The 72,089-nt window shown below is 42.8% G+C and overlaps 3 protein-coding genes and 1 pseudogene across 3 annotated transcripts; 2 read left to right on the plus strand and 2 right to left on the minus strand.

Annotated features, from left to right (window-relative positions):
• The first annotated feature begins 5,626 nt into the window (after positions 1-5,626).
• On the plus strand, positions 5,627-6,555 carry LOC115458192 (annotated as a pseudogene).
• An 8,981-nt stretch (positions 6,556-15,536) lies between these two features.
• LOC115458193 (olfactory receptor 1019-like) lies at positions 15,537-16,190 on the minus strand. Its single transcript, XM_030188053.1, has one exon. The coding sequence runs from the start codon at positions 16,188-16,190 to the stop codon at positions 15,537-15,539; it is 654 nt and encodes a 217-aa protein (XP_030043913.1).
• Positions 16,191-34,527: 18,337 nt separating this feature from the next.
• LOC115458195 (olfactory receptor 1440-like) lies at positions 34,528-35,358 on the minus strand. Its single transcript, XM_030188054.1, has one exon. It carries the CDS (start codon positions 35,356-35,358, stop codon positions 34,528-34,530), a length of 831 nt encoding a protein of 276 aa, XP_030043914.1.
• Positions 35,359-49,165: 13,807 nt separating this feature from the next.
• LOC115458196 (olfactory receptor 1F1-like) lies at positions 49,166-49,777 on the plus strand. The gene has a single exon (XM_030188055.1). The coding sequence runs from the start codon at positions 49,166-49,168 to the stop codon at positions 49,775-49,777; it is 612 nt and encodes a 203-aa protein (XP_030043915.1).
• The last annotated feature ends 22,312 nt before the right edge of the window (positions 49,778-72,089 follow it).

The following is a 72,089-nucleotide window of genomic DNA, read 5'->3' on the forward strand; positions in this document are numbered from 1 at the left end:
GTTCAAAACAAACGCCCACACTATCGCATGTCACTTTTGGTGCACCTTTGTAAAAGGGCCCTTCAGTCCTAGATGTCATGTTTATATGCTGCTAGCCATGCAAATATTTAACAAATAGTAATTCACAAGTGGACCAAGCTATATTCAAAGATTGAACTCATTATGTGAGAGATGATCTTCTTACAAGATCTGGACTGATGGTTGAAGTAACTATCAGAAAATGCCTGAATGAAATTATTGACATTAGAAACCCAAGTCTTTTGGCACAACATCCTGAACACTGAAACTGTGCAATTTTATTTTGCAGACTCCATCGTTTCAGGCCATGTTGTCAATTCCTTGTGGTGCTCCTGGATTTTTCGAGCTTTGGTTTTTGTCTTCATCTTTGGATCAATTCATCTGGTCATCTGCATTGTTCTTTGCTGCACTCCTAAACATTAGAAGACAAAATAATGGTAAGGAAGTAACTGCAAGATGAGGTTACACCCTCATATGGGAGTTACTTGAACAAGTTCCTGGAGGAAAAGTCATATTCAAGAAAGACATGATGAAAGCCACTACTTATCCCTGCTACTCTTTGGGATTCCAGAATCTTGCTGCTCTTTGGCATTCTGGAATCTTGCTGGTCTTGAGAATTTGTCAGGTGCTTGTGACCTGGATTGACCACTGTGTGAAGTAGAATACTGGGTTAAATCCGTCGATCTGACCCAGTATGATCTTACGTTCTCATATCCAGTCTTAGAAGAAAAACCATTGAAAACATATAGATGTTGGTGACAATGGGGCAATTCTATAAGTTGATGCCTCCATTTATGCACCCCCAATGCTACATGGTGACAGCCTATTCTATATTGGTGTCTAACCACCCAGAAAATAATGGCAAAGACCATATGGCCTATCCAATCTGCCCAACGATATCAAGCACTATCTCTTCCTCCCTCCTTAAAGATCCCTCATGTCTGTCCCATGCTTTCTTGAATTCTGATATAGTTTTTGTCTCCCCCTCCTCTACTGGGACATCATTCCATACAATCACCACCCTTTCCATAAAGAAGTACTTCCTTAGATTACTTGGGTCTATCTCCTTCAACTTTATTTTATGTCCTCTTGTTCCAGTGGCATAACCAGGTATCAGTGAATTTTATATTTATACATCTATAGTTACGCCAGCCATAGACCTGGCATATTTGCGGTCATGTAAATGCAGCAAGGGCGCATGTAAGTGGGAGCCCCACACATTGCCTACTCATGCTCCTGCCAAGTTCTGCTGTGCAGCAACTATCAACAGTGAACACAAATTTGCTGACAGCCATCAAATTCTTTTAATCTGTATCATACAAATAATGGGGTTGATATTTAATAGCTTTTATCCAAGCAGGAGTGGCCTGTACCTGGATAAGTGCCAGCCTCTCACTTTCAGTGATATTATCCAAATACAGTTGAGTCTCTGACATTCTGGATTATCCAACATATCTTGGTGATGTCACAACATTGCCATTTAGATGTGCACCATTTTCTCTCCTTCTGTCCTGGCATTGCACTGAGTTAAAAGGCAGCAGTGCTAAGTGAAATTTTGGGGCTACTGCTTCCTCTTTTGATACACACATTCAGTATCCAACTTCTCAATTAACTGTCCATCTGCCAGTCCCATTTATGTTGGATAATTGAGACTCTACTGTAATGCCACTGCAAATCTTTACTATCCAGATAACTCTCTGGTACAGGTCAGGATAGATATGTACCACCAATAGTTGACAACCAGTACATGGATAACTTCCATCAGGAGCCTTATAACTGAATATTCAGTGCTGGTATCTGGCTACAGCTGACACTGAATATCCAGTTATAAATTTAAATGTTGGAGTCAGCATTTGAAGTCAGCTCTGACCATGGTGTTTAAATATTGGTGGAAGTGGCAAAGCTATATTTGTTAGGCTTGTGGCGACTTGGCACACCCGGAGACATAGGAAGGTTGTATTGGCCTGTTTACGTGCAGCCCATAAGAAGATCGATTTTTGGGGGGAGGAGGAAGGGGGACAGTTGGTGTGTATGTGTGTGTATAGGGGGTGTTACATGTATGATTTGTTGATTATGATTTTGTTCTTAAAATGTTTTCATTAAAAAAGAAACTAGGAAATAGGTGGGAAAATGTGGGATACAAATGCAATAAGCAAACAAATAAATAAAAATGAAATGGAATGCATCTCTCTCTCTATCTATCTTTCTATCTATCTATATATTTCTATATCTATCTGTCAAGTGACGGCAGATAAAGACCTGTACGGTCCATCCAGTGTGCCCAACAAGATAAACTCATTTTACTTGATATGTGATACTTTATATATATATACCCGAGTTTGATTTGTCCTTGCCGTTCTGAGGACACAGACCGTATAATTTGCTCAGCGCTCTTCTTGTACTAAAAGTTCTGAAGCTAACGTCAAATCCCCTTAAAATTTACACTCAAGCCCATTTATCGATTCAGTCATGATCAGGGCACAAACCGTAGAAGTCTTCCCTGCACCGGTTTTGCTTCCCAATTACCAGCGCCGCCACCCAATCTCCGCTAAGATTCCGTGGATCCATTCCTTCTAAACAGGATTCCTTTGTGTTTATCCCAAACATGTTTGAAATCCATTACCATTTTCATCTCCACCACCTCTGCCCCCCAAATTCTATATATGCATCTTAGAGGGAACATTGTTGGAAATGTTTCTTTGACTTGTATTTGTATTTATCAAGTCAACTTGAGGTCAGGCTGGGTTGATCAACATGAAACAATAGTAGGGTTTTGATACATTTTCAGATATACTCAGAGGCTGGTAGTGAGTTCATTAACATAGTTCTCAGGCTAAATTGACTGTGTTTCCCAGCTAAGGACATAAAGGAGAATGGGATGATCTCCTGTATGTGCTCTAGGATAAACAATTGGTCAATACTTTCTGCCAAAGAGTGTTGGCAGCCAGACAGACTGAGTGGACCAAGCATTACTGCTATCTATCTACTCTGTTATTTACACTCAAATAAATGCAGATTGTTTCCCCCAGGAAGAAAGAACTACAAGATGGTATGTGCATGCTATTGTTTAGTCTCAAGGAGCTGAACCCCTAGGAGATTTGTGTCATAATTATATAAACCTGCTGTATTTTGCATCTCCTGACAGTCAAGACGGGTTCCAAATGCAGAACTCATTGTAAGTGAACTTATTTTTGTCTGGAAATAATTCTTACCAAAACACCTCTATAATGCTTTATTAACTAGGCACAATGCAGGACACTTTGTTTTACATGCATAGCAGTGAAAATCAGTATTTAGGATGCCTTTGGAAGAAAGTAAGTCACAAAACTTTAGAAATGATTAGCTGGTAGGACTCCATCTTTGCACTCTAGCTATCTACTTTGGATAAAACTCAGTTGAAGTTTAAAATAAAAACTGTTATTAGTTGTCATAGTTTTGCCCACTTTTCTCAGTAAATATACACCAGGATGTAAAATGCTGCCTCACCCAGCCTTGGGCTATGATAGTCTAGGTATGTAAGTGTTGAAAGAGAATTGCCACCTCCCTAGGCTGGGATCAGTATGTGGTGCATAAAGAAGTCTGCTCTTTCCCTCAGACTGGGTCAATGTATAATAAGTTATATATTTGTACTTAAGTCACACCTTTTCCAGTAGTAGATTAGAGTGAGTTCTATCTCCTTTCTTTTGAGGGACTTATACTCTAAGGGAGTTCGTATTCAAAGCAACTGACCAGAAACGTTTCCTGTACAATTAAGTCAATTGTTCAGGGCTATCCGCTGATATTTAGCGTCACGTAGCTCAGACTTTATTTTCTACCTCTTGTGCTGGTGTCATCTGGGCCTGGCTCACCTAGAAACTGTCTAAGGAACAAAAACGGATTATAACCACTAAAAGAGATGGAGTTAGGTTGGCAATTGGGCTTCAGAAGACCAAGGCTCGTTTTAATCCTACATGATTACCGACCCAGAGTTGGACTTCTACCACAACGTGGTAGCAGAACCTAAAAACCATGGGGTCAGATATGCAAAATGATTTGATTGGCCAGGAAAGGTTTCTGACCATTTAAATCACTTGTCCAGGCTAACCGCTAATTTTCAGTGGCATGTAACTGGATAGTGCTGCTGAGAATGCCCAGTTAGTGCCCTAATCAAAACCAGCTACTTTGGGTGTGTTCCAGGGCAGAATCTGTACTTAACCAGTTAAATATGATATTTGGCACTTAACCGGTTAGAGTTAACTGCATAAAAAGCAGTCCTATCTTGATGTGATCCTTTATGCCAGTTAAGTACTGAATATTTAACCGGCTACAATTTGGCCAGCTCCATATACCTGGAAATTCAATGCTTGAGGCCGGACATGGCCCAGCATTGCATTTCTGGGTATAATGCCGGCAGCAGTCACCAAAGCACTGATCGCCGCAGGCTGAATTTCAGCCCCTTATTAATAGTAAGATATTTCAATTTTGTTTACAGTGTCATCTTAACCATTAGACAAATTAGGTTGTTGCCTAGGAGGTGGGGAAGAAGCTTCTATGGGGTGGCAATGAAAAACTGTAGTCAAAGCATAAGAATAGATCCTGACAGACAGCAAAAAGAACCATCAGAACATACCATTACACATAAGGAGGGAGGAGTGGCCTAGTGGTTAGGGTGGTGGACTCTGGTCCTGAGGAACTGAGGTCGATTCCCACTTCAGGCACAGGCAGCAACTTGTGACTCTGGGCAAGTCACTTAACCCTCCATTGCCCCAGGTACAAATAAGTACCTGTATATGTAAGCCACATTGAGCCTGCCATGAGTGGGAAAGCACAGGGTACAAATGTAACTAAAATAAATAACCCATCTGGAGAAACAGCTATTTACCTTGGGAGAAGGGTTTGGAAATGGCTGTCATTTTGCATGTACATACAAAACAAACTTTAATATTTCAAAGTGTGATATCCATCCATGCATTTGACATATTTTTTCTGGGATGAGTGATGCTGGTATGATTGTTGAGTTCAATTAGAAAATCTTGGGTAAGGAGCTGGAGGAAAAAAAAATAATTGAGGGGATGCAGACCAGATAAATTTTCATAGTCAGAATTCTCCTAAAACCCCAGCAGTGATTAGTTAAATTTTGTATGGACAAGTTTTAACATGCACAAAATTTGGCTAGATAAAAAGAGGTGGTACTGAAGGTTCTCCCTGGTCATGTTTTCACTTGTCTGCTCAGCACTGATATTCACAGTTAGCTGGGTAACTTTGTGTGGATAAATCTTTTTTTCTGAAGTTACCTGGGTAGTTTTACATGGCTAACGTTATCTGGATAGCTTCAGACAGAATGAATATGGGCTGAGGATCCAGAAAAACTCAATTGCACAATGTATATTTACTTATGTACTTGTTTATTAGGATGTATGTTCTGCCTTTTTGAAGAAATTCACGCAAGGTGGCATACAAGATCAATCTAGACATAAGCAATAGACAATATTAACAGAAAAATATTGCCTAGTTCACTTGTTTTGAATATTGTCCTCTGTGTATTTCATTACATGTGCAGCTTGCTTTTTCCATGTCTTTGTAGCCTCTTAACAAAGAGAAAGAAAGAAAGAAAGAGATACTTGTGGACATGGAAAAGGAAAACCAGACTACAGTGAAAGAATTCATTCTTCTAGGCTTCTATGAGCTCCAAGAGCTCCAGGTGCCTATCTTTCTGCTCTTTCTACTCATCTATATGATATCCTTGCTAGGAAACCTTGCTATTATCACAGTGACCTGTGCTGACATCTCCCTGCATACTCCTATGTACTGTTTTCTATGTGACTTGTCCTTCCTGGATATCTGTTACTCCTCAGTCACTGTTCCCAAAATGCTCACCAGCATGTTGACAGGAAGTAGATATGTTTCACCCAAATGTACTTCTTCATGTTTCTTGCTTCTGTGGAGCTCCTGCTTCTATCCTTTATGGCGTATGATCGTTATGCAGCAATCTGCCACCCCTTGCGCTACACGCTGATTATGAACAAGAAAGTGTGTGTCCTGATGGCTGGTGCCCCATGGGTTTGGGGGCTCCTGGAACCTGTGGGTCATGTCACCATGTTGTCCCAGTTTTCCTTCTGCAGATCTCATGAAATCAATCATTTTTTCTGTGACCCCACAGCATTGCTCAACCTTGCCTGTGCTGACACCCAGAATTTTGAAATTTTGACTTTCATAATAGGGGTACTGGTATCTCTCAGCCCTTTTGTGCTCACTCTGGCATCCTACGTCTGCATTATTGCTGCAATCCTCAAGATCCGTTCAGCTGAAGGAAGAAAGAAAGCCTTCTCAACCTGCTCCTCCCATCTCACAGTTGTCATTCTCCTGTATGGGACTATTAGTTGCATATATATGAGACCAAATTCCACACATTCATCTGTTCTGGATAAATTTTTCTCCTTACTGTACACTGTTGTGATCCCCATGCTAAACCCCGTCATTTACAGTCTCAGGAACCAGGATGTTAAAGGAGCCTTGAGAAAAATGTTTACAAGAAAAACATGCTTCCCTAGAGTGTAACAACATTTATTGATACCATTTATTGATATATAGCTTTATTAGGAATGTCACAGATGTTTGACTAATTGAATTTGGATTACACAACAGCTATCTTGATCTTTCATTATTATCTTCTTTCCCTCTCTATATATCATGGTATTCAAGGGCAAAGCCAAGCGAAGAAAGTACAATGGTCCTCCAAGAGTGGGTTAGCATTATAATTTTAATGGGGGCCTCATTAAAGTTTAGATGCCAACCCACTCTTGGATGTCAATTGTGGTTTATTCACTTAGCTTGATTCTCTATGCTTTCTATTCCCTCTTCTCTGTTGCAGTGGTATTCAAGGGCATCATTTTATTTTATTTCAATGTTTTCCTTTCAAAGTATAGGTGGGTCAAGAGTGGGGACAAGGATAAGAGAAGTGCTTTGAATTTTTGTTGTTGGTGGTGTTTTTTTGTGTATTTTTGTTGCGAGCAAGAGAGTTGTTCTTCATACTATGGTCATGTTCAAAATACGTTGGAGCAATTCTCTAAAATAGGCAGTAACATCTATGTACCCCCTATGCATGCAAATATTTCAAATAATGACATTTATGTGCACAAAATTCCATCTAAGCATTATTCTGCAAATATCCACTTAATTTACGTAGAGGGGCATAGTCGAACGGGGTGCCCAAGTTTTTCTGGGGCCGTCCTCACAGGTCAGCTCTGTGAAGGGGTGGGGAAACCTGTATTATTGAAACAAAATGGGTGTCCATCTTTCGTTTCGATAATACAGTTGGGGGTGCCAAAATCTCAACATTTAGGTCGATCTTAGAGATGGTCATCCTTAGGTTGTCCTTAGAGATGGTTGTCCCCAGTTTTCAGCGATAATGGAAACCGAGGATGCCCATCTCAGAAACCCGACCAAATCCAAACCCTTTGGTCATGGGAGGAGCCAGCATTCGTAATGCACTGGTCCCCCTGACATGCCAGGACACCAACCGGGCACCCAAGGGGGCACTGCAGTGGGCTTCATAAATTGCTCCCAGGTGCATAGCTCCCTTATCTTGTGTGCTGAGCCCCCCAACACCCCCCAAAAAAAAACCACTCCCCACAACTGTACACCACTACCATAGCCCTAAGGGGTGAAGGGGGCACCTACATGTGGGTACAGTGGGTTTCTGGTGGGGTTTGAATGGCTCACATTTACCACCACAAGTGTAACAGGTAGGGGGGGATGGGCCTGGGTCTGCCTGCCTGAAGTGCACTGCACCCATTAAAATTGCTCCAGGGACCTGCATACTGCTGTCATGGAGCTGGGTATGACATTTGAGGATGGCAAAAAATTTTTTAGTTTTTTTAGGGTGTTCTGGGGTTGGTGACCACTGGGGAAGTAAGGGGAGGTGATCCCCGATTCCTTCTGGTGGTCATCTGGTCAGTTCGGGCACCTTTTTGAGGCTTGGTTGCAAGAAAAAAATGGACCAAGTAAAGTCGGCCAAGTGCTCATCAGGGACGCCCTTCTTTTTTCCATTATCGGCCGAGGACGCCCATCTCTTAAGCACACCCCAGTCCCACCTTTGCTACGCTGCCGACACGCCCCTGTGAACCTTGGTCATCCCCGCGACGGAAAGCAGTTGAGGGTGCCCAAAATCGGCTTTCGATTATATCAATTTGGGCGACCCTAAGAGAAGGACTCCCATCTCCCGATTTGTGTTGGAAGATGGGTGCCCTTCTCTTTCAAAAATAAGCCTGCTAGTCTGCATTTTCAAGGGGGTATACTCATAGACAAAGCATGTAAGAAGTATGGGCGGACACAGACTTATGCATGTAATTTATAGAATTCTATACTTTACACATGTAATTCTGGCACCGGCCCTATGGCTGGCTTAAGTGCTCACACCTAAGAAATTATAATCTCTTCAAAATACAGTTTAGACTTCTCTGTCATACCTGATGATATGATCATGTTTCTCCTTTATTCCAAAGCCATCATTAGCTCTCTGTTGAGCAACGGATAATTTTCAAAATTCTTATGCTCACTTTTAAGGCAATTAGGACTAGCCTGTCCCTTTATGTGTCATTTCTCATGATCCTTTAATTCCTGGTCCATTCATCCATTCTATTAATGATAACAGCTTGGTATTGCCTGGTCCAAAGCAGGCTTGTTGGAAACCACCAGACATTCTGCCTTCGTTTTTGCTGCTCCTTTTCTATGGACTTTTTTGCCCTTGTCCATTTGAGCTGAACCATCTCTGTTAAATTTAAATCTGCTTTAAAAACTTGGCTTTTCCATCAGGCATTTGACGCTGTCTAGGTTGACAGCAATTTCTTAGCACTGGGTTTGTATTCTCCTCTTTTATTTCCTCGCCTCTCTCTTACCCACTTCCTCTCAGTGCTTTACCTCTTATCTTTTGTATCTTTGGTTTACCACTCTGTGAGGTCTAAATGGTCTTGTGCGTGTGATTATTCTGTCCTGTCCAGTTTTTGTCGCTCCTTTTCTGGTAAATTTCTTTTATACATTTTGAATTGTAAACCCTTTTGATCTGCTAGTTTGCAAAGACGGTATAGCAAATGTAAATAAATGTTAAGCACTTATATACCAGTTAAGCTAGTATTCTATAGGCACTTCCTTTCTTCTACCAGGCAGTCTCCAGATGCCTATTTAAAGGCACCGTGCTGTAGAATTGCCCTCATTTTTTCTCTCCAGTGAGGTAGTGTGGTTGAGCATTGACTTGATCCTTCCAGCATTTTATACATGTGCTTGGATAATATGGTGTGATAGCCATGTTAGTTCACTTTTGAAGGTAATAGAGATAAAACAGAACAACAACACCAACAAAATAAGGTGATACCTCAGCTGGCCTTGCTGAGTTTAAAGGGGGTCTGGACAGATTCCTGAAGGAAACGTCCATTGATCATTATTAAATTTTGGGTTTTTGCCAGGTTCTTGGGGCCTGGATTGGCCGCTGTCGGAGACAGAGTGCTGGGCTTGATGGACCTTTGGTCTTTTCCCAGTGTGGCAATGCTTATGTGCTTATATAGAACTAACAGTGCATCAGCAAAATGATCATGAAAGGACTCTCCTCAGCTCAGATCTCTAACTTTATACTTGATCTTGGTCAAACAGCTAAAATACCCACCTAAAAAACCTGGATTTAAGGATTCCTGTTCCTGCATCTGCCAGTCATTCAGTGTGACCTTGAGAAAGTCACCCTTTCTCTCTCTAACCGGAATGCAGTAGTAAAAGCTTGAAGGATGTAATATAAAGTCTATAGACTTCACTGGCCCCAAGCAAATACAACAGGTCACAAGAAGCACCACACATCAATATTTAGTTCTATTTTATATGAAGCACACAAGTAACTTGAACAGAAGTATTTTTTTCTTTACACCTTGTATTTGTTGTTGATAATTTTCTATGTGTTAATACCCTTACCCAATAACTTTGTGTGTTCCTAGATGCACAACAGACCTGGCAGGACCTCCCTCTTGAGTTGACTCTGTACATCTTTGGATACATTTTATATTTATTGCATGTCTGAATATATACAAGAAAAATATACAGAATAGCATTGAAAACAACACCCCAAATGAAGTCTAAAGCTAACAATGAATGGCAGAAAAATCTCCACATTAAATATGCTTCCAGGCCATACATTTAGGAAGCTGGATAGACAGAGCTGCAAAAATATTTTCAATTAAAAGAAACTGCTTCTTTATATGGTGAGAATAAAAGGGAGATATCACAAAACTCACAGCTGACACAAAGGCAGTTGCTTCCTTTGAAAGTTTATGCGTCAATATCAGTCTGTTCACACTTTCCAAAAATACTAGGACTAGGGGGCATGCGATGAAGCTACAATGTAGTAAATTTAAAACGAATTGGAGAAAACTTGTCTTCATTCAACATGTAAATAAACTCTGGAATTCGTTGCCAGAGAATGTGCTAAAGGCGGTTAGCTTAGCGGAGTTTTAAAAAGGTTTGGACGGCTTCCTAAAGGAAAAGTCCATAGACCGTTATTAAATGGACTTGGGGAAAATCCACTATTTCTGGGATAAGCAGTATAAAATGTTTTGTACTTTTTTGGGATCTTGCCAGGTATTTGTGATCTGGATTGGCCACTGTTGGAAACAGGATGCTGGGCTTGATGGACCTTTGGTCTTTCCCAGTATGGCAATACTTATGTACTTATGTATCACAGTCAGGGATTTTCAAAATGCTGGTTGCAGCAGTCAAAAATTATTAATTTAGTTGGGTCCTTTTTTATCATGCCGTAGTAGTGGCTTCCAGTGCGGTAATACCGACAAAGCCCATAGCTCCGTTGGTGTTGCTGCATGGGAACTGCTAGCGTGGCTTGATAAAAGAGGCTTTTAGATAGTTAGGACCCTGTTTATAAAGGTGTACTAGTGTTTTTAGTGCACACTAACAATGATCTAGAGATAGGAGTAACTAGTGAAGTAAATAAGTTTGCTGACAACACCAAGTTATTCAAAGTTATTAAATCACAAGAGAATTGTTAGAAATTACAAGAGGACCTTATGAGACTAGGGGAATGGGCATCCAAATGGCAGATGATATTTAATGTGAGCAAGTGCAAAGTGATGCATGTGGGAAAGAGGAACCCAAACGAAAGCTACGTGATGCAAGGTTCCACATTAGGAGTCATCGACCAGGGCACAAAAGGTGAAGGGGGAATTCAAGATGGCTGCCGCACCGGACGATTGTTGAAGCGCTCTGGATGTTATGAGCTGAAAACACTCTTTTTTCCTTGGTAAAATGCCTCATACTAAACGTAAGGGAGTGTTGAGATTAGTGCCTCCACCTACCTCAACCCCCTCCACGGCTCAAACATCGCTGGACCGTTTCCTCTCCGGTGCCTCCAGAACTATACGGGGAGAGGATCCCATTGCGGGAAGGACTGGAGAAGCAGCCCCCCTGCCGGGAGAGGAAGTCTCCCTGTCTCCACCATCTCTTTCACAGATCCCTCTCAGCCCGGCGTCGAGAGCAGCCCTGGAGGGAAACCCCATCGACTCTGACGATGTGTCGATAGAGGCTTCCAGTGAGGACCCAGGTATGCAGGCTACGACTCGGGGAGCTGGAGGAAGCATTGCTTCTGTAACACAGACCTCAGAGGTGACTCTACAAACACTAAAGGTGATGTTAGACCGGAATGTTGCAGAAGACTTCAGGTGATGTGCTTAATCTTAATACTAAGTTTGAAGACTTGAAAAACACCGTAGACTCTGTTAAAAATGATTTAACAACAAAAGTGCAATCTTTACAACAAGAGGTAGATACTTTAAATGCCTTTAAAAATGTTTCCACTAAGGACTCTATAGACCTTAGACGTAAGATTGAACAGATTGAGAACTTTAACAGACGCCTAAATCTCCGTCTCTTAAATTTTCCTATAATTGCGGGGGTAACTTTGATAGATACCTTTAAGAAATACCTGATAGAAATTTTGAATTTCTCTGCTGAGACAATACCCCCATTAAATAAAATATATTATATTCCTAAAACAAGAGAAGGAGGGCAAGGCTCTGAGAAAAGTATTCCTGACTTACAAAATATTTCTGATATTCTGGAACAATCCTCGGACATTATAATGAACAGAGCTACATTGGTTGTTTCTATGGTTTTTGAGCAGGACTACAATGCTATTCTAAGACTCTATTTTAGAAATTTGAAAGCTCAATTCTATGGCTCAAAAGTGTGGATATACCCAGACGTCACCAAGTCCACTCAACAAAAAAGGAAATTATTTCTTGCTTTAAAACAAAAGACAATAGATATTGGCGCTTCCTTTTTTCTTGCTTACCCGTGTAAATGTGTAGTTAAATTGGGTCAAACTAAATATATTTTCTTTTCACCGGAACAACTTAAATCATTTGTAGAATTGAAACAAGTGAAATGAAATTGTTTTTTTTTCTGGAGAAAAAGCAGCTTTTTCCTTAATTTGAATATAAGTTTATAAAAACTTCTTACTCTTTTCCCCCCTCATTTAAATTGGGGTCTAAGAAAGGTTTATTTGTTATATAATTCCTAAAGATAATTAACCAGTCTAAGTACATAAGTATGTATATATATGTATATGTATACGTGTATGTGCAAATGTGTATATAAGTTATTATAATGCTTGAGAAATATGAATGACTGGATATTATTTTATTTCTTCCTGTATTTCTGCACAAGGTTATCCTTGAATAATGTAATTTAAAACTATAAATAAAGAAATAAAAAAAAAATAAAAAAAAATAAAAAAAAGGAGTCATCGACCAGGAAAGGGATCTAAGCGTCATCATTGATGATATGTTGTAATCCTCTTCTCAGTTTGCGGTGCCAGCTAAGAAAGCAAACAATGTTAGGTATTATTAGGAAAGGAATGGAACACAAAAATGAGGATGTTATAATGCCTTTGTATCACTTCATGGTGCAACCACCTCAAATATTGTGTTCAATTTTGGTCACCACATCTCAAAAAAAGATAAAGTGAAATTAGAAAAGTCACAGAGAAGGGCAACAAAAATGATAAAGGGGATGGAACGACTTCCCTATGAGGAAAAGCTAAAGCAGCTAGGGCTCTTCAGCTTGAAGAAAAGATGGCTGAGGGGTGATATGATAGAGGTCTATAAAATAATGAGTGAAGTGGAATGGGTAGATGTGAATCGCTTGCTTACTCTTTCCAAAAATACTAGAACTAGCGGGCACGCAATGAAGCTACAAAGTAGTACATTTAAAATTAATCAGAGAAAATATTTCTTTACTCAATGTATAATTATACTCTGGAATTCGTTGCCAGAGAATGCAATAAAGAAGTTAGCTTAGCAGGGTATAAAAAAGGTTTGGATAGTTTCCTAAAAGAAAAGTCCATAAGTCATTATTAAAATGGACTTGGGGAAAATCCTCTGCTTATTTCTACGATAAGCAACATAAAATGTATTGTACTTTTTTGGGATCTTGCCAGGTACTTGTTACCTGGATTGGCCACTGTTGGAAACAGGACGCTGGGCTTCATTGACCTTCAGTCTGCCCCATTATGGCAATACTTATGTACTAATTAGCAAGCAGTAACTGTGTAGGCGCCCATAGGAATATTATGGGCATCTACATAGTGTGCCCTAATATTTAACATGAGCTAAAAACGCTAGCACTCCTTTGCAAATAGGGCCTTGGTAAAATCTAACAACATTCATGAACAGATTCATCCAACGTGGTCTACAACAGCTATATCTTAACATAAAAGGTACAATTTTGTTAACATCATACCAATAGTAAAATGACCAAATATAAATTTAAATACAATGAATGAGGTAAACATGGAGATAAGAACAGGACAAGTATGATGCAGTATCAGAAATATAACATTTTAACAGCACTGCAGAACAATCATAACAGAAATATGATAAAGGTCAACAGAATACAAATGATATTATAATAGGCAGCATGAAAGAATATTCATATATCACAGATATGAAATTCACATTGTCAACATAAATGAAACACCTTAATAGACACACAAAGGGGTGAATTCTATATATTACGCTACTACAGCACCAATTTTCAGTCTATAAAATCATTCTAACAGATGCAGGGCAACAAAATTGGGCAAAAATAACAGATCTGCGTGAAAATATTCTATAAACAGTTGTGTAAGTGTAACACCTATGTATTTCTGTGCAGATCTGCACATTTAGAGGGGGAGGGGGAAGTTATCAGCATTGGCTGATGTTAAGCTATGTTATTTTACTGTTAGCCCCAGGTATTAGAAATTAGTATAGTCATCAATATGGGCTACCATTAAAATGTGTTATTTTACCGCTACCTTGTGCTATTTTAGCACAGGTCCCATTTTATACAATGAGACCAAGTTACTAATAACTGGGTTTAACAGTAAATTAACCTAGCTGATATTCAGCCTGTGACGGTCAGAGTTTCTATTTTCATCACAGGCTATATTCCAGGATATTCATGCCAGGCCATGTCCAAGCAATGCATTGAATATCCGGTTTTAGGTTATCCACTAAAGCTTATGCGGTTAAGTGCAATAGTCAGCCCTTGACCACATAAGCTGAACTGTTTAAAGATAGGACTGCTATATATGTGGCCTAACTTATGTGGTTATCTTATGCAGTAAGGGATGAATATCGTCACTTAGCCACATAAGTGCTAACTCTGCCCCTGAAATGGGCTTCCTCTCATTTGCTGCACCGGAAATTGGTAGTGCGGCTTTCTAAGAGAGGCCCATAATTATCTTTTTATTCTGGGATATATATTAAAACCCTGAGCATATAAGCCTATGCAGATGTTGCTAAACTCTTTCTGTATGACCTCTAGAACATTGTTTAAATGGTACCATAACAACATAATAACTGGATAGTCAGTATTCAAAATATTGCCTGGGACAAATATATGCAGTAAAAATTTCAAGGGGCCTGTTTACTATATAGCATTAATGAGCATTGATTGTCATGTTCAGCATTAAACCAATTTAGAAATGTATTAGCATGTGTTATAAATTACCAGTATCACTAGAAAAGCTGGCCTAATGAGTGAGAAAAAAAATGATCTGAGTTGCATGCAAATACATGTAAAGCAGCTATTATTAAAGAAGCTTAACATAGATCATGATAGACCTGTATTTTCATCGTAAGCTCTGTAAGATAAGTAGACCTCAAGAAATGTAGGTAAATTTCCTCTCCTACTGCCACTTCAAGATCCTTCAAAAGGATCTCCACACCTGAAATAGATTCCCTTTTCTACTTCCCTGCTCATCATTATCCCTCAAGTAGCCCCACTCCCAGTTCCAAACACAACCTCCTAAAAGATATTTTAAAAATACACCCCTCCATTCTTGGCCTCATTTTTACAGTCTCTTTCTCCTACATTCTCATCATCTCATGAGCAGACTCCTATGCTTAGAGGAGTTTCCACAAGATATATAATTGTGTATATAAGACTCGGTGGCTCAGTACAAGTAGTTATTGCTAGTCATCTGCCCAGTGGATTTTGCTTCACTACTACTTATAAACAGCTACTGACATCCCTGACATATCACATTCTACCACTACTGTGCGGAATGCGTTTGCTGTCCCAGGCTTTATCTTAATGATACATTTCCTCAAAGCTCTTTTCAGTTCTTTATTCTTCAAGCTATACACGATGGGGTTTACCAAGGGAATCAGTACCACATACAACAAGGAGATGAATTTATCATAGTCCCGGGAAGATGCTGCTGTTGGGCGCATGTTAACAAACATGATAGTCACATAGAAGAGAATGATGAGTGTCAGATGAGAGGAACAAGTGGAGAAGGCTTTGTGTCTTCCCTCTGCAGACTGAATTTTCAAGATGGCTGCTACAATGAAAACATAGGATGTTAGGGTAAGCAGAAAAGCACCGAGTCCAACCAAAACTCCATAAATATATAGCAAATACTGAATGAGGTGAATATCACTGCATGAGAGTTTCAGAATGCTTTGCAATTCACAAAAAAAATGGTTGATTTCCACTGAGCCACAGAATGAGAGCTGGGCTATCATAACAGTGAATGCCAATGGATCCAGGAAACCAACAAGCCAGGCAGCAGTGGCCAGCAGACTGCAAACTTTTTTATTCATGATAAGTACATATTGCAAGGGGTTGCACACTGCTACATAGCGATCATAGGCCATGACAGTAAGAAGGAGAAACTCTATACAAGCGAGGGAGCTGAAAAAGTACAACTGAGTTAGGCATTTGCTGAGGGACAGGTATTGCTGCTTGGTGCACAGCTGTACCATTGCCTCTGGGAGTGTGACAGATGTGTAGCAGATGTCCAAGAAGGCCAAGTTACTGATGAAGAAGTACATAGGGGTATGTAGGCAGGGGTCCAAGTGAACTAATTCTAGGATGAGGAGGTTCCCTATACAGATAAGAAGGTAGAGAATAAAAAATAACAGAAAAATGAAAGGTCTGAGCTCTTGAAGGTTGGAAAAACCCAGAATAAGAAATTCTATCCCAGTTGTTTGATTTATTCTTTCCATGATTTGGAAAATGTTCCTGTTGAGGGAGAAAAGGTAAATCATAATCAGAACACAATAAGCAGCAAGCAAGGAATTATACTTTGCAAAATACCTTTTGCTCAAAAGAAGAAAATTAAGGTTTCTAGCATTTTAAGCAGACAATTCAAATATTTCCTGAGATAAATTCTCCCTTCCAAATTTCAAAGGAAATTAAATCCTTGTCTCTAGAGCTATCTTTGATATCTGAGTTGCGTTAAAACAATGAGTCCTTCAACGGGTATGCCTACTCACTGAAAAAAGGTGCTATCCCTAGTAGATATCATACAAGCATGAGATGAATCAGGAAGAGCCAAAAAAGAACTAGCTAACCTTAATGCTCTTATTGGAACATAGGGACAAAGCATAGCCCTCAAATAAGAAGGCTATATAGTGCCCTATGCACTAACATAAGAATCTTGTAAACCAGCAACCAGTGGAAATGAACATACAGAGGGGTCACATGATCCCTCCATCTCAATCCCACCAGGTCAAATTGAATTAGATCCATTATTTTGATAAAGTCTACCCATGGAGGTAGACCTAAATACTTTAGTCAGTGTAGTGTCAATCTGAGGACATAATTGACAACTTGTTTGTTTTGGTGAAGTCATTCCATATCATATAATAGTTTTATATCATTTTTATATTTATTTTCATAGTGGCAAGCTACCTTTCATTCCAATATCTCAATGGATACCGATCATCACATTTTTATCAAACATAAATAGATTTAGCAATGCAAAAAGAGCAAAACTGAACATTCAAGGTAAGGGGTGAACATGTCAGAAAAATATCTTTATCTATTTTAAATCAAACCATTTTACATGTTCACAAGACAGGGCATGTCAATAGCCTATCATCATATTTAAAAGGGCCTTGTTTTTAGTCAATGGTGCTAAAATGGTTTCTCTTTCTGCATAGACAGTTTATTACACCCTACCTCGTGCATCTTATTTCATTGTTAATCTCTACTCTATTATGCCCACCCCATTTAAGGTATGTTTGCTTCCTTCTGCCTATTCTGTTATCACATTTGAATAATTCAGGGTGATCAAGTGATTCTGTGCCCTGCTGTATGCAGGAAACCTAAATGAAAGTTTCTTACGCATGGCTTCCCACATTTGTCCTGGGGAACCCAGACCTAGGTCAGGTTTTCAGGATATTCATATTGAATATTCACATTTTTCTCTGTATTGCAAATGTTTTTCATGTATATTTAGTGTAGATGCCCTGACAGTCTCACAGTATATGCGTGGGCCCTACAGGCTTAGGTAACTCTATTCTTCAAATTAAATGAGACCTCTGTGATACCTCAAGAGTTCATTAATAGCAGCACCGTCGGGTTGATTCAATAAAAGATAGTGAAATCCTATAATTATTTTAAGGATTTTGTATAGTTTAAAGATATACATTCAGATTCTAAATGCTAGCTTTCGAGGAACTGTTTGAATTTGAAAATAATTTACCTGTATTGACGGCTTGCTGAGCAAGTCTCTCAACACTTCATGCCAGCATTTGAACGCTAGTAATCAAGAGTAAAGAGTGTGAAATCAGAGAAATGCCAAACGAGACACTTGCTATATCTTGGAGAAAAGAAGTCTGCTGGAGAGACACTGGCAATAGCCTGAGCACAAGGGATATTTAAACCATATGAAATGTGGGTTCCTCAAAGGTAATGTCTGCTGGAATCAGGAGACTGATGTAGTGCATAACTTTCAGCAAATACCGGATTGGCAAGTCTAAAGGGAAATAGTGGAGAGGAAAAAAGCAGTATGAGGAGAGAGACAACAAAAGAAAAAGAAAAACTGCAATAAAGAGACAGAGGGGTCCTTTTACTAAGCTGTGGTAAAAAATGACCTTAGTACGTCTTTATGTGGGTCCGCACACTAAAGCCATTTTTATCGCAGCTGGAAAATGGACAATTTTCCTAATTAAAAAAAAAATAATAATAATGGCCATGCACTGATTTAAAATTTAAGAAAAAGAAAAGAAGCAATCCCACAAGAATCAGTAAGAGCAAATCAAGGGGTGGGAATGACCAAGACGATGAGACAAGAAGAGTTGTTAAGTCTCTATTATGCACAATCAAAGCATGTGATAGGCAATCACTGGAGAGTGGACTCTACACAGTCAATGTTTTACCAATGCCTTCATTAGTTTTCCTCGATGGAGACCTGGAAATTAAAGTAAAGCAGACACATGGATGAAACAGAAGCAGATGGTCCAGCTTTGGCTTTATGACATGCTGAACAGTAGCATTGTTAATAAGTGCAGAGCACATGAAGTCCAGAACCATTAGCATGCATCCATTAAAATTTAGCATGTGAGCACTTAACACCTATTTTGTAGGTGGTAAAGGCTCAAGCACTAATCTTGCACTAAGAGGGATCTCCACACCCAGCCATACCCCCTCTCAGAAAAAATATTTTTAGCACGTTTGTACACACAGATTTGAAACTTATCGCTGGATGCCTGAGCATATCCCACAGTAAGCTTTTTTAACCTGCATTCAGCAAGCATTAGCACTTACTGCAGCCTTGTAAAAAAAAAAAACCCAGAGACAGTAAATTGACAGAGTCTATTACCTCAATATCCAGAGCTATTTAACCGGCCAGGAACGGCTCCTGGCCGGTTAAGTAGCGCTTAAATGGCTATCCGCAAATATTCAGGGGGAGATAGTAGGTTCTCGCACTGAATATTCCTTGTCAGTGCTTAAGGCTAGATTCTATATATTGCTCCTAAAAAATTGGTGCCCCCCCCCCCCCCCCCCCCCAGGCATATTCTATAAACCTTTCCTAAATTGGCTCACTAACCAATTGAGTTGTGTGTGCAAATCAGAATACACCCAGGATTTGCGCATACAACTCAAGTCACCCTATATAGAATTTGGGGGTTAGTGGCTTTCTGGGTATATTGCACAATATAACCAGCTATCTGATATATTCAGCACATCACCAGCTAATTAAAGCTCCACACTGTTCCAAACAGTGCTCTAAAAATAGCGCTCGAACAGCGTGGGGCTTTACCACTCCTATGAACAGATATAATAGCACACATAAATGTGCTCAGGCACAATCCTCCCGCACTTGTTTGACAAACAGCATGGCCCTGGTGGCCTACTACCCCCACTTCGAGACAGCGACACAGGGGCTGGAGGTCCAGTGGACCTCCAATCCCCCTGACCCCCCCCCCCCCCACATAAGTTCAGGGGGGCTGGAGATCCAGTGAGGTTACAGCCCCCTAACCCCCCCATCATCCCCTCAAGTAGAGCCCTGGTGTCCCAGTGGGCCGTGAATTAACCCACCCACCTCTTCCCTGCCCTCTACCTTTGTCAGAGGAGGGAGGTGGACTCCCTCCTCTTCCATCAGTGCCGCCTCGAAAATGGCGGCGCACAGCCCCGCCGGTGCATCCTGGGATGCGGTGGGTGGGGCTTCATATGGCTGCAGTAAAAATGGCTTTAGTGCGCAGAAAAGACCCATGTAAGGGCCTGCTAAGGCCACTCTTTGCTGCAGCTTAGTGAAAGGATGCCTAAGATAAGGAAATATCATTATCACAGTAAATGATGGGGCTAGGCAGTGAAAATTCAATCACATGCATGTTTTCTCTCCCAATGCAAAAATGTCCCTAGGAGCACTAACTTCAAAAGCAAGGATGTGCATTTATTAGCGTGTATGCAGCTTGATAAGGTACCGTAAAAGAATTGCACTTAGGCTTCCTAAATTGGTCCAGGGGACCTCATAGCTGGTAGGTTTTCAAGATATTAACAGTGTGACATCCCCACCTCCTCTTGTGCAAGGAGACTCCAACCTCTAGATCCCAGGTCCCTCTTTCACTCAGGGTGAGCTGGATTTTAGTATGCAGATTATATGCAAATTAGTCTCATACCCCTTTCGACTCAGGGTGACCTGCTTCTCAAAAGGCAAACACAGTCAGGTCTCACCAACAGAATATTACTCATGCAAACTTTATTTCAGCCCCTAGGGCACACTTCCTTTAGCTCCACAATACTTTGGGGACTTCTAGCCCCAGGCTTTGCAGCCTGCTTCTCTCAGTACAGCAATACTTTGGGGACTTCCAAACCCAGGCTTTGCAGCCTGCCTCTCTCTGTACTTGGACACACAGTTCTTATACTTAAAGCTCAAGGGCCTTCTTACCTCAGCCAGTTCCTTTCTTTATACACACAGTTCACCACCAGTCCATAGGGCTCCACCAGTACTTTCCATGGGGATCTTTCTGCATCAGCTCCCAGCTCTCTGCTTCCGCTGCTAGCTCTCCTCTCTCCCTCCCACGAAGGTGGGGTATTAAGTGGTTAACGGCTAAACAGGACCCAGCCCATAACCTGCTGCACCTGTTTCCTCCTCCAGGACTCTCCTCGGTCCTAGCGACCTCCTGCTATACATCCCCTTACTGGCTCCCTTTAGTGACTCACCCAGCCCTTCTCCCTGGACATTTTAGGGGAACAGCGCCCTCTAGGGCCTAACCAGGGTAGGACAGCCTCATACTTATCACATACCCCCACCCTTAAATAATTGCTGCTCTAACTCAGCAATCCTCTAAGCCTTCTCCACTGAGGAGCAGCAATTCTTCAAAGGAGGGCATACACTTTTCCAGGCTCATCCCCGCTCTATCCATGGGCCTCAGCACCCCATCTAGGCTCCTTATCCCCCTCTTAGCACATCACATGGCCCGGGCCCTTCCCATTCACTAGGCCTTGAGGGGTTCTCACTGCAGCAGGCCTTACCTGACCTCTTCTCCTGCAGCCCCCTCCTACCCCTGGGCGCCCGACGATACCATGATCCCTCCGAGGGAGGGGTCCCCTAGCTCGCCTAGGTCCCTTATCTTCCTCTTAGCACCTCACATGGCCCGGGCCCTTCCCTTTCACTGGGCGCCTGACGATACCATGATCCCTCCGAGAAAGAGGAAACCTGACTACTCCTCTCTTAGCACTTCACATGGCCCGGGCCCTTCCCTCTCACTAGGGCGCCCGACGATACCATGCTCCCACTAAGAAAGGCGCTTTGGGAGCAGGTCACTTCTGACCCTCATTCCCTGCAAGTCCCAACACCTGGTTCTTAATGTCCATATTTGTAGATCTTCTCCATCGGCCATCGACCCAGGCAAGTGCTCTGGCCTTCTCCTCTCCTCCGGCTTCTCAGGCCTCCAGCCTTCCTGGCCGTCCGATGGGGTACAGCCTGCAATCACAAAAAAAACCATCCAAGTGTGGCCTGTTTACTCTCCTGGCCCCCACACTTGTGCTGCACCTCCTTGTGGGTGTGTGTGTTTGTGGCCTCCTCCATCCCCTACAGCCACCCTCAAGCCTCCAGATCTTACAAATCCACCCTCACCTCCCCCCTAGGTACCCTTTACCTGGGGCAGGTGAGCAAAGTGCTTTTGCTAGTGTTGGCCCCCTCGACGGGCTTCTGGAACACAGCCTCTGGAACCTCCAAGGACACCTCCATCTCTCTTCAGGGGGTTACACCGACTGCCTGGATCTACACCTGTCCTCAGCTCTTCCCTTGGCTTCACCTTCCACCAGTAATCTTCCACTGCCAAGAGTAGTAGGGATCCTCTGATAACCTTCATCTGGTGGTTGTTCAACAGTCAAGTCCCATCTGGGAAAGTGCCATTTGTGACATCCCCACCTCCTCTTGTGAGGAGAGACTCCAACCTCTAGATCCCAGGTCCCTCTTTCACTCAGGGTGAGCTGGATTTTAGTATGCAGTTTATATGCAAATTAGTCTCTTACCCCTTTCGACTCGGGGTGACCTGCTTCTCAAAAGGCAAACACAGTCAGGTCTCACCAACAGAATATTACTCATACAAACTTTATTTCAGCCCCTAGGGCACACTTCCTTTAGCTTCACAATACTTTGGGGACTTCTAGCCCCAGGCTGTGCAGCCTGCTTCTCTCAGTACAGCAATACTTTGGGGACTTCCAAACCCAGGCTTTGCAGCCTGCCTCTCTCTGTACTTGGACACGCAGTTCTTATACTTAAAGCTCAAGGGCCTTCTTACCCCAGCCAGTTCCTTTCTTTATACACACAGTTCACCACCAGTCCATAGGGCTCCACCAGTACTTTCCATGGGGATCTTTCTGCTTCCGCTGCTAGCTCTCCTCTCTCCCTCCCACGAGAGTGGGGTATTAAGTGGTTAACGGCTAAACAGGACCCAGCCCATAACCTGCTGCACCTGTTTCCTCCTCCAGGACTCTCCTCGGTCCTAGCGACCTCCTGCTATACATCCCCTTACTGGCTCCCTTTAGTGACTCACCCAGCCCTTCTCCCTGGACATTTTAGGGGAACAGCGCCCTCTAGGGCCTAACCAGGGTAGGACAGCCTCATATTTATCACAACAGTTAATATGCAAGAGATAACTTTGCTTATGCAGGGCTTTTAAACAATATGTTCAGTATCTACTGCTATCAGACATAGGCCCTTTGAGTTGTATGGTTCTGAGGTCACAGCCACTTTCCCACTGCCCTGTTTCCTGAGCTATAATCACACATCCAGATGACCTAAGACCTATATCCAGTGCTTTTTTTGTAGAAAAAAGGTGCCAGTACTCATTATGGGCGGGGTCACCACATATGGCTCCACCCCTATGATAGCCATACCCACATTAGCCACACCCCTTATACCAGCCATGGCGCATATAAACAGACATCATTCAAATTATAATACTACTATAGGAGAAAAAATAACGTGATTTTTTTCATTATAAATAATTTTTGTAAGCTGTTACAGCTCCAGTATACCCAGTGCAAAATGAGATGTAAATTCTCAAATTGGACATATTTCAAACACTAAAATGAAAATAAAATGATTATTTCTACCTTTGTTGTCTGGTTACTTTGTTTTTCTATCCATATTGGTCCCAGTCTTTGATTCTGCTGCTCTCTATCTGTTCCCTTAACTCCGTTTCCAGGGCTTCCTTTGCATTTATTTCTATACTTTCCTCCTTTCTTCTTCATTTCTTGCCATACATCCATAAGTAAAAGCTAGGTCCTCCTCCATGGAATTGACTGGAGGAGGTATAACGTGGATCCAGCTTTTGCCTATTTTCTCCATCCATGTGCAGTTTTTTTCCTCTCTTCCTTTTCCCTCATCTCCATCCATGTGCATCTTCTTTTTTCTTTCCTTCCCTCCATCCATGTCCAGCACTTCTCTCTTCTCTCGTCCCCTCAATTCATGTCCAGCATTTCTCCTCTCTCCCCGCCAACTCCTCCATCCATCCATCCATGTCCAGCAATTCTCCTCTCTCCCCTGCCCTCCCCTCCCATGCAATCAATGTCCAGCAATTCTCTCTTCCCTGCCCTCCGCTCCTATGATGTCCAGAGATTCTCCTCTCTCCCCTGCTCTCCCCTCCCATCGATGTCCAGCGATTCTCCTCTCTCCCCTGCCCTTCCCTGTCCCATGTCCAGCAAATCTTCTTCCCCCAGCCCATCCTCCTCCCAGCCCATCCTCCTTCTCCATTGCCTGCCAGCAAAGCGATAGAAATACTGCCAGCGTCAGACTCAGCAGCGTGAACGGTGCAGCGATTGAGAGAGGCTGGCAGTGTTGAAGCTTCCCTCTGTGAGTCCCGCCTATATGGAAACAGGAAGTTGAAACAACGTAGGCAGGACTCACAGAGGGAAGCTCCGATGCTCCCAGCCTCTTTCAATCCCTGCCTGCACCATTCGCGCTGCCAAGTCTGATGTAGTAGTAAGTAAGGGAGTGAGAGGAAGGGTGCAGGACTCGCCAGGGGAAAAAGGTGCCGGTATGCTGTACCGGTGCGTACCGGCACAAAAAAAGCACTGCCTATATCTAATAATAGTCATTACTGGGCATATTGGATCTTTTTAACTAATTGCAATCTTTTCATTCATTAAAGTGACACAACATCAGCTATTTTCAGTTGTTCAACAGCCTCTGATACAGGTGATTAAGCCAAAACATGTTAAGCTGACAGTTATAAGACTGGATTGATTATTATTATCAGCTCAACATGTTTTGCCTTAACCAAGATGAATGAAAGGCAGCCATTGCATTGATTATGAGCTGTTTTCACTTTGGCACTGTTTTTTATATGAATATAGTTTTTAAAACTCTAAATGGTTTGGTCTTTCTACTCATTGATTTACATCTACTTTGTGTGCAATAGGTTCACCTGTTCTCCAATACCTGTTATAAAAGTTCAATATTTGGTCCCCATGGAGTCATTTTTATGAGGTCTACTACACACATAAAACAGAGTTTACACATGAAAAATCCTTTGTAAAGCTGAATATTGAGTTCCTACACCATATTAAGTATATCACACCTGAGTTCCTACACCATATTAAGTATGTGATGGATTTGATTCCCTAAAGAGGGAAGACAGCTTAAGATAGAGCGATTCCTTGCAAAATTATAAAAAAAAAAAAAAAAAAAAAAAAAGAGTTCACTATCAGGCTTATTTTCAAAAGAGAAGGGCGCCCATCTTTCGACACAAATTGGGAGATGGGCGTCCTTCTCTCAGGGTCTCCCAAATCAGCATAATCAAAAGCCGATTTTGGGCATCCCCAACTGCTTCCCATCGCAGGGATGACCAAAGTTCCCGTGGGCGTGTCGGAGGCATAACAAAGGGGGAACTGGGGCGTGCCTAACAGATGGGCGTTCTCGAATGATAATTGAAAAAAGAAGGGCGTCCCTGACGAGCACTTGGCTGACTTTACTTGGTCCATTTTTTGTTACGACCAAGCCTCAATAAGATGCCCAAACTGACCAGATGACCACCGGAGGGAATCGGGGATGACCTCCCCTGACTCCCCCAGTGGTCACTAACCCCCTCCCACCCTGAAAGAAACAACTTTAAAAACTTTTTTTGCCAGCCTGCAATGTCATACTCAGGTCCATTGCAGCAGTATGCAGGTCCTGGGTGGGGGGAGGTATGTGTGTGTCAGTGGAGGCATGGTGAAGGCGTGGACATCCTTCTTTCAAACATTTTGGATGCCCTAAACTGCCCCCTCCCCCTCCACAGGGTCAGCCAAATTTCAAGGGAGTGGAGTGGAGGACTGGCCTAGTGGTTACAGCACTGATCTTGCAATCCAGCGGTGGCCAGTTCAAATCCCACTGCTGCTACTTGTGATCCAAATAAATAAAGGGGATGTCAGAGGCGTTACAAAGGTATGGACATCCTTCTCACAGAAACAACCATGTTTCGGACATCCTCAACTGCTGTCACAGGGACAGAGGCATAGCGAAGGATGTCCTTCAACCAAAAAAAGACATCCCTAACGACCACTTGGACATTTTCACCTGGACTTACATTTTTCAAAGGTTGTCAACGGCAATTTATTTAAGGTTGTAGATGGCTATTATACATGCAGCTTGTCTGCATGTATGAAGTCGCCTTTGGCATGCGCAGAGCAGCCACGCATAATGCTTGGCTGCTCTGGACTGGCTTCCCCTCCTTAGGAAGGAAATCGTGTGCAAATCAGCTAAGAGCGAGCAGCTCATTTGCATGCAATTTCCTTCATGCATGCCCGTTCCTTTCCGAATCGCTAAGGGATCGGTAAGGGAAGGGCTTTTTCCATTCAGTTAGTGCATCTGGTTGAAGGTAAGGGAGCTATGAACCTGGAAGCAATTTCTGAAGTCCACTGCAGCGCCCCCTAGGGTGCCCAGATGGTGTCCTGGCATGTCAGGGGGACCAGTGCACTGCTGGCTCCTCCCACGACCAAATGGCTTGGATTTGGTCGTTTCTGAGATGGGCGTCCTCACTTTCCATTATCGCTTAAAATCAGAAACAACCAAGTCCTGGGGACGACCATCTCTAAATTCGACCTAAATTTGCTGATTTGGGCATCCCCGACCGTATTATCGAAATGAAAAATGGACGCCCATCTTGTTTCGATAATACGGGTTTCCCCACCCCTTGCTGGAGCTGTCCTGCAAGGACATCCCCAGGAAAACTTGGGCGTCCCTTTCGATTATACCCCTCTATGTGAATATTTAAGGCCTAACATTTTAGGTTAAAAGATTTTATTGCTCGATGAGAATGGTGGTTATAGCAAACTACAAATAGAAATCCTATTCACCCACAATAAGCACTAGTGAAGACTACAAAAAAAAGAATATTTAGTGATTTATTTGGGTGAAAACATAAAGAAAGCACTTATGGTATCATTTATAAAGGTCACTTCTACTGGGATATAAGAAAGCAAATAAGAATGGATGGGCATCAAAGATAGTTTGAGGAATGTTAATTCAGATTTATAGGTGGAGCTATCTATAAAACCTGATACTAAGACTAGGGCTGCATGCAATAAAGTTACTAAGTAGTACATTTAAAATAAAACATTCAACACATAATTTAGACTCTGGAATTCATTGCCAAGTGATATGGTAAAAGATGTTATCATCCTCTATAGTAGATAGTGCTCCATGGTATTTCTCAACTGTATGGTAAATGTTAATGGTTCTAGATCCTGCACTGATATCAGTTTCCTTCTTTTGCTTTTTTCCTTCTGATATGTCTTCCATTAAAGTTGAATATATTTATTTATTTGTTACATTTGTACCCCACATTTTCCCACTTATTTGCAGGCTCAGTGTGGCTTACATAGTACCGTAAAGGCGTTTGCCAATTCGGTTGATAAATACAAGGTTATATTGTGGTCAATGAGGTAGGTATGAGTCAAGCGTCATGAGGGTCGAAGGGAATGAGGATTGTAGTTGTCTAGTACGATCATTGGATATGCTGTGTTCCTGGGTGTGGAGATCTACGTTGGGTCAGTGAGATAGGCCTTTTTGAAGAGGTGGGTTTTTAGTGACTTCCTGAAGATTAGGTGGTCGTGGATTGTTTTCAAAGTTTTTGGGAGTCCATTCCATAGTTGAGCGCTTATGTAAGAGAAGCTGGATGCATAAGTTGTTTTATTTTTAAGGCCTTTGCAATTTAGGTAATGTAGGTTGAAGTATGATCGTGATGATCCGATTTTGTTTCTGGTTGGTAGGTCTATGAGGTCTGCCATGTGTCCTGGGACTATACCTTAGGTAATTTTGTGGACCAAGATGCAGCTTTTGAAGGTGATCCGTTCCATGATTGGGAGCCTGTGCAGCCTTTCTCGAAGGGGTTTAGCACTTTCAAATCTGGTTTTACCATATATCAGTCTGGCTGCTGTGTTTTGGGCGGTCTGGAGTTTTTTTATGAGTTGTTCTTTACATCCCGCATAGGATTCCGTTACAGTAATCTGCATAGCTTAGAACCGTTGATTGTATTAGGTTTCTGAAAGTGTCCCTTGAGAAGAAAGGTTTTATTAGTTTGAGTTTCCACATTGAATAGAACATTTTCTTTATTACGGTGTTTATTTGGCTCTCGAGAAATATATATAACTAGTAAGAAATGCCCGTTTCTGGCAAAAATGAAACGGGCGCTAGCAGGGTAATCCCCCCCCCGTCCTCCCTCCCTCCCGAGTTGCAGACACCCCCTCCGTGCCTCTGTTCCGAGTTGCACACCTCTCCTCTTCGTCCCTTCGTCCCACAGTGACGTGTTACGAGGGCCGCCCCGCCCTCAACGTCATCGCGTTTTGACGTGAGGGCTGCCCCGCCCTCAACATCATCGTGTTTTGACGCGAAGGCGGAGCTACAGTGACTGGAGCCTGCAGGCCAAACCGGATATCTCGGGCGCCTCAAGTTTCCGGCTTGAGGCTTCAAAGTGCCTTTTATATATATAGATATTGTATATATAATATTGTAGGTTTGAAAACAGCCCCTGAAGGAGAGGGTCAAAGTGAGGAGGCCAAGGAGAAGGACACCAGAGCCCAATCTGAATCCTGCTATGCTGATAAAAGAATAGACTACCATTGTATTAAGCTACAATATCTATATCTTGAGCAACAACTCATGCACACAGTGTTGCTCGAATTGACACATGAAGCAGGCTTTAGTCATGCCAAAACATGGCCCATGTTGGTTCATTAATAAAGCACATTGTACATAAATTTGGGCACATGCCTAATTTGCACACTCAATTTAATTGATCAATGACCAATTAGTGCCAATAATTGATTTTTAACAAGAAATTATTGGTGCTCATTAAAATCAATTTATATATATACACATACACACGTTTAGTCGACATTGATTTCCACGCAGATGTTTTAGGTGGCATATATAGAATCGCCTCCATGGTCTGTGACTAAATTTACACACTTCCTAGAAATGGGAGGGTCATGAGTGTTTCAGGGCAGAGTATGGGTGTGGATTTGAGTTAAGCATGAAATTATAGAATAAGGGGGTACCACATGTAAATTTCACAACATGTTTTCATTGGAACAAATGGATGTGGCTAAATTTATGCATGACCCCAGGGCTTAAGCACTCTTTTAGAAACTGCACCTAACTTTAGGCTCAGCTTATACAATAACGCTTAGGCAGGTTTTTTCGGTGATGATTCTATAAGCGCAATTTACAGAATCTAGCCCTATGTGTCTACTTTGTAATTGTTTTCCTTTTTCTTTAATATTTTTTCTTTTTACTTTACTTTTTTCCAAACTGATTATGTGTAATGTATAATGATAATTAGAATAAATAAAAACTTTTTAAAAGTTTGGACAAGTTCCTAGAAAGAAAGCCCATACACTTGGGGAAAATCCACTATTTATCCTTGCAGGTAAGAAACATGGGATGTATCTATCTCTTGGGGATACTGCAAGGTACTTGTGATCTGGATTGGCCACTGCTAGAAACAAGATACCGGGCTTGATGGAACTTTTGTCTGACATAATATGGCAAATCTTATATTATTTTCCTGTTCTTATAATCTAACCATGGTGGTGGGGTAAGGAGTAGCTTGAAGTAATAGTCAAGGAATAAAAGACTATAACTGGGCTGAATAGATATAGAAGAAGACAAAAGAATCAAACTCCAAGGGAAATAAAGAGGTATAAATAATTACCTTCTATTTTGCAAAAACTTGAAAACTTATCTTTTTTAAAGAAATTCTTTAAGATTGAATTGAAAAATTGGAGAACTGACTCACCTCCTGTGTATTTATGCCACATGATTTAAATGTCTCAACTCTCCTGCCTTTCTTCCAAAGTATACATATTGAGATCTTTAAGTATATCTCCATATGTTTTATGATGAAGACTACTGACCATTTTTAGTAGCTGCCCTCTGGACCAACTCCATCCTGTTTATATCTTTTTGAAGATGTAGTCTCCAGAATCATATACAATATTCTATATGAGATCTCACCAGAGTCTGATACTGGGGCATAATCGCCTCCTGAGATTAAATGGCCACTGTGACCTTTGCAGTAGTCTCACTTTTGCCCCCAGGCCCGGGGGGGGGGGGGGGGGTTCTGAGGTCTTGGAGATGGGCACAAGGGCAAATAGGAGATTATTGGGGGAGACGGGGGAATCAGAGCTAAATGGGTTCATGTGAGGTGGATTTCAGCTTGTCATAGGGATGGGAGGCTAGATTGGAGCAGGGTGAGGGAAAGGGAGGGTGGGAGGGAGGGGGGGGAAATATAAACTCCTTTACATGGTTCCCAGTCAATATTCAGCTGGAAGCAGCATAAACATTATGCAGGTCCCTGCTGAATATTGACCAGAGACCCACATAAATCCCTGTTGCCAGCACTGTCCAGTGAGAGTTGGTTATTCAATGCCAGTGCTGGGATATGGCCCGGCACTGAATATCCGAGGATAATTTAGCTGGTTATGGCCAGCACTAAAAAGAATATGCTGACTGCTGCTGGCTGAATAATGACCATATAATGTTTAACCTCCTAAATTATAATGTATTTTCAGTTGAAAACTTAGGGGGCAATATTGAGTCTATGATAGTCAATGGTTTTTAAGCCACTAAGTGTAGTGGGTAGAATTGGAGTAGAGGAGTGGCCTAGTGGTTAGGGTTGTGGACTCTGGTCCTGGGGAACTGAGTTTGATTCCTACTTAAGGCACTTAACCCTCCATTGCCCCAGGTACAAATAAGTACCTCTATATGTAAGCCACATTGAGCCTGCCATGAGGGGGAAAGTGCGGGGTACAAATGTAAAAAAAAAAATAGCCCCATATATTCAATACCAGGCCATGTCTGGGCTCTGGCATTGAATATTCAGGTATGTGTAGTCACCCAGAAGTTAACCAGGCACCTGCTAATATTTAGACCAGTGCCTGGTTAACTCAGCAGATAAAAAAAGTTAGGGCAGATTTTTTGCTGTCCTAACTTTATCCACTTAAGTGGTTAGCAAACTGAATATTGCCACTAACCGGTTAAGTAGTGGCTCTGTCCAAACTCTGCCCATGGACTGCTCCTTTGCCAGCCAATTTGCAAAGGGCCAGTTAGAGCCAATTTTCAGTGGCCCTACCTGGTTAAGTGCTGCTAAATATCTGTGGATGGACAGCTTAGTGGAGTGTAACCAGGCAGGAGCCTCTTCTGTCCTGTTAAACCCCTTTAAATATTGACGTATAAGATCATAAGTTTAGCTGAAAATAGAGCACTAATATAAGAGCCAATTGGACTATTGTAACGGAATTTATGTAGGATGTAAGGAACATTTACTTAAGAAATTTCAGACAGCCCAGAATACAGTGGCAAGACTGATTTTTGGAAAATCTAAATTTGAATCTGCCAAGCCCCTTCGTGAACAACTGCACTGGCTTTCCATCAAATAGTGTATTGCCTTCAAGGTCCGCACCTTGATTCATAGGATCATCTATGGCATAGTTCCCGAATACATGCTAGATTTGGTTGACCTACCACCCAGAAACAGATCCAGCTCCTCCCGATCCTATTTAAATCTACACTATCCAGACTGTTTTGGCCTTAAATACAAATCTACATATGCCTCCAACTTTCCTTTCTTGGGAACTCAATTGTGGAATGCGTTACCCAAATTAGGAAAATCTACTCAGAACTATCTAAAGTTTAGAAAATTATTAAAGTCTATCCTATTCAAAAAGGTTTATTCTCTAGATGTAATTTAATCAGATTATTTTCTTTGGTCTCAAACAATTCTAAATCACTTAAACCTATTATTTTCCTTACTATCCGAACGTTGATTATAATGTCAACCTTTTTTAACATTTTACTGTTTGTACGATTTAAATATACTATTTTGTACTGTACTTTTTAATATACTATCCAGCTTATTTTCGAAAGTGATGGGCGCCCATATTTCAACCCAAATCGGGAGATGGGTGCCCATCTCGCAAAGGCGCCCAAATCGATATAATCTAAAGCTGATTTTGGACGCTTTCAACTGCACTCCGTCGTGGAAATGGCCATAGTTGACGGGGGTGTGTCAGAGGCGTGGTGAAGGCGAGACTGGGGCGTGGTTATCGGCCGAGGAGAGATGGGTGCCTTCGGGCGATAATCGAAAAAAAATGGCCAGCAGTAGCTTGAATTTAGAGCACTTTTTTAGGACCCTTTTTTTCACAAACAATTCCCAAAAAAGTGCCCTAAATTACTAGATGACCACCGGAGGGAATCGGGGATGACCTCCCCTGACTCCTCCAGTGGTCACTAACCCCCTCCCACCAAAAAAAAGAACTTGAAAAACTTTTTATCCAGCCTGACATGCCAGGACACCAACCGGGCACCCTAGGGGGCACTGCAGTGGACTTCAAAAATTGCTCCCAGGTGCATAGCTCCCTTACCTTGTGTGCTGAGCCCCCCAAATCTTCCCCAAACCCACTTCCCACAACTCTATACCAATACCTTAGGGATGAAGGGGGGCACCTATATGTGGATACAGTGGGTTTTGGGAGGGTTTGGAGGGCTCAACATTTACCACCACAAGTGTAACAGGTAGGGGGGGGGGATGGGCCTGGGTCCACCTGCCTGAAGTGCACTGCACCCACTAAATACTGCTCCAGGGACCTGCATACTGCTGTCAGGGAGCTGGGTATGACATTTGAGGCTGGCATAGAGGCTGACAAAAAAAGTATTGTTTTTTTGGGTGGGAGGGGGTTGGTGACCACTGGGGGAGTAAGGGGAGGTGACCTTTGATTCTCTCCGGTGGTCATCTGGTCAATTGGGACACTTTTTTTGAGACTTGGTCCTAAAAATAAATGGACCAAGTGAAGCCGGCGAAATGCTCGTCAGGGCCTGCTTTTTTTTTTCCATTATCGAGCGAAGCCAGCCATCTCGTAACCACGCCCCTGTTCCGCCTTTGCTACCCTACTGAAACGCCCCCTTGAAGTTTGGCCAGCTCCACGACGGAAAGCAGTTGGCGTCACCAAAATTGGCTTTCAATTGTACTGATTTGGCCGGGTTCGGAAGATGGCCGGCGATCTCCTTCGAAAATAAGCTGGATAGTCATCAATATGGGCTACCATTAAAATGTGTTATTTTACCGCTACCTTGTGCTATTTTAGCACAGGTTCCATTTTATACAATGAGACCAAGTTACTAATAACTGGGTTTAACAGTAAATTAACCTAGCTGATATTCAGCCAGTGACGGTCAGAGTTTCTATTTTCATCACAGGCTATATTCCAGGATATTCATGCCAGGCCATGTCCAAGCAATGCATTGAATATCCGGTTTTAGGTTATCCACTAAAGCTTATGCGGTTAAGTGCAATAGTCAGCTCTTGACCACATAAGCTGAACTGTTTAAAGATAGGACTGCTATTTATGTGGCCTAACTTATGTGGTTATCTTATGCAGTAAGGGATGAATATCGTCACTTAACCACATAAGTGCTAACTCTGCCCCTGAAATGCCCACAAGTTAGTCGGATTCAACTCAGGCACTAACTGTGAATATTCAGCGGTGCTAACCAGTTATGCACTGTTGAATAGCGGTGGTTAGGCGACTCTAGGGTTCTCCTGCCCAATTAAATCACTTTGAGTATGAACCAAAACATGTCTTAATACTAGCCCATGTTGATAAATTCCTCCCTTATTTTGTTAATCAGTGGTGATTATAAATTTGATGTTAGTGTGATGAGCTTACCTGTTGGCTGTCTAATGTGCATCTTTTGCATTGCTCTTGTATGAAACTATATTTGACCTTCTTAGCTTTGCTCACACTCATGGCACTGCTAAAGGATAGGAAACATACATTTCCAGACCATTGGATTGGTTGATTTATAGGACTATAGGGATTCTTTTACGAAGCCGCGCTAGCAATTCCCGTGCGGCAAATGAGAGGTAGCCCATATGAATTGAATGGGCTTCCTCTCATTTGTTGCACCGGAAATTGGAGGCCCATAATTATCTTTTTATTCCGGGATATATATTAAAACCCTGAGCATATAAGCCTATGCAGATGTTGCTAAACTCTTTCTGTAGGACCTCTAGAACATTGTTTAAATGGTACCATAACAACATAATAATTGGATAGTCAGAATTCAAAATATTGCCTGGGACAAATATATACGGTAAAAATTTCAAGGGGCCTGTTTACTAAATAGCATTAATGAGCATTGTTTGTCATGTTCAGCATTAAACCAATTTAGAAATGTATTAGCATGTGTTATAAATTACCAGTATCACTAGAAAAGTTGGCCTAATGAGTGAGAAAAAAATTATCTGAGTTGCATGCAAATACATGTAAAGCAGCTTATTAAAGAAGCTTAACATAGATTATGATAGACCTGTGTTTCATCATAAGCCTCTGTAAGATAAGTAGACCTCAAGAAATGTAGGTAAATTTCCTCCGAGAGCATTCCCCCTCTCCTACTGCCACTTCAAGATCCCTCAAAAGGATCTCCACACCTGAAATAGATTCCCTTTTCTACTTCCCTGCACATCATTATCCCTCAAGTAGCCCCACTCCCAGTTCCAAACACAACCTCCTAAAAGATATTTAAAAAATACACCCCTCCATTCTTGGCCTCATTTTTACAGTCACTTTCTCCTACATTCTGATCATCTCATGAGCAGACTCGTATGCTTAGATGCACAATTATATATCTTGTGGAAACTCCTCTAAGACTCGGTGGCTCAGTACAAGTAGTTGCTGCTAGTCATCTGCCCAGTGGATTTTGCTTCACAACTACTTATAAACAGCTCCTGACATCCCTGACATATCATATTCTACCACTACTGTGCGGAATGCATTTGCTGTCCCAGGCTTTGTCTTAATGATACATTTCCTCAAAGCTCTTTTCAGTTCCTTATTCTTCAAGCTATACACGATGGGGTTTACCAAGGGAATCAGTACCACATACAACAAGGAGGTGAATTTATCATAGTCCTGGGAAGATGCTGATGTTGGGCGCATGTTAACAAACATGATAGTCACAAAGAAGAGAATGATGAGTGTCAGATGAGAGGAACAAGTGGAGAAGGCTTTGTGTCTTCCCTCTGTAGACTGAATTTTCAAGATGGCTGCTACAATGAAAACATAGGATGCTAGGATAAGCAGAAAAGAACTGAGTCCAAGCAAGACTCCATAAATATATAGCAAATACTGAATGAGGTGAATATCACTGCATGAGAGTTTCAGAATGCTTTGCAATTCACAAAAAAAATGGTTGATTTCCACTGAGCCACAGAATGAGAGCTGGGCTATCATAACAGTGAATAGCAATGGATCCAGGAAACCAACAAGCCAGGCAGCAGTGGCCAGCAGACTGCAAACTTTTTTATTCATGATAAGCACATATTGCAAGGGGTTGCACACTGCTACATAGCGATCATAGGCCATGACAGTAAGAAGGAGAAACTCTATACAAGCGAGGGAGCTGAAAAAGTACCACTGAGTTAGGCATTTGCTGAGGGACAGGTATTGCTGCTTGGTGCACAGCTGTACCATTGCCTCTGGGAGTGTGACAGATGTGTAGCAGATGTCCAAGAAGGCCAAGTTACTGATGAAGAAGTACATAGGGGTATGTAGGCAGGGGTCCAAGTGAACTAATTCTAGGATGAGGAGGTTCCCTATACAGATAAGAAGGTAGAGAATAAAAAATAACAGAAAAATGAAAGGTCTGAGCTCTTGAAGGTTGGAAAAACCCAGAATAAGAAATTCTATTCCAGCTGTTTGATTTATTCTTTCCATGATTTGGAAAACGTTCCTGTTGACGGAGAAAAGGTAAATCATAATCAGAACACAATAAGCAGCAAGCAAGGAATTATACTTTGCAAAATACCTTTTGCTCAAAAGAAGAAAATTAAGGTTTCTAGCATTTTAAGCAGACAATTCAAATATTTCCTGAGATAAATTCTCCCTTCCAAATTTCAAAGGAAATTAAATCCTTGTCTCTAGAGCTATCTTTGATATCTGAGTTGCGTTAAAACAATTTGAGTCCTTCAACGGGTATGCCTACTCACTGAAAAAAGGTGCTATCCCTAGTAGATATCATACAAGCATGAGATGAATCAGGAAGAGCCAAAAAAGAACTAGCTAACCTTAATGCTCTTATTGGAACATAGGGACAAAGCATAGCCCTCAAATAAGAAGGCTATATAGTGCCCTATGCACTAACATAAGAATCTTGTAAACCAGCAACCAGTGGAAATGAACATACAGAGGGGTCACATGATCCCTCCATCTCAATCCCACCAGGTCAAATTGAATTAGATCCATTATTTTGATAAAGTCTACCCATGGAGGTAGACCTAAATACTTTAGTCAGTGTAGTGTCAATCTGAGGACATAATTGACAACTTGTTTGTTTTGGTGAAGTCATTCCATATCATATAATAGTTTTATATCATTTTTATATTTGTTTTCATAGTGGCAAGCTACCTTTCGTTCCAATATCTCAATGGATACTGATCATCACATTTTTATCAAACATAAATAGATTTAGCAATGCAAAAAAAGCAAAACTGAACATTCGAGGTAAGGGGTGAACATGTCAGAAAAATATCTTTATCTATTTTAAATCAAACCATTTTACATGTTCACAAGACAGGGCATGCCAATAGCCTATCATCATATTTAAAATGGCCTTGTTTTTAGTCAATGGTGCTAAAATGGTTTCTCTTTCTGCAAAGACAGTTTATTACTCCCTACCTTGTGCATCTTATTTCATTGTTAATCTCTACACTATTATGCCCACCCCATTTAAGGTATGTTTGCTTCCTTCTGCCTATTCTGTTGTCACATTTGAATAATTCAGGGTGATCAAGTGATTCTGTGCCCTGCTGTATGCAGGAAACCTAAATGAAAGTTTCTTATGCGTGGCTTCCCACATTTGTCCTGGGGAACCCAGACCTAGGTCAGGTTTTCAGGATATTCATATTGAATATTCACATTTTTCTCTGTATTGCAAATGTTTTTCATGCATATTTAATGTAGATGTCCTGACAGTCTCACAGTATATGCGTGGACCCCTGACAGGCTTAGGTAACTCTATTCTTCAAATTAAATGAGACCTCTGTGATACCTCAAGAGTTCATTAATAGCAGCACCGTCGGGTTGATTCAATAAAAGATAGTCAAATCCTATAATTATTTTAAGGATTTTGTATATTTTAAAGATATACATTCAGATTCTAAATGCTAGTTTTCCAGGAACTGTTTGAATTTGAAAATAATTTACCTGTATTGATGACTTGTTGAGCAAGTCTCTCACCACTTCATGCCAGCATTTGAACGCTAGTAATCAAGAGTAAAGAGTGTGAAATCAGAGAAATGCCAAACGAGACACTTGCTATATCTTGGAGAAAAGAAGTCTGCTGAAGAGACACTGGCAATAGCCTGAGCACAAGGGATATTTAAACCATATGAAATGTGGGTTCCTCAAGGGTAATGTCTGCTGGAATCAGGAGACTGATGTAGTGCATAACTTTCAGCAAATACCAGATTGGCAAGTCTAAAGGGAAATAGTGGAGAGGAAGAGAGCAGTATGAGGAGAGAGACAACAAAAGAAAAAGAAAAACTGCAATAAAGAGACAGAGGGGTCCTTTCACTAAGCTGTGGTAAAAAGTGGCCTTAGTACGTCTATATTTGGGTCCGCACACTAAAGCCATTTTTATCGCAACTGGAAAATGGACAATTTTCCTAATTAAAAAAAAATAATAATAATGGCCATGCACTGATTTAAAATTTAAAAAAAGAAAAGAAAAGAAGCAATCCCAGAAGAATCAGTAAGAGCAAATCAAGGGGTGGGAATGACCAAGACGATGAGACAAGAAGAGTTGTTAAGTGTCTATTATGCACAAAGCATGTGATAGGCAATCACTGGAGAGTGGAATCTACATAGTCTATGTTTTACCAATGCCTTCATTAGTTGTCCTTGATGGAAATCTGGAAATTAAAGTAAAGCAGACATGCCCCCTTTAACTTTGTCCAGCCCTGCGACGGAGAGCAGTTGGCGCCGGCCAAAATCGGCTTTCGATTATACCGATTTGGCCGGGATCAGGAGATGGCCGGCCATCTCCCGATTTGTGTCGGAAGATGGCCGGCCATCTCTTTCTAAAATAAGGTTAGAGACATTACCCTGAAATTGAACATATGTACACATATAAACTCAGATGCATCAATTATTATTACTTTAAAGATTAGCAGTAGAACCATGTGGCTATCCAAAGCTGATTTTAGAAGGGGGTATATGGAATTGCCTTTTTCACCTCCTGCACATGATCTACCACTCTTCCAAAGCTGCAGACACCAGAATCCTGACCATCCACAACTAACCCCCTTCTCTCTTCATCCCGGGTCTACAAACACAGTGCTGACATTCACCATGTTTAGGGATACAAAGACTATACATATGACTTTCATGTGGCATTGACTTTTCTTTCCCAGAACACAAATATATAATCAATCCTAACCCAAGATTAATCAGTAAGGCACTGCAGTACAACACTTTAGCAGTGTTTTTGGATGTCTGTAGAAAAGATTATCCAAAGTTAAAAGCCAAAGGACCTGGAAGAAGGAGATAGCTATCCTCAGAGTCAGGAGAAGAGAGACGAGGGAAAGTGAATTAAAAGGAAAGATAAGAGAGACAATCCATTCTCCACATAACTTACCTTCTCACATAGACAAACAAGAGAATCTGGTGTTATAGAGAGGTGGTCGATTTGTTACATTTGTGATATGAGTCAAGATATTTATTATTGGCTCTAGATAACAAAGTTATGAAATTTGAAGAATGGAGGAAACAGATGTTTAGAGTCTTAAAGTCTATTCTAAGGAATGATGTACCATTAGACTTGTGGTTGCAGTAGTCCTGCTTTCACTTCGAAAATTCTGAAGACTCTCTTGTTTGCTTAGGCTTATAACTGTTGATTTATCCGTTGTCTCTTTTTAAACATAACTAGTTTGTTCTATTTCTTATGTTTTATTTCATTTTACTCACTACATTGTTTAGATCTGTAAACCAATTTGAAGGATACTTTTTTCATAAAAAATAAATAATATATATCTGTATTCAGCCTGTGGTGGTCTGTGTTTTTTTGTTTTAAATGCTGTCTACTGCAGGCAGAATTAGCCCCAGATATTCAATGCTGAGCCATATCCGGTCACCAGCATTGAATATCTCAGGCTAATAACAGTTCTGTCCACTGGTGGGTCCCAACCAATAATCAGCCAAGACTCGCATAAGACACGAAGGCCCCAACTGAATATTGGCCAGGACCTGCATAAGGGACGCAGATGCCCTTGCTCCCTCAATTCCCCCTCCTTCCCTCCCTCTCACTCCCAATAACAAGAAGGGCAGACTGTGTACTATTTGATGGTCCAATGGGATCCTAAATGCAGGAATGATGCACACTTTCTCCTGCCCATCATGGCTCCTTGCCCAAAATGGCTGTCATGACCTCTAGTCACACCCTCACAGTACTAGTGAGTCAACCCTTCTTGCCAGTGAGGGTAGGAGGGAGGGGGATCAGTAATATGGGGTTGGGAGGGACACCGGGAAGGCAGATGCTGCAACCCGGTGCTCAGTTAGCTTTGCAGCTAAAGTTAAGACAACCTTTTCCCTATATGTATTGATCCCAGAATGACAAAATGGCCAAGAAAACCTGAATAAAATGAAAATTCCTGGAAATGATACAGGAAACAACATGAAATGAAATGTTTCCAATGGTCCATCCCTAGTGAATGTGTGCTATGTGCGTGCTTAGCTATTTCATAAAATACATCCCAACTTCACCTTCTTTGTTCCAAAATTACACCACCATGAATGCTTACACATGATGTACATATTAATATTTTCCAATTTGATAATTACAAATACTTGTATGTATGTATGTATGTATGTATGTATGTACAGTATGTATTTGGCCATGCAATCTAACAAGAGACATTCTCTGCATGTAGCTCACAGTTCATTTTTATTTCATATCCTGAACCTCATAACAGTAAACTAAACCCAGAAGATGAGCACAAAACATTTGAACATGAAACAACTCTTAATGTGTGTGTGTGTGGGGGGGGGGGGGGGGGGGGAGGAAATAGAAGACAAGGGATAGATTAGTACAAGACATGAAGAAATTACTTTTCAAAAGAAAGAAGAGACAAAACAAACAGATGGGAATGAGTTTAGGGAAAATCAGAAGACTCAACTATACTATCCTAAGAGGACAGATATTCCCCACTTGCTCCTGTCCCCTGCGGCTCCTGAGAGTAAATGGCCTCTGTGGCCTTTTGCAGTAGTCTCACTTTTGCCCCCAGGCCCGGGGGGGGGGGGGAGGGTTGGGGTCTTGGAGATGGGCACAAGGGCAAATAAGAGATTATCGGGGGAGATAGGGGGGAATCGAATCTGAATGGGTTCATGGGAGGTGGATTGGAGCTTGTCATAGGGATGGGAGGCTGGATTGGAGCAGGGTGAGGGGAAGGGAGGGTTGGAGGGAGGGGGGAAATGTAAACTCCCTTACATGGTTCCCAGTCAATATTCAGCTGGAATCTGCATAAACATTATGTAGGTCCCCGCTGAATATTGACCAGAGTCCCACATAAATCCCTGTTGCCAGCACTGTCCAGTGAGAGTTGATTATTCAATGCCAGTGCTGGGACATGGCCCGGCACTGAATATCCGAAGATAATTTAGCTGGTTATGGTCAGCACTAAAAAGAATATGCTGACTGCTGCTGGCTGAATAATGACCATATAATGTTTAACCTCCTAAATTATAATGTATTTTCAGTTGAAAACTTAGGGGGCAATATTGAGTCTATGATAGTCAATGGTTTTCAAGCCACTAAGTGTAGTGGGTAGAATTGGAGTGGAGGAGTGGCCTAGTGGTTAGAGTGGTGGACCCTGGTCCTGGGGAACTGAGTTCAATTCCTACTTCAGGCACTTAACCCTCCATTGCCCCAGGTACAAATAAGTACCTCTATATGTAAGCCGCATTGAGCCTGCCATGAGAGGGAAAGCGCCGGGTACAAATGTAAAAAAAAATAGCCCCATATATTCAATACCAGGCCATGTCTGGGCTCTGGCATTGAATATTCAGGTTTGTGTAGTCACCCAGAAGTTAACCAGGCACCTGCTAATATTCAGACCAGTGTCTGGTTAACTCAGCAGATAAAAAAGTTAGGGCAGATTTTTTGCTGTCCTAACTTTATCCACTTAAGTGGTTAGCAAACTGAATATTGCCACTAACCGGTTAAGTAGTGGCTCTGTCCAAACTCTGCCCATGGACTGCTCCTTTGCCAGCCAATTTGCAAAGGGCCAGTTAGAGCCAATTTTCAGTGGCCCTACCTGGCTAAGTGCTGCTAAATATCTGTGGATGGACAGCTCAATGGAGTGTAACCAGGCAGGAGCCTCTTCTGTCCTGTTATACCCCTTTAAATATTGACGTATAGGATCATAAGTTTGGCTGAAAATAGAGCACTAATTTAGGAACGTATATGTAGGAGCCAGCTTTTTTTTTTTTTTTTTTCATAATGGACTCTTTGATTTTATACAGTTACTTTTGAAGTACATGGTTATAGAAATCTGTGATTGAATTTTGAGAAAGCCTACTGGCTTTGCCAATACTTTCTGTGAAATGAAAACCCCCAAAAGCAACTCAATTAGCAACTAGCTGTCAACTGTTTTCAACTTCAACGCAGCACATTTCCAAGAGCACTAAAACTCAAGAGGTACACAACTGACAGTCAAGAGTTTATAATGTAAGATTAAGGCAAGAAATTAAATTGAACAAAGCAACATTTTAATTGTCTGCCCTATGAGTCCCCATGACTGCAATTCCCAGGGTTTCTAGTGATCAAGTCCCAGATGACTTTGAACTTTTAAGTTTGATTTTTTTTGAGGGTTGCAAGCTCTTGAAGAAAGGACTGCTTTCCTTTGCCAGTACATTATTTTGTCATTTTATGATTGCCTTTACAAGTTTGTTATAAAGTCAGAAGTGTGGATTTCTCAACACCGTAGAGCTCATGCACTGGGAACCCTACATCATCAGCAGATTCAACCATGAAACATCCCATTAGGTATTATATTAGAATGTTAATGAGTTGATAATTCATTGTCTGTAAAGTGAGTGTATATCAAATTGCCATTCTGAACATATAACACAGTTTACGATTAGATGGATGTCATTCTTTGAAAATTTATATCCTGCTTCAAATAAGACTCAATTGAGTGGGAATTTAGGGCTCTTCAGGTTAGAAATGAGACAACTAAGAGGGATTATGAGAGAGCTATATAAAATCATAGCAGCATGGAGCAGTTAAATAGAAAGTTGTTATTTACCCTTTTAAATAGTATCAAAACTAGGAACCAGCCATGAAACAAAGGTTAGCAGATTTAAACAGAGCAAATATCTGTTCATGCAATGCACAATCAGGTGGAGAATGTATTGCCAGAGGAAGTCGTCAAGGCATCTAGAAAAGCTGGGATTAACAGGAGTTTGGACAGTTTCCTGGAGGGAGAATTTATAAAAAATTGTTAGCCATTAAGACTTGGAAAAGTCACTGCTAAGAATGAGCAACAAGGAATGTGCATACTGTATTTTAGAGATCTACTAGGTTATTTCTTAGTCCTCTAGACTGGCCACTACCTGAGATAGGGTTATAGGCTCGATGGTTTCTGGTCTGACCCTAAATAGCACCTTATATAGTCTGAAATGAATCATCTCTGATTTTCTGTTAAAAAGATATTGGTTAAGATTTTTTCTCCCCTCAGGATCTATGAACTCTTTCTACCTGCCTGAATACTTCTAAGACTAATTAGATGCAAACGTGAGTATCTGGCTTTTGAGTCAGTCTTAACAGAACCAGACTCAAGTCAGCCTCCTAGAGAATCAGTGATGTGGGTTTAATTTGAACTGTATTGACTGATCAACTATAGGCTGGATAATCTAGTTTACAAAAAATCTCCTCATCCTTGCTTTATAATCTTACTCCTAATTTCAAATTTTACAAATAACACTTCATTTTTTTAAGTTTAATGTTTATATTTCTTAAATATAACATGGAAATCCTCATCATTCGTGGTAAAGCAACAACACTCCACAAACCAAAGCCTACTCCTGAAATTATATTGAGTTAGTAGTCTTCTGATTAAGCCTGGTTGGTTGATAGTTGCTGTCCTTCATTGTGCAGTGAATTGAGGCATTCTTCAACTAATCTGACCAGGCTAAACATTGAATTTACCATAGACTGACCAAGACTGAAATAATTTTAGACAAACCTTTTTGTTCAAAACGTCTATCCTTTGTGGAGGCTTATGCAAAAATGACATGACTTTCAAATGGATTAGAAAAATACATTAACTTGTTAGTTTATAGGCTGATACTTTCAACTAGTAAAGAGTTAGGCAATACTATAATGCCTCTGTATTGCTCCATGGTGTGACCTCACCTTGAGTATTCCATTCAGTTCTGGTCATCGTATCTCAAAAAAAGATATAGCAGAATTAGAAAAGGTTCAAAGAAGAGCAACCAAAATAATAAAGGGGATGGAATTCCTCTCATATGAGGAAAGGCTAAATAGGTTAGGGCTCTTCAGTTTGGAAAAGAACGGTTGAGGGGAAATATGATTGAGGTCTACAAAATCCTGAGTCGTGTAGAACAAAGTAGAAGTGAATTCATTTTGTACTTATTCAAAAAGTACAAAGAATAGGGGATACTTAAGGAAGTTACATGGAAATAATTTTAAAACAAATAGGAGGAAATATTGAACATGTTTGAAATCTCATCTATGATTCTATAGTTATGTATGTTACTGAAATATCACTTAGGGATGTAGTTATCAATATGAGCTACTATTGTGTTATTTTAGCATATGTCCTATTTTATGCAATTAATTAGCATGGCTAGCAGGCTCATTTTCAAGAGATAGACATCCAAAAAGTGACATAAGTCAGCATTTAGACGTTAATCTTACAGAAACGTCCAAATCAGTATTAACAAAACCTCTTTTTGGACGTCTTTCTCTGAAGACCGTCAGAAGGACATCCAAATCTCATGGGCGTGCCAGGGGCTGTTCAAGGCGGGACCTGGGCGTTCCTAAGATATGGACATCTTTCAGCATTGTTCATTTTCTGACACCTAGAGGTCCCGGGTAGCAGTTTTAAATGCCAACATCCATATCTTGGGACATAAACCTCTGTTCCTCTTCTGAAATGGAAACTAGATATATACATATTTTGGCCCACTCTAATCTCACCCAAAAACATACTCTGTCCATATATTCTCACCTTATGGATGTTCTTCAGCTTAGATGTCCATAGCCCCACTTTGTAAAATTTAAATTAAGACATCCATGTAATATGAACACCTAAATGCCAGTTTATGAGTGTCTTAAACCTGAACAGTACTTCTAAAATAAGCACCATAGAGGGCATATTCAAAAGGGACACCCAAGTTTTCCTGAGGACGTCTTTGCAGGACGTCCCAGTGAAGAGGCGGGGAAACACGTATTATCGAAACAAGATGGGCGTCCATCTTTCATTTCGATAATATGGTCATGGACGCCTAAATTGCGAAATTTAGGTTGACCTTAGAGATGGTCATCCCCGATTTTCAGTGATAATGGAAATCAAGGACGCCCATCTCAGAAATGACCAAATTCAAGCCATTTGGTCATGGGAAGAGCCAGCATTTGTAGTGCACTGGTCCCCCTGACATGCCAGGACACCAACCAGGCACCCTAGGGGGCACTGCAGTGGACTTCATAAATTGCTCCCAGGTGCATAGCTCCCTTATCTTGTGTGCTGAGCCCCCCAACCCCTTCCAAAACCCACTCCCCACAACTGTACACCACTACCATAGCCCTAAGGGGTGAAGAGGGGCACCTACATGTGGGTACAGTAGGTTTCTGGTGGGTTTTGAAGGGCCACATTTACCACCACAAGTGTAACAGGTGGGGGGGGGGGGGATGGGCCTGGGTGTGCCTGCCTGAAGTGCACGGCACCCACTAAAACTGCTCCAGGGACCTGCATACTGCTGTCACGGAGCTGGGTATGACATTTGAGGCTGGCAAAAAATATTTTAAAAGATTTTTTTTAGGGTGGGAAGGGTTGGTGACCACTGGGGGAGTAAGGGGAGGTCATCCCCGATTCCCTCCGGTGGTCATCTGGTCAGTTCGGGCACCTTTTTGAGGCTTGGTCATAACAAAAAATAGACCAAGTAAAGTCGCCCAAGTGCTCATCAGGGATGCCCTTCTTTTTTCCATTATCAGTCGAGGACGCCTGTGTGTTAGGCATGCCCCAGTCCTGCCTTCCCTACACTTTCGACACACCCCCGTGAACTTTGGTCATCCCCTTGACGGAAAGCAGTTGAGGACGCAAAAAATCAGCTTTCAATTATGTCGATTTGGGTGACCCTGGAAGAAGGATGCCTAGCTTCTGATTTGTGTCGAAAGATGGGCGCCCTTCTCTTTAGAAAATAAACCTGATAGTGTTCCGAGGCTCACTTTAGGATTTAAGTCGTAGGTGGTATATCAGGATGGAAAATTAAGGGGTCTTTACAAAGCCATGCCAGCGTTTTTAGCTTGTGGTAAAAATCAGCTGGCGGTAAATGCTGAGATGCCCATTACATTCCTATGCAAAAGTACAAATCAGGGTTCTACGAAACTAAAAAAACTTTTAAAACTTTAAAAGGATATAGAGAGCTTAATACACTTTCAGATACACAAAAGAAATCTTAATAATATATAGTGTAAGGAAGAACACAATTAGAAAATGTTCTTAAAGAATAAGTTTTTGAAATAAGGCACACTTATCTCTGTGTTGCCGAGTGTGTGCACAACACTGGTAGCTTGTACTGGCGTTTTTAATATACACTGCGCCAAACTTTTTGAATGTTTGATGCAGTGTATTTTTACTTACAGAAAGAGGCAGTTACATTCCGGGTCCCTGATGAAGATCGTCTCGAAACCCTGTAGTGTTGGACACAGACGGATTCTGCCACCTGAAGTTAGAAGCAGCAGCGAAAGAAATATTACAAACACCGCCAGTACAAGCAGCAGCTGCCGGGTGTTGTGCACACACTCTGCAGCACAGAGATAATTGCGCCTTACTGTTCCTTACTGTATAAACATACGATACACGAGATACAGCCTTTTTATTTATTTATTGCATTTGTATCCCACATTTTCCCACCTATTTGCAGGCTCAATGTGGCTTACATTATGCCGTAATGGCGATCGCCATTATTGGAATGAGAAATACAGAGTGGTATTGCATTAAAGTTCGTAAGTGACAGAGTACTTTAAGCAATCAAGTATAGAGAGTTCATTCCGGCATGAGAAATAAAGTGGTATTGCGTTAAAGTTCGTTAGTGACAGAGTAAATGAAGCAGTCAACTATAAAGAATACAGTTTTGTCCAGTTTATTTATTTATTGAATTTATTTATTGAATTTGTATCCCACATTCCCCCACCTATTTGCAGACTCAATGTGGCTTACATAGATTTAATGACATTGTCATTACAGGATATCAGATACAGTTAGTGTGTGGCGATCAAGGCAAAGAAGAGGAGAGAAGGAGGGGAGTGTTTAGGATAGTTGTATAAGGTGAGCTTTCATGTTTGCGTGGGTTGGTGTGACTTATTGAGGTTATAGGTGTTCTTTGTAGGCCTTGTTGAAGAAGAATGTCTTCAGGGATTTACGAAAGATAGTTGTTTCATTGATTGCTTCCATATCTGCGTGCCCATGTACGAGAAGGTACTATCATGCATCAGTTTGTACTTCAATCCTTTGCAGCTGGGGTAGTGCAGGTTGAGAAATTTGCAAGATGATCTTGTGGCGTTTCTGGGAGGTAGGTCCACGAGGTTTATCATGTAGCTTGGGGCTTCTGCATGAATGATTTTGTGTATAATCGTGCAGATCTTGAAGGCAATGCGTTCCTTCAGTGGGAGCCAGTGAAGTTTCTCTCTTAGTGGTTTTGCACTTTCATATTTAGTTTTTCCAAATATGAGTCTGGCGGCCGTGTTCTGGGCAGTTTGACGTTTTTTGATTGTCTGTTCTTTGCACCCAGCGTAAAGTGCATTGCAGTAGTCCAGATGACTTATTACCATTGACTGTACCAGAGTACGGAAGATGTATCTCGGGAAGAAAGGTTTTACTCTTTTGAGTTTCCACATGGTGTAGAACATATTTTTGGTCATGTTTTTCACACGGCATAGGTTTCGTTGTCTGGTATTTAGGATGGATCATTGTGGTATGCCTTATTGAACAGGTTGGTTTTTAGTGATTTTCGAAAGTTTGTTAGGTTGTGCATTGTTTTTAATGACATTTGGTAGTGCATTCCATAGTTGCGTGCTTATGTAGGAGAAGCTGGATGCATATGTTTGGAGTGCATATGAGTGTAATATTCATATGATCACAACATGACACGTGTATCGATGTTTTGATCAAACAAATCAGCAAGACAAAAGAAAATAGATATGCAAATGAGAAAATTGTTCTATGAGGGATGAATGTTTTTGTGACGTATGAGAGTAGGGAAGACTTTCTTATTTTTTAGGATATATAGAGTTTTTTCTTTTTAGGTACATTACTATTGTGGCCATCACTTGATTGGATTGGGAGCACATGTTTGCTCACTGGCGTTCTAATGAACATTTGGAGATTTTCTATGATAGAGAAACCCATCTACCCTCTAGGATCAGCGTTTCAGTGGGCTGTCCGCTTGGGTGAGTCTAACCTCTGAGAATTTCTCCTTTCATACAAAATATTATTAAGATTTCTTGTGTGTATCTGAGTGTATTACGCTCTCCATCTATATCCTTTTAAAGTTTAGGTTGTTTTAGTTCCGTAGAACCCTGGTTTGTACTTTTGTATATCCTTTGTTACCAGTGGTATCGCGGGGGATAGCATATTTTTGTTTTTGATTTACCATTATATTCCTATGGGCCAGAGGCATAGCTGCTATGGAGCCATGGGGGCCTGGGCCCCTGTAGATTTGGCCCTGGACACCCCTGCTGGAGACCCTCTCAACCTCCTTCTCCCGCCACCTGCTATCTTTGCTGGCAGGGGACCCCAACTCCCACCAGCCGAAGTCGTCTTCCTTCGTTTGGTTTCTCAGTCTGCTGTCCTGCAGGAAGACTTCGGCTGGTGGGGGTTGGGGTCCCCCACCAGCAAAAGGTAGGCAACGGCGGCGGTGGGTGGAGGGTCGAGAGGGTCGTCGGCGGGGGGGGGGGAGGTCAAAGTTGTTGGAGGTGTCGGCAATGGCGGTGGAGGGGGGGTCGGCAGCGTCGGCGGTGGGGGAGGGGCTAAAATGTGCCCCCTCACCTTGGCTCTGGACCCCCCTACCGTTGAAGACTGGCAACGCTCCTGCTATGGGCATCTCAGCATTTAGTGCTACCTGATTTTTTTAGTGTGAGTTAAAAGCACTAGCACACCTTAGTAAAAGACCCCTTAAGTGAAGCCCAGAGCATTTTGGGGAATTTAACCCCAATGCAACTATATCAGATCAAAGTGTTTCTTTTCATCACACCACATGGCTTTCATCAAGTGCCAAGTAAAAAAAGAATAATATTAGGTTATAGAACACAAATCAATCACACACTATTCAAAATAATGGTGTGGGATGCAACGTAGATTGTGAGCCCAGTAGGGACAGAGAAAGTACCTGCATAGAATATATAAACTGCTTTGGTTGTACCACAGAAAGGCGGTATATCAAGTCCATGACCCTTGACCCTTACTCTAAACCATGATTGCAAGAAACTGAAAGGGGATTACATTGGATGAACCACTTTACAACTCTCTTCTCCGTACCTACATCCGCCAAACACCTTCAGCTGCCATCAGAAACAGGTTATGTTAACATTTTACTATGTTAATATGTTTTGATGGACCCAGTTTGCCAATTCTGTTTTTTTTTTATTAAAGAGCAGTCATGCAAGCACAGTACAATCACTGATTTATAATATCTATCATATTTTATTGCAGCTGCACTATTTACATTTCTTGTGCTTCCTTTTTCTATGGATTAAGAACCTTAATAGATGGGAAGGGAAAATAAAACAGAATTCACTCTCCTGGGATTCTCCGACTATCCTCACCTGCAGTTCTACATTTCCATAGCCGTTTTCCTGACCTTCCTCCTCTCCGTCCTAGGGAATTGCCTCTTTTTAATATTAACATGCACAGATGTTCATCTGCAAAAACCTATGTACTTCTTCCTCAGCAATTTGTCCGTCCTTGATATCTGTAATACAGTAGTCACACTGTCTTCGGTGCTGGACAACTTCTTAACCGGGAATTCATCCATTTCCTTCTCTGCATGTATGACACAGCTCTACTTTTTTATGGCTTTCACCAGTACAGAATTCTTCCTTCTTAGTGCCATGGCATATGATCGGTATGTGGCGATATGTAATCCCTTACGTTACACAACCATCATGAGGAAGAGAGTATATGCCATGTTGGCTGCCACTTCCTGGATAATTGGTTTTCTGGATATGGTACCTGTGTCGATTTTGACATCCCACTTCTCCTTCTGTGATGACAGCATAATTAACCATTTCTTCTGTGATCTGACAGCACTGTTGAAACTCTCCTGTAGTGATAATCGCAACATTCAAACTGTGCTGTTTGTGGATGGATCCACCGTGGGCCTTTTCCCCTTTATATCTACCCTGGCATCCTATGTCTACATCATCGCCACCATCCTGAAAATCCGTTCTTCAAAGGGGAGACGTAAAGCCTTCTCCACTTGCTCCTCCCATCTCACAGTCGTTCTTCTATTTTATACAACCACTATCTGTGTGTATATGAGACCAACCTCAATGTATTCACCAGACCAAGACAAAGTATATGCACTCCTGTACACAGCTCTGATTCCAATGATAAATCCCATAATATATAGCCTGAGAAACCAAGAAGTAAAAAATGCCATGAAAAAAATTATAGGTAGAAAGCAAAATATGGAACTCAGTACAAAATGTCTGAGTTTATAAAGAAAATGTCCATCCTTGTTGAAATACAATGTACATGGGTAGTGTGAACAAATAAACTGGCTATTAATCCATGCTGACTTCTTATTTTCTTAATTTTTAGAAGTAGTTTATTTGGAAATCCAAACACAGAATATACAAGACAACGGATGCCACATGCAACAAGAAAAGGAAAATTATGGCTTTTTACACATTTAAAACTTGTTGGCAAATACTACAGTGTTAGGATGAGCCAAGAGGAACAACAACAACAAAAAAAGAAATGTCCATTCTTTTAAAGAGCATTTTTATACAAGAAAGCACCCCTTCTCCCACCACCCACCCATCAGTAGATGAATCATACAGTCAAGATAAAGAAACCAACCTACCATATTATGGAATCACCCTCAAGTAGAAAAAAGCAATCAAAAAGGTGCCCAGATACCCTCCCACCTAGAAACAGTCCATTGCTTAAGTACAACCAAATATTCCATGTCACAAATATACCACAACTTAGTAATCCATTGTACCAGGGAAGGTACTGCTCATTGATTCCAATCCTGTGCCAAATTAAGTCTCACCACATTAAAAGTATGATGAACCAACAAAAATTGCTGACAAGTGAGTCCCAAAGGTTTTCTTTCAAAGCAGAACACTGCTGGGTGCCATTGCACAGAACAGCCAATCCAACATTGCAGTCTAGCTTGTACTACCCTCCAATAAGACCCCTAAGACTTCCTGGGTATTATGGTCCACATTGAGTAGTCTTCCCTAAGACTACTAAAAGTGAACCACTGTACACAGGATAGCGCACCCCCTCTAGCAAGTGCATTAAAATTATGGGCATGCCAATGCCAACCTTACTTGCATAATGATATCTTGCATTCTATAAGGTCTAGATTCTGTTAATGGTGCCCAAATTTGGGCACTAAAAGAAAATGTGCATTGAATACTATTCTATAACTGGAGCGCCATTTATAGAACAGTGAATAGTGCTGGGATCTGCACCCAACTTTGGATGCAAAAATTTACATCAACTAAAGTCTTGCACATAAATTAGGCGTTGATCCCCTAAATTCTATAATAGTGCATCCACCTTTCATGAATGCCGCTGACCCGCCCATGCTCCTACCAAGGCCACACCCCCTTTCCAATTGCACGCTAAAATATTTACATGCACATGTTTATAGAATAGTGCGTAGCAAGATGCACAAGTAAATCCAAATTGTTGCTAATTGACACCAATAATTGATTGTTAGCATCCAATTATGGATGCTAATTGGCTTGTTACTCAATTAAATTGTGTGCACAAATTGGGCGTGGACCAAAATTTGCATGCACAATTTTGAGTGCCAAAATTGTGCATGCAATTAATCTAGCCTAAACCTAGCACCTCCTCCTATCTCCTTTACCCCCTCTCCCTTATAATATTACCTATCTACACATCCCCATTACTCTGCCAAGCTTAGCCGCATTGAACCTGCCATGAGTGGGAAAGCACGGGGAATAAATGTAACAAAGATAAAATAAAATAAATATATAGAATCCAGGGTTAATGGCATATAGAATTGCCCTTATATATTATAACATTTATATTCATATATGACACATATTGACATGGACATTTACGTCTGCCTTATGACTGGTATAAATGTCTGTGCCTGCTACTTATATAAGGCCCTGTTTACAAAGGTGCTCTAGTATCTTTAGTGCATGCTAAAAATTAGCATGCACCGTGTAGGTGCCCATAGGGATATTATAGGCATCTACACAGTTAGCATGCGCTAAGAATGCTAGCACCTTTGTAAACAGGGCCCATAATATTTTATAACAAAAAGTAGGTGACTACTTTTCTGTACAAAAGAGCACCTTTTGACCCTTTTATCTGAGCCTCCCAGTTATAAAATTGCTCTCCACAGTCTCTAAGGGTTTGTTGTGTACAAATATTTGTCAACTTTTCTTCTTTTGTCTCAACGAAACCAGAATGGTGTTTCCACTAATGAAACTCAAATTATGTAACACTGATGATGGTATTTATATTCAATCTTTGATGAAGGTATGTCTAAATAATAAAAAAAATATATATATATTGCATTGTATGCTCATTTCCTTTGTTGCATCATTATGTGATAAATCTTTGGAATAAAGACATTATCTTAAGATTGAAATCTCATTTTATTTGTAAGGTATCGCATATCAACAGCATAAAGGGCATCGTGCAAAAAGTCATGGACAAGGCAGTTTGATGATTACCCCAAAAGACCGTAGTAGATCAGGTGTCCTTAAATAAAAATAAAAATCAGGCAAAAGATTGCAAATGAATACTGTCAAGTACTAACCATGATGTAAATAGGAACAACAAACAAATTTTCAAATGTCTATATACGAATGCCAGGAGCCTAAGAAATAAGATGGGAGAGTTAGATATAATAGGCATTTCTGAGACCTGGTGGAAGGAGGATAACCAGTGGGACAGTCATACCAGGGTACAAATTATATCGTAGTGACAGGGTGGATCAAATTGGTGGAGGGGTAGCATTGTAAATTAACGAGAGCCTTGAATCAAATAGATTGAAAATTCTGCAGGAAACAAAACACATCTTGGAATCACAGTGCATTGAAATGCCATGTGTAAAGGGGAAAAGGATAGTGATAGGAGTGTACTACTGTCCGCCTGGCCAGGATGAACAGACGGATGCAGAAACGTTAAAGGAAATTAGGGACGCAAAGAAACTGGGCAACACAATAATAATGGGTGATTTCAATTACCCTGATATTGACTGGGTAAATGTAACATCAGGGTACGCTAGGGAGGAAAAATTCCTTGATGAAATCAAGGACAGCTTTATGGAGCAGCTGGTACAGAAGCCGACAAGAGAAGGAAAAATTCTAGACCTAGTCTTTAGTGGAGCGCATGATCAGGTGCGGGAGGTAATGGTGCCGCTTGATAACAGTGATCATAATATGATCGGATTTGAAATTAGCTTTGATGTAAGTATACTTAGGAAATCAAGTATGTTAGCGTTTAACTTTAAAAAAAGGAGACTATGATAAAATGAGAAGAAAGGTGAAAAAAACAGAGGGGCGGCTGCGAGGGTCAAAAATTTACATCAGGTGTGGATGCAGTTCAAAAACACCATCCTGGAAGCCCAGGCCAAATATATTCCGCATATTAAAAAAGGAGGATGGAAGACCAAACGACAACCTGCGTGGTTAAAAAGTGAGGTGAAGGAAGCTATTAGAACTAAAAGAAATCCTTCAGAAAATGGAAGAAGGAACCGACTGAAAATAATAAGAAACAGCATAAGGAATGTCAAGTCAAATGCAAAGCGCTGAAAAGGAAGGCTAAGAGGAACTTAAAAAAAAAAGATTGCGTGGGAGGCAAAAACGCATAGTAAAATTTTTTTTTAGGTATATTAAAAGCAGGAAGCCGGCAAAAGAATCGTTGGACTGCTAGATGACAGAGGAGTAAAAGGGGCGATCAGGGAAGACAAAGCTGTAGCGGAGAGATTAAATGAATTCTTTGCTTCGGTCTTCACCGAGGAAGATTCGAGTGGGGTACCAGTGCCAGAAATGGTATTTGAAGCTGATGAGTCGGAGTACTGAATGAATTCTCTGTAAACCTGGAGGATGTAATGCGGTAGTTCTACAAACTGAAGAGTAGCAAATCTCCTGGACTGGATGGTATTCATCCCAGAGTACTGATAGAACTGAAAAATGAGCTTGCGGAGCTATTGTTAGCAATATGTAATTTATCCATAAAATCAAGTGTGGTATTGGAAGATTGGAGGGTGGCCAATGTAATGCCAATTTTTAAAAAAAGGTTCCAGAGGAGATCCGTGAAATTATAGACCTGTGAGCCTAAATTTGGTGCCAGGCAAAGTGGTAGAGACTATTAATAAGACAAAATTACAGAGCATATTCAAAAGCACGGATTAGTGAGACAAACAGGCTTATTTTCGAAAGAGAATGGCGCCCATCTTTCGACACAAATCGCAAGATGGGCGTCCTTCTCACAGGATCACCCAAATCGGCATAATCGAAAGCCAATTTTAGGCGTCTTCAACTGCTTGCTGTCGTGGGGATGACCAAAGTTCATGGGGGCATGTCGGAGGTGTAGCGAAGGCGGGACTGGGGTGTGCCTAACACATGGGCGTCCTCGACTGATAATGGAAAAAAGAAGGGCGTCCCTGACGAACACTTGGATGACTTTACTTGGTCCTTTTTTTCTTACAACCAAGCCACAAAAATGTGCCCTAAATGATCAGATGACCACCAGAGGGAATCGGGGAATACATCCCCTTACTCCCCCAGTGGTTAGCAACCCCCTCCCACCCTCAAAAAAGGTTTTAAAAAATTTTTTTTCAGCCTCTATGCCAGCCTCAAATATCATACCCAGCTCCATGACAGCAGTATGCAGGTCCCTGGAGCAGTTTTAGTGGGTGCAGTGCACCCCCCTACCTGTTACACTTGTGGTGGTAAATGTGAGCCCTTCAAAACCAACCACATGTAGGTGCCCCCCTTCACCTCTTAGGGCTATGGTAGTGGTGTACAGTTGTGGGGAGTGGGTTTGGGTTTTTTTGGGGGGGGGGGATCAGCACCTAGGAGCAATTTCTTAAGTCCACCACAGTGCCCCCTAGGGTGCCCGGTTGGTGTCTTGGCATATCAGGGGGACCAGTGCACTATGAATGCTGACTCCTCCCATGACCAAAGGGCTTGGATTTGGTCATTTCTGAGATCGTTGTCCTCGGTTTCCATTATCGCCGAAAATCAGGGACATCCATCTCTAAGGTCTACCTAAATTTTGCAATATGGGCATCCCCGACCGTATTATCAAATTGAAAGATGGACGCCAATCTTGTTTCAATAATACGAGTTTCCCCGCCCCTTCACCAGGAGGTCCTGTGAGGACGTCCTCAGAAAAACTTGGGTGCCCCTTTCGATTATGCCCCTCAAACATGGATTTAGTGAAGGGAAATCTTGCCTCAATCATCTATTACAATTCTTTGAAGGGGTGAACAAACATGTGGATAAAGGTGAGCCGGTTGATATTGTGTATCTGGATTTCCAAGAGGTGTTTGACAAAGTGCCTCATGAAAGATTCCAGAGGAAATTGGAGAGTCATGGGATAGGAGGTAGTGTTCTATTGTGGATTAAAAACTGGTTAAAAAATAGAAAACAGAGAGTAGGGTTAAAAGGTCAGTATTCTCAATGGAGAAAGGTAGTTAGTGGGGTTCCCCACGGCTCTATGCTGGGACTGCTGCCTTTTAACATATTTATAAATGACCTAGAGATGGAAGTAACTAGCGAGGTAATTAAATTTGCTGATGACACAAAGTTATTCAAAGTCGTTAAATCGCGGAAGGATTGTGAAAAATTACAAGAGGACCTTACGAGACTAGGAGACTGGGCGTCTAAATGGCAGATGACGTTTAATGTGAGCAAGTGCAAAGTGATGCATGTGAGAAAGAGGAACCCGAATTATAGCTACGTCATGCAAGGTTCCATGTTAGGAGTCACAGACCAAGAAAGGGATCTAGGTGTCGTTGTTGATGATACATTGAAACTTTCTGCTCAGTGTGTTGATGCAGCTAAGAAAGCAAATAGAATGTTAGGTATTACTAGGAAAGGAATGGAAAACAAAAATGAGGATGTTATAATGCCTTTGTATCACTCCATGGTGCGACCGCACCTCGAATATTGTGTTCAATTTTGGTCGCCTCATCTCAAAAAAGATATAGTGGAATTAGAAAAGGTGCAGAGAAGGGCGACAAAAATGATAAAGGGATTGGGACGACTTCCCTATGAGGAAAGGCTAAAGCGCCTAGGGATCTTCAGCTTGGAAAAAAGGCGGCTAAGGGGAGATATGATAGAGGTCTGTAAAATAATGAGTGGAGTTGAACGGGTAGATGTAAAGCGTCTGTTTACGCTTTCCAAAAATACTAGGACTAGGGGGCATGCGATGAAGCTACAATGTAGTAAATTTAAAACGAATCAGAGAAAATCTTTCACTCAACGTGTAATTGAACTCTGGAATTTGTTGCCAGAGAACGTGGTAAAGGCAGTTAGCTTAGCGGAGTTTAAAAAAGGTGTGGACGGCTTCCTAAAGGAAAAGTCCATAGACCATTATTAAATGGACTTGGGGAATATCTACTATTTCTGGGATAAGCAGTATAGAATGTTTTGTACTTTTTGGGATCTTGCCAGGTATTTGTGACCTAGATTGGCCACTGTTGGAAACAGGATGCTGGGCTTGATGGATCTTTGGTCTTTCCCAGTATGGCTATACTTATGTAGGCCTCAAAGAGCTCCTAGATGTAAAGCATCTAGGAGCTGTTTGAGGCCTTTTTCCTTCCTGCATGGTGCTGTATGATTTTTTGACAGAACAGCACTTCTCTTTAATCAAATTATTAAGTCATTTTTGGTGAGTACATATTTACAAAACAGTAAAGTTTGTATAGACTTTCTAAAGACCTTGTAATTGGATAAAGATTTTAATCCAACTGATCAACTATTCCATGATTTTGCTGCTTGATATGCAAAAGAAAAGGCAACAAATTTCTTAGAAATATTTCCCTAGCTCCAAGGGTAAAACAAACATAAATTTATTACATGAAGAACATCTCTCAAGAATAAATGGAAAATAGATCATTACATATAAAAGATGGTACTATGTCATAAATGTCCTTAATTTTGTACAATAAACAAGACTCTCACCTCTTTTGGTAACTAATGTAACTAAAATGTACAAAGAGGAAATGCGTTCAAATTTCTTTAGTGGAAAGATGAGATGAATGGAGATGTCTTGTATGGTTTGCAATTTGATAAATGTTATTAGAGTAGTTTAATTGTGGCAATAAACTAACTTGAACAACCAATGATTTCTTTATTAAAGAATTTACTTGAGGTTCAGGAGACAGATTATTATCAAATGTTATTCCTAAAATTCTTAAATGTAGAAGAAAGTTTATAAGCCACATCTTTAATACGTACCTGTATACAGTATGTAAACCACATTGAGACTGCCATGAGTGGGAAAGCGCGGGGTACAAATGTAACAAAAATAAAAAATAAATAAATAAAATAATAGTGATTGAAGCATCACAACACAATTTCAAAATCTGCACTCTGATCCACAAAATTATCTACGGCGTAGTCCCAGGATACATGATACATAATAGATCTACCAACCAGAAACAGAATCAAATCATCACGATCATACCGAAACCTACATTATCCAAACTGTAAAGGACTAAGATACAAAACAACTTACCTATCCAACTTGTCCTACATAAACGCACAACTGTGGAACGGACTCCCAAATGCTGTGAGAACAATCCGTGACTACTTAAACTTCAGGAAATCTCTCAAAACTCACCTCTTTAAAAAGGCCCATCCCACCGATCCAACATAAATCCCAGCACCCAGCAACACAGCATAACTAATGACCGTATTGGACAATTTATAATCTTCACTTCCTTCGACCCCATGACGCCTGATCCACACCTACCTCATCTGAGCACAATACAGCTTTGTATCTGCTATCAACCGAATTGGCAAACGCCTCTACAGTACTATGTAAGCCACATTGAGCCTGCAAATAGGTGGGAAAATGTGGGGTACAAATGTAACAAATAAATAAATAAACATTTGGACTTAACCCCCACCAATAAGAATTTAGGGATTATTTTACTAAATGGTGGCAAGCACTAACACATGCTTACCGTGCTGGAAAATGCATTACCGTGGGGCGCACACAGGTGCCCTTCGATAGTGTTGGAATCTGAGCATGCTTCCTAGGAGTGAAAAATACTTTTTATTTTTTAGCGCGGGGGCATGTTTGGAGGTGGAAAGTTGGCATGTCCAGAGCTAATCAGTTAGTGTAGCTACATTGTTGTGCACCTACCGATTAGAGCATGGTTAACACATGAGCTTTTCTGCTTACTAAATAGGTGTTGGTAAGGGCTCATGCACTAATGGTCATGCACTAATTGGGAAATGAGCATGTGACTATTAATTGAGGAAATTAAAACTGCAATTTTACACGTACTAGACATAGAGCAGTCCACCTTTTAACACAGCTTAGTAAAAGAACCCATTAGTTTTTTCTTTGTTTAATTTTAGAAGATAACCAGTCATTCATTCTTCTATCAAACTAATACAGTGTTGTATCTTAACTGTATTCAACTCAAGAGAAATACGAATTGGAATCACAACTTATATCAATTGTATAAATTCAATTTCAGAATTCCTCTTCTTCAAGTTTTGATCCTAATGAATACATAAAACCATTAAATAATATAGGCAAGAGTCATCTTTGACTCCTCTCTCTCCTTCTCTGTGCATATCCAGCAGATAGCCAAGACCTGTCGCTTCTTCCTCTTTAACATCAGCAAAATTCGCCCTTTCCTCTCTGAACACACCACCTGAACTCTCATCCACGCTCTCATTACCTCTCGCCTGGACTACTGCAACTTACTCCTCACCAGCCTCCCACTTAGCCATCTATCCCCTCTTCAATCTGTTCAGAACTCTGCTGCACGTCTCATATTCCGCCAGAACCGATATACTCATATCACCCCTCTCCTCAGGTCACTTCACTGGCTTCCGATCAGATACCGCATTCAATTCAAGCTTCTCCTTCTTACCTACAAATGCATTCGGTCTGCTGCCCCTCACTATCTTTCTACCCTCATCTCCCCTTACGTTCCCGCCCATAACCTCCGTTCACAGGATAAATCCCTCCTCTCGGTACCCTTCTCCACCACCGCCAACTCCAGGCTCCACTCATTCTGCCTCCCCTCACCCTATGCTTGGAACAATCTTCCTGAGCCCTTACGCCAAGCCCCCTCCCTGCCCGTCTTCAAGTCTTTGCTTAAAGCCCACCTCTTCAATGCTGCGTTCGGCACCTAACCCTTACCGATCAGTGAATCCAGACTGCCCCAATTTGACTGCCCCTATCGGACCGACCGTTCACTTGTCTATTAGATTGTAAGCTCTTTGAGCAGGGACTGTCTCTCTTTGTTAAATTGTACAGCGCTGCGTAACCCTAGTAGCGCTCTAGAAATGTTAAGTAGTAGTAGTAGTAGCACCCCACAAAGAACTTGCCAGAAAACAGATAATACACCATCCACTTTGACTCTAAATGAATTTCATACGGTGCATTTTACCAGAAAGAATTTCCAAGCAGAATTTTTTAATTTGCCTAGAATGTAAGAAGCCCGCTCAAAACATATGGGCAAAATTGAGCCCTAGGTGGCCAGCATTTGTTAAAATAACACTGCATATTTGGTGCTGGTGTCTGGATATTGACTGATGTTGGATATTCAGAATCAGTTCTTTTTTTTTTTTTAATTATTTTATTTATTCATTTTATATTACATTTATGCCCAATACATAAATGGGAAAGAAAAGAGAAAATATCAATTAAAACAAACATTAAGGAAAAATATCATCTTTGTTAGTCCACAATTGGGGGATCCAAGATCAGGAAAACAATCTCAAAGAAAATAAGAAAAACACGGAATGGTTAATCTTACAATTCATATTTTCCGAGGGAGGAAGGTTAATCGGTAATTGCAGCCGGTACAGTGGTAACTAAAGGAAGTTGCTGCAGAGGGTTCTTCAGAATCAGTTCTGACTTGTGGTACTAACCAGTTAGCGACGATGTTCAGACCACTAACCAAATAGCAAACCAGATGAAGTATAAACCATCTATATGCTGTCCTAACTTTCCCCATGGTTACTAAGCCATGCTAGTGGCTGCCGTGCACTAATGCCAATACAGCGCAGTTTAGCAAGTGGGGGGGAGGGGGATTGTTTGGTTAGATATTGAGGCAGTGGTCTGAATATCACCATTGAGCTGATAACCTCTAGCTCTGCATAAACTCTGTTCACAGACTACCCTGATACTCTGGATAACGCCAAGATGTTCAGAGGAGATATTCAATGGCAGTAGTTGGATAATGATATTGAATATCCTTCTCTCCTGCACTTATCTGTGTAGCAGCACCTTTGACTATCAGCCACCACAGAAACCCAAGAGAAGAATAGGGCTTCCCGTTAAAATAAAATTGAATTGGTCTTTCATCTCATGCAAAGGTTATCAATAGAAATCAAACCAAATAAAACATGGAAAAGAAAATAAGATGATACCTTTTTTATTGGACATAACTTAATACATTTCTTGATTAGCTTTCGAAGGTTGCCCTTCTTCGTCAGATCGGAAATAAGCAAATGTGCTAGCTGACAGTGTATATAAGTGAAAACATTCAAGCATTACTATGACAGTCTGACAGGGTGGGAGGAGGGGGGTGGGTAGGAAGTATGCATGGGGACATCAAAGCATATCATGCAAACAAAGGGTAAAGGGTGATATCATCTTTGAAGTTCATGTACAACAATATATTAAGATAATGGTCAGATGAAATTTACTTCAAGTGCAACAAAAACATGCTTCTTCTGAGAAAAAAGCTACTAGAATCCTTCGTTGGGTCCTCAGGAGGCCAATTCATTGATCACACAATGTGGAATAGAGATGATCTTCACAGACACTGAGAGGGGATTTGCCTCGGTGTTAGTGCTGCTGGATTTCTCAGCAGATTTTGACCCTGTGAACCACAATATCATGTAAACAAAACTGACAGAAACAGGGATCAGTGGCATAGTACTTGCCTGGTTCAGATCCTACCCGTTAAATACCGTTTGACAGCACTTCATATTGTTGCCTAGTCTAACATCTACTTCTGAATTATGCTGGACACCTCAGCAAGCCCCATGATAAAGCCATTTTTTGCTGCAGTAAGCATGTGTTAGTGCTTACCGCAGCTTAGTAAAAGGACCCCTAAAAGTGTATTCCCCATTTCAAAAGGAGAATGAATATCTATATTCATAAAGATCAACATCAGGATTTATAATTTTTACCCAGTTTTCAGAAATTTCTCCTATTGAACAGTGTGGAGGTTGCCCCTCCCCCAAATTCCCTAGTGGCTGATATCCCCCCTCAAAAAAAAAACCTGGCAGGGGATACTGGGCAAAACAGCAAAAGTAGAGGCTGACAAATGCGCAAACCAATAGGGAGATAATATCAAAAACCAGTTTATTCTGAATATTCATATCAAGGACCCGACACGGTCCGTGTTTCAGCGCCAAAGCGCCTGCCTCAGGGGTCACAATCAACTTTCTCTGAGAAGAAGCTGATAGGCTTGAATAATTCCTTTATGTATGCAAGTTAATCCACAGAGAGAACAAAAGAACAGCCAACCGATCAGCAAACACCATGTGACAAGAAAGTTCTCAGAGAAAGTTGATTGTGACCCCTGAGGCAGGTGCTTTGGCGCCGAAACACGGACCCTGTCGGGTCCTTGATATGAATATTCTGAATAAACTGGTTTTTGATATTATCTCCCTATTGGTTTGCGCATTTGTCAGCCTCTACTTTTGCTGTTTTGCTTTGACTTTCTGTGGAGGCTCCTCCTGTCTTCTTGGATTAGGGGATACTGGGCTCCATGATAGGTTTGGGCTTGCATAAACGTTTATGTTCTGGCACATAAATATTTATGTTGATCTTTCATATCAAACGTTTGGGTGCTGGGCATAAACATTTATGGGCCCATTTTGATCTGTTGATATTTTAGTAATTTAGGAGCCCTTTGAATGCAATGGACATGTGTGTGTGTGTGTGTGTGTGTGTGTATTTCTGGAGTATATGCATGTCGTTTTTCTTCCTGTTGTTTCAGACAAAATGCTGATGTGAAATGGCACAGAAAACATCATTGGTCTAGTAATTTGTGTAGTAGAGGAGGGGTGCAATCTGTGTTGTGGATGGTGGAGTGTAGGCTTTGTGGTCAATGAGGGGAGATGTGTGGTCACTGAGAGGGTGAGGGTTATAGGTGTGTGGAGGGTGAAGGCTGTAGGCCATTTTGAGGGTGAGAGGAAGTGTGTGAGATTTCTGGTGGGTAACAGAGGCATTTTTTCAAAGCACTTTGGGAGGCTAAGTTCCATAGGTTTCTATGGAACTTTGGGAGGCTAAGTGCTTTGAAAATGAGCTTGTATCATAGTAACATAGTAGATGACGGCAGAAAAAGACCTGCACGGTCCATCCAGCCTGCCCAAGAAATGTGCCACTTTTTTGTGTATACCTTACCTTGATTTGTACCTGTCTTTTTCAGGACACAGACAGTACAAGTCTGCCCAGCACTATCCCCGCCTCCCAACCACCAGCCCCGCCTCCCACTACCGGCTCTGTTATCCAATCTCGGCTAAGCTTGAGGATCCATTTCTTCTGAACAGGATTCCTTTGTTTATCCCACGCATGTTTGAATTCCGTTACCGTTTTCCTCTCCACCACCTCCCACGGGAGGGCATTCCAAGGCAGTTGCTGTTGAAGCTTGGAAGGAGGAGGAAGTGTTGCCAGAGGCTCTGCAGGCTTCCAGGGGGAAGGGAGTGAGGCCTAGCCCCTTCCCCAGAAATGAGGAAGGTCCCTGGGGAGCGGTCCTCAGGCAAGGCCCAGGATATGGGGCCTCCTGGGGCCCAGGACCAGAAGGCCTGGAAGAACGGTTCCCTCTCTGTTAAAGCCGCAGAGAGGAGGGAGAGGAGCCCGGTAGACCGGAGAGAACAGCAGCCCGAGGGCAGAAGCCAGTCCGGTACCCCCCTCACTGGCCTACAACATCCAGAAGGTGAGAGGGGGGGAGAGCTGGTGAAGGCCCAAGAAGGGAGTTTGCCGGGCAGAGAGAAGGTGGAGGAGATGGATACCTGTCAGGAGAGTCAGCCTGAATCTGAGGAGACAGGCAGTGAGGACAGCGTGTCCTCGGAAGAGGAAGATTTTTGGGAGAGAATCCAGGACCCAGAGGACCCGGCTAGTGGTTTGATTAAAGTGGTTAGGAGAATCAAGGCCGTGGAGAAAGAGGTGGTGGATCTGGGTAAACGTATCAAGATGGCTAAAACCATGATTAAAGTAGCTCCAGCAACACACAAGAACCTATATGAAAAGGAAGAAACACGTCTAAAAAAAATGCTTGGGAAGAAAGAACAGCTGCTTGGGGTTTTAAAAAAAGGCCCTGGGAACCCTTTGCGCGAGATTTATGTGAACAAGGAAAGAATGGCTTCTGGTTCTCTCGCTGGAGGCCAGGGAAGTAAACGATCAGACCCCACAGCAGAACGGAGAGGGAAGAAGACAGAGGGTTCAGTTCCTGGGTCCCTGCATTCTTCAGTGCCAGAACTGACCGGGAGCGGTACACAAGCCACATTAAAGTATATGCAGTACCTGGCAAGCCAGCCCGGTCCTCTTCCAGAGACAGCAGAGCTCAGGGACGTCAGGGCTGGTCTGGATCAGACTTCTCAGACACAGAGACCTGTGGAGGAAAATACAGAAGCGAGAGAGTTTCAGAGACAATCATTCCAGATACTAGACACAGGGTCAGGCGCTACAGGGGAGAGCCTGTTGTCTAATGCAGTTCTGGTTGAGCCGATGCAGAAGAAAGAGGGCGGTGTACCCGGAATGGAGCAGTGGGCTGCAAGCAAGGACAAGCGGTTGCAGCCACAGGTGGTTCTTTTTCCACTGGAGGCATCGGTTTCGGGAGGTCAGCAACCTACAAGCGCAGTGCCATTACTAGCGCAGCAGGTCCGCCCACGAGGATCGAAGGGGCAGGACGTCATACCTGATCGAGAGATGGCTGATTTGCAGTGTGCAGAGGGCAGTTCGCAGCTGCAAGGGACATCACAGACAGCCGGTGGAACATCGGAGGCGAGCCAGAAGGCTGTAGCGCTAAGGGGGACAGAGGCTAATTTTCAGCAAGGAGCGGAGAGACGATACGCGGAGCTTCCGGGTTCGAGGAAGCTCTGCCCACTCACAGCAGATGAGAGGGCAGGTTTGCCCAATCGGGGCGCAGGAGGAGGGAGTTTGCACGGGTTCGACAACGGGACCGGAGCAGAGCCATCAGAGAGAAAGGAGTCAAGGCACCCAGAAGGCTGTGAGAAAGAAGGGGCAGACAGGGAGATTCTTGCAGCGCCAGCCCCGCAGCAAGTAATGGCCGCAAGGACTGCCGGTAATGCGGTACCAGACTTGGTTCAGCCGGAGGGAGGGCAGGCTGAAGGGGGTTTGTTGCGGGATTCTGGGGCTGCTGAAGGTTTGCAGTGGGAAGGTTCTTTTGGTGTAGATTTGCCTGATGCAGGGGACTCAGGTGTCTGGGCAGCAGGGGATGGAGGTATGTCGGTGGGCCAGCATCAGGGAAGAGGGGGTATGGTTCCTGAGGGGCAGGGAGGCCCCAGAGTAAAAGGAAGGGGGGGAGGCAGGGGGGAGGGGCAGCGGGAGGGGGGAGATGACATCATTACGGGTACGGGGGGGCAGGAGGTGGGGGGGAGTAGGGAAGACAGTAAGGCTGAGGGGCAGCAAGGGAGGGGGGCGGAGTTGGAGGGTAGGGCTGGCACCAGCTCAGGGGTAGGGGGGCGATGGGGGCAAGGGTCTGTGTCCTTTGCTGCAGTGGTCCAGGGAGGGGGGAGGAGGGAGGGGGGAGGACTTGCGGGGTATGAAGGGACAGGGGAATGGGGAAAGGGGGTGGGCAGTTACCAAAAAGACGCAATGTGGTTCAGCTTAAATGGATAGGGGACGGAGCAATGCCGTCCCGGGAAAAGGTCTTGAAACAGGTGATGGGGATGGGGTTCATACCTGAGGACTTTTATGCTTGTATACACCCCGTCAACATCCCCGAATATGATGTAAGCTTTATGACCCAGAGGGGGATGGAAATTTTTTGGGAACGGTATGAGGGAGTAAGGGGGAAGGGGGAGTGGCGGGACTTCAGGGTGATTCCGATCAGCAAGCCGGACCTGGTGCAGGTTACCCTACTTGTGCGGAATGAGTCTATCTCAGGGGCAGATCTGGCTTATTGGCTCCAGCGGTATGCGGAGCTGAAGTCACCACTTACTAAGCTACCGGATCCGAGTAGGGTTTGGGCAGGAGGTTGGGGAGCCCAGGTAAAATTAAAACAGGACGGCTATGTCGTTCAGCACATCCCCTCGGCAGCTTTCATCGGCCGTGACAGGATACTGTGTTTTTACAAAGGACAGCCACGACAGTGCTTTAGGTGTGGTTCATTTCGACATTTTAGCATGTCCTGCCCTGTGGTAAAGTGTGGGAGATGTGGGGACACCCAGCACTCCACGGAGGATTGTACCTCGATTCGGTGCAATCTCTGTGGAGGGCTGGGGCATGCATTCCGGAATTGCCCTCGGGCGTCCCATAATGAGTGGGACATGTGGAGGAAGGGGTATGGCGGGGTGGTAGGGGAAGAGGAGGGGGCAGGGCACGGGGTGCTGGGCAGGGAGGAGCTGGTAGGAGAAGGGGAGGGGAGGCAGGAAGGAGCGTCAGGGGAGGAGCAGGAGGGGGATTGGGTGCGAGTTCCACAGAGGAGGAGGAAGTCTAGAAAGGGGGGGACACGGGCGGTAGGCGGGGAGGTGCCGCAGCAGGGGGCGAGGGGGGGAAATAGATATCAGGTGTTAGGAGAGGAGGATGGGGGGGCTGAGGGTGAGGAGGGCGAACAGATGGAGGGGACGAGGGTGGAGTTGATGGAGGAGGGAGCAGAGGCAGGGGGGACAGCAGAAGGCAAAAGGAAATATGAAGAGGTTCAGGTGGGAAGTACAGGGAGTCGGAAGAAGGGAGGGGAGGTTCAGGGCAGTAGGGAAGAGGGAGGGGGGAGAGAGGAGGCAGGGGGAGGGGAGGGTGGAAGGGATGGGAGAGGGAAGGGGAGTAAGAGGAAGGCTGAGGGGGTTGTGCAGGGGGCCTCGGCCCAAGTGTATGAGTGGGGGGACAGAGTGGAATTGGAGGAGGTTTTGGAGGACAGGGAGAACCTAGAGGAGGAGTTAGGGGGTGAGGTTGGGGGAAGGGGGAAAGGGAGGGTGAGGGGTAATGAAGTGGGATTGGATAGCACAAAGAAGAAGAAAGGAAGGAAGAAAGGGGGAGGGGAGGTACAGGTGGGACTGGTGGGGGGGGGGAAGGGGATCGGGTGGGGGAGGACGATGGCCGCACGGAAGAGGACCTGTCTCAGGGTGCGAAGGGGGAACATCAGGAGGTTCGGGTACAGAGTATAGGAGGTGTTGAGCAGCTCGGTTACTCTCCATGAGAATGGCGGGACTTGTATTAACATTTGCTACCCTTAATGTGGCCAGTATCTCCTCCCCAAAGGCGCAATGCTTGGCGTATGACAGGTTTGCGCGGGTCCGGGCGGATTGTTTCCTGATACAGGAAACCCGGCTGACGTCTCTGGAAAAGATCAGGCGGGCGAGACGGGCCTGGAGGTGGGGACCCTCGGTGTGGGGGTTGGCGGGGGACAGGTATGGGGGAGTGGGAATTTTATTTAAGACGCACCGGGTGAATATCCAGAGGGTGGTGGAGTTGGGGGTGGGGAGATGTCTAGTGGTAGATGTGATTTGGGAGGGAAGAGCGTTGAGGGTGGTCAACGTGTACGGGCCCCAGAGTAAGAGGGAAAGGGTACTCCTTTTTAGGAAAATTCGGCCCTACCTGTACACCTCACGCCAGGTAGTCTGGGGTGGGGATTTCAACACTATATTGAGGAAAATGGATAGTGGGGGACGGTTAATGCAGGTGAGCTATGATGGGGTGAGACTGGCGAGGATTATGCGGGAGGCGGGGTTGGTTGACGCACATGTGGAGTTTTGTGAGGGGCAGGAGGGGTTCACATTCTTTAGAGGACAGTGCAAGAGCAGAATAGATCGCTTCTTGGTGAGGAAAGGGGTTGGTCTGGGGGGCCCAAAGATTGTGGATGTGGACTTTTCGGACCACCATATGGTTCTCCTTCAGGTGGGGGGAGCGGGAGCACAGAGGCCAGGGAGAGGGTTGTGGAGGCTGAACTTAAAGTGGTTAGGTAACAGGCAGGTGCGGGAGGAATTTCTTGGGTTTTTGGACGACCAGGTTACAGTACAAGGAGCATTTTCATCGATTGGTGGGTGGTGGGACACGGTGAAAAGACGCACACGGGGGTTTTTTTTGAGGCAGGCGAGAAGGGAGGGTAGGGAAAGGACGAAGCTGGGTCTGGCAGTGAAACAGAAGAGGGATAGATTAATTTCTCAGGGGGGGAGTGAGGTGGAAATAAGGGAACTCCAAGAGCTCCTGGAAAAGGTGCAGTACAATCGTTACACCTCATTGGTGTATGAACGAGATTTCGGAAAGATGGTTAGCCCGGATCCCTTTGCCTGTTGTAGGGAGAGGAGGGACCATAGGGTGGTTGAGGGAGTGCGCGACACACGAGGGATCCTTCAGGATTCCAAGGAGGGGATTTTAGGTGTAGTAGGGGATTACTTTGAAGCATTCCTCTCGGCCCAGCAGATAGATAAAGAGCAGATGGAGAGCTATGTGGAAGGGACCCCAGGGATAGGGGATTGGGGACCCCAGCTCCAGGGCCTTTTGCAACCATGGACTGTGCAGGAGGTGGAAGAAGCCATTGAGGCACTCCACAAGAAGACCTCGCCGGGGCCGGACGGGCTGCCGACCGAGTTTTATCAGGCCTTTAAGGCGCAACTGGGGCCGATCTTGTTGAAGGTATGGGAGGCAGCTCGTTCGGAGGGTTCCCTCCCCAGGTCCCTGACAGAAGCAGCTCTGATTTTGTTGAGCAAAGGGAAGGACTCATCGCTGCTGGCCAATTGGCGGCCGATAGCGCTGCTCAACACCGATCGGAAGATTTTCGCAAGAATGCTTTTTCAAAGGATGAGGCAGGTGTCTGCGGGATTGTTAGCGGCCTCCCAAGCATGCGGGGTTAAGGGCAGAGGGGTCCTGGAAGCAGCAGCATGGGTACGGGAGGGAGTTGAACACAGTAGGGAAGGTGTGAATGGTCGGTTGGTGGTGACACTTGACCATGATAAAGCATTTGACAGAGTGCAATGGGATGTCCTGTGGAGAATTCTAGAACACTATGGGTTCCCGAAGGGGTGGGTAGAGCAGCTGCAGCTGCTGTATAGGCAGGCTGGGTGTTTCCCCTTGGTAAATGGGTGGAGGGGGAAGGGGTTTACGGTGGGGGCAGGGGTGCGGCAGGGGTGTCCGCTGAGCCCGCTGTTGTATGCATATGCCATCGACCCTTTTATAAGACGGGTGGAGAAGGGAGGGGCGCAGGGACTGCAAGGTGTGGAGGTAGGGGAAGGTAGTCAGCTGAGGGTCGTGGCATATGCAGATGACGTCACAGTGTGGGTGGCGGACCAAAGGGAGGGAGGAAGACTGCAGGAGCTGATCCAGGATTACTCGCAGGTCACAGCATCGAGGGTCAATTTTCAAAAATCGAATAGCCTGTGGGTTGGGGAAGATCAAGGGCACCAATTTGAGTTGGGTGGTCAGTTTCCAGCGCCAGGGGAGCGGCTCAGGGTTCTGGGGATTTATTTTGACCAGGGGGATTATAGGTTATACAACTGGGATAAGTGTCTCCAAGAAGCCAGGGCACGGGTAGACAGATGGAAGGGGTGGAGAATGTCGATGAGGGAGCGGGTCCAGTTGATAAAGGCTCATCTAATTCCCTTGTTTTTATTTGTTAGCTACATCTGCTTGTTGCCGGAAAGCCGCTATACAGCCCTATATAGCGTGTTTTTCCAGTTGCTCTGGGGAAACAGGATGAACCCAGTGAAGCGTAATGTTACATATCTGCCCAGGAAGGAGGGGGGGGGGGGGGGGGGGGTGGGAATGGTAAACCCGGTCCTGTTCTTCAGTGCGCTGTTCCTGCAGTTTAATTTGGGCAGGGCGGTTGGACAGGAGCCCCCGGGGTGGGCACGGAGTGTTCTGCAATGGTGGAGCAGGTACTGGGACCTATGGCAGCAAGGGGGAAGGGTAGTAGCTCTGCGGAAGGGGGCCCCGGGGAGGGTAGGCTATTGCAAGACCCTGGTGAAGCTGGTGAGGGTGTGGGGGGTGTCAGTGGCAGAGGTGAAAGAAGGACAGCGGGGGGTTTGGATGGAGAGGGTTCGATCACAGATGTTTTCAGCGCCCCTAGCGCTGCGGGATGCGCCAGACCCAGTGTTAAAGCAGGGGTTGCGGTTGATTACATCTGACCGGATCCCTGTGAAATACACAGACATTGCGTGGCTGTCCTTTCACGGTAAACTGTATGTGAGAGCCAACTTGAAAGATCGGAAAGTGCAGGACAGGGGATGTCCAAGGGGGGAATGTGCTGGGGTCGAGGAAACAATGGAGCATTTCCTGCAGAAATGCCCATTTTCGGTCCATGTTTCTGACCGGGTTTCCTCTCTGTTGCAGATCCCCAGTTTCCGTCGGTACACCTATGCGGACTGGGTGTACGGTCCATCTGTAAAAGTAGGGCGCTTGGATCCGGAGACACGCTTTCTGATATCAGTGATACTCCGATACTGCCTCTGGATAGCGCGGTGTGGGGTCTCCCTGCACCAGGATGTCCGGTCGGCGGAAAACGTCAGCTGGGATGTGGTGAGGGCGGTGCAGGAAGCGGCAAAGTGGGAAAGGGTGGAGAAGGGGGTGGAGAAATCCGCAAGGTGGTGGAAGAATGTCAGGCTAAAACCACCATGAGGGGCTTTCAGTTGGCTGTTTGCAGGGGTTTTGGGGACTCTGGGGTATTTGGTAGATAAATTTAATGTATTATCATGTGGGGGGAGGGGGGTTTGTATATAGGTAGGTTGCTTGTGTATAGGTAGGATGTTGATGGGGGATGTGAGGGGAGGGTTGGTTGTTTTCTCATGTGTGTAATTTGTTTTTAGTTTTTTTCAATAAAAAGAGTTCTCCAAGCATCCACCACTCTCTCTGTGAAAAAATACTTCCTGACATTTTTCTTGAGTCTGCCCCCCTTCAATCTCATTTCATGTCCTCTTGTTCTACTGCCTTCGTATCTCCGGAAAAGGTTAGTTTGCGGATTAATACCTTTCAAATATTTGAACGTCTGTATCATATCACCCCTGATTCTCCTTTCCTCCAGGGTATACATGTTCAGGTCAGCAAGTCTCTCCTCGTACGTCTTGTAATGCTATGTGTAAGCTATGTGCTGGATGCAGGGAGATGTGTAGCATATGTGTTAGGTGAGGGCAGCTGTGAGGACTGTTTTATGAGGGATGAAGCAGTGTAGTAGTAGAGGTGTAAGTTGTGTGGTGGGTAAGGGGAGATATGTGGGCTTTGTGGCAGGTGAGAGGGTGTAGGTTGCACAGTGGATCAGGAGAGGTGTGCAGGATATGCCACAGGTGATCGGGTAGACTGTGTTGTGGGTGAGGAATGGGGTTGTATGGCAGATTAAGAGGGTGTAGGTTATGTATGGGTAGGAAGTATTTCTAGTAAGGGAGAGTGTTGGCTATGCGGTATGTGAGGGAGGTGTGTGCTGGTTGAGGTGTGGGGGTGTAAGATGCATCCATTGCATCATTCACCCTATCCACCCAGACTGACAAAGTTTTCAGATGGACTAATGATAGAGATTTGAATGTGTAATAAACTGGGAGATCTACTGAGTTTCCTTGAAACGGGCAATATACATAGAAGTTGGCTTTTGACCCAATTTAGTGGCAAGAATCATAAAATAGATTCTGTAACCTAACTAGTGTAAGTGGATTATTGCAGACTATAGTTTAAATGATAAAAGTCCATTTATTATGCAATTTAAAAATCTATTAATTACAAACATTTAAATAGCCACAGGAGGGCAGCAAATAGTCAAAATACAGAGATATCCTTTGATTCACAAGAGCACACTTAATATCAGTGAATGTTACTATTCTTCTTCACATATTTTATTGAAATTGCAGAACAATATGTTAAACAAAATCTAAATACAAAAGGGGATCAATTTTCAAGAGGGGTTTCTAGGTATGATTGGATCGTACCTGGATAACTCCACTGGAGTTTCAATGGCACTGACTTGGATGATGAAAATCTGGGCAAACCAATGTACCACTATCCGGTTAATGATGAGGTGGATCAAAGGTGGAATAAGGGCAGAGCCAGGAGTTATCTGTACACTGCCAATTCAGTATGGTACTCAGATAACTTCCCGGTTAACTTAGGACAGAAAATATCAGCTGTACCCAGTAATGCATGGCAGCCACCCAGAGCTGAACAGTCAGTGCTGATAGCCGAACCAATCTAATTTGACCAGCAGCCATCTGAATGTGGCCCTCATGGATTTTATGATTAGTAGAAAGAAATGTAGACACTTAGAACTAGATTCTATGTATCACATCTTAAAAATCGGCACCAAATTGAAATACACCTAGATGCATTTTGTACAATAAACCTAATTTACTGTGCATTTTATAGAATAAACTGAGCGCCCCCACATATGTGACTAAATTTAGTCATGGGCAGTTATGCCAAATGCTGATGCTTAGCTTAGGGGTGGACCAGTTGTGTTCTATAACAATGCACATAGATTTTAGAAATGCCCACGACCCACCTATTTCACGGCCATGCCCCCTTTTCAAATATACAATTTATAATTTATGTGCATCACATTATATAATACACTTAGACTGTTCTACATGTACATTATAACTAATGCCATTTAGTGTCAATAACTGCTTGTTAATTTGCAATTATTGGCACTGATTGGCTTGTTAAGTAATTAAGTGGTGCACTCAAATCCAGAATATGACTGGATTTGCCTATGAAACTTAGGTCACACTAATAATCTGGGGATTATTCCATTTACAAGCAGCATAAATGCAAAAAATAGTAAAATAGTAGATGATGGCAAATAGAGACTTGTATTGTCCATCCAGTTTGCCCAACAAGATAAATTCATAGCATGAAGTATGATGTGATACCACATATGCATACTTGACCTTGATTTGTCCTTGTCATTTTCAGGGCACAGACTGTAGAAATCTGTCCAACACTGACCTTGTTCTCCAACTTCTGAAGTTGTTATTGAAGACCCACTCCAGCCCATCCAAATCTGATCCAGCAAGAATCTAATATAATAAATTTGTACCATTAATGTTCCATGGCTGGCTGGCTGGGCTCGTAAAATCCTGACGTCAGCAAGCCTCCAGTGTTCCATTCCCTCTCACTGTCCCGCTCTCGTGTAAAGACGAAATGACATCAGAGGGCGGAACAATGAGAGGGAAGGGAACGCTGGAGGCGCGCTGATGTCAGGATGTTATGAACGCAAGCAAGACAAGTGAAGGCAACGGAACGCTGGACATGGAGGGGAGGACAGAATCGAGGGACATCGAGGGGAGGGCAGGGCAGAGGAGAATCGACATGGATGGGATTGGGAGGAGAGGAGAGAATCGCGGGACATCGAGGGGAGGCCAGGGCAGAGGAGAATTGATGGACATGGATGGGATGGGAGGAGAGGAGAGCTAGCGCCCATTTCATTTTTTTGAGAAATGG

The sequence above is a fragment of the Microcaecilia unicolor genome, chromosome 14 (assembly GCF_901765095.1).
Source record: "Microcaecilia unicolor chromosome 14, aMicUni1.1, whole genome shotgun sequence".
Taxonomy (NCBI): domain Eukaryota; kingdom Metazoa; phylum Chordata; class Amphibia; order Gymnophiona; family Siphonopidae; genus Microcaecilia; species Microcaecilia unicolor.

Excerpts from the sequence above, each read along its gene's own strand:
- LOC115458193 (XM_030188053.1), bottom strand. The coding sequence starts at position 16,190 with ATGGCCTATGATCGCTATGTAGCAGTGTGCAACCCCTTGCAATATGTA.
- LOC115458195 (XM_030188054.1), bottom strand. The coding sequence starts at position 35,358 with ATGTACTTCTTCATCAGTAACTTGGCCTTCTTGGACATCTGCTACACA.
- LOC115458196 (XM_030188055.1), top strand. The coding sequence starts at position 49,166 with ATGGCATATGATCGGTATGTGGCGATATGTAATCCCTTACGTTACACA.